Source organism: Amphibalanus amphitrite, unplaced genomic scaffold, assembly GCF_019059575.1.
Source record: "Amphibalanus amphitrite isolate SeventyFive unplaced genomic scaffold, NRLGWU_Aamphi_draft 001421F_arrow, whole genome shotgun sequence".
Classification (NCBI taxonomy): domain Eukaryota; kingdom Metazoa; phylum Arthropoda; class Thecostraca; order Balanomorpha; family Balanidae; genus Amphibalanus; species Amphibalanus amphitrite.
Genome location: NW_024882914.1, coordinates 103715 through 168468, shown reverse-complemented (window position 1 = coordinate 168468; position 64754 = coordinate 103715). Strand labels below are relative to the sequence as shown.

The 64754-nt window shown below is 47.4% G+C and overlaps 1 protein-coding gene across 1 annotated transcript; it reads right to left on the bottom strand.

Moving 5' to 3' along the window:
- Window positions 1-22903: 22903 nt before the first annotated feature.
- Window positions 22904-47529, bottom strand: LOC122372938 (dynactin subunit 1-like). The gene is made up of 20 exons (XM_043350621.1): window positions 47374-47529; window positions 45922-46128; window positions 45500-45615; window positions 44108-44269; window positions 39899-40094; window positions 39360-39507; window positions 38566-38992; window positions 37963-38122; window positions 37353-37559; window positions 36935-37108; window positions 36483-36615; window positions 35998-36188; window positions 35502-35639; window positions 33336-33509; window positions 32794-32934; window positions 29085-29187; window positions 28045-28238; window positions 27410-27637; window positions 26185-26365; window positions 22904-23142 (listed from the first exon to the last, which is right to left on the bottom strand). The coding sequence occupies exons 2-20, from the start codon at window positions 46090-46092 to the stop codon at window positions 22904-22906; spliced, it is 3483 nt and encodes a 1160-aa protein (XP_043206556.1). The 5' UTR covers window positions 46093-46128; window positions 47374-47529.
- Window positions 47530-64754: the final 17225 nt, after the last annotated feature.

Here is a 64754-nt window from a genome sequence, read left to right as displayed (position 1 = left end):
TTTGTAAATAAAATTCGAAAGTTCCGACCCGAACGATTTCGTGTGGAGTTAAGTCCTCATTCACTTATTAAATGCTTATTAGGTAAAAAATATTGTAAGTTGACCATGGCAAGACATTTCCATTCTATTGTATCCCGTTCGTTCTCCCCCATCCCGCTTGCCGCCCCCCCCCCCCCACACACCACCACCACTACCACCAAACCGGCTGAGTTGGTTGAGGCGAGGCTGGCTGAGGCGGGCGCCTCCCCTCCCTTCACGCCAAACAGCGCCTGGCTGTCGTGACCTCTGGCCTCACCGCCCGAGGCTCGCCAGCTGTCCAAGGACGCCCTTCGCGGGCCGCAGTGATAGCCTCTGCCGAGTCCCGCCTCTATCCACCGTTCACAACGCGCTGGATTCATTCATGCCTCTGTGTTTCAGCGCCCTACCCGTTGGGTGGCGCCACTGTAGTCATAGGCGACTGCAGGGAAGCCGCGGTCAGAATGCCCCAAACGGCGGATTTTGAGGTTTTCTTTTAATTTCTCCGAAACTAGCCGGCATACGATCAAACCTTTTTCCATGGTCATGGTAGGGAGCTATACCAATAAATCGGTCACATCTTCAAGCCTACAACGTTGAAGACGAATAAGATATAGCCGGAAAGGCAAAACCTACCCTTAAAACCCGCGAGGCCTGTACACGACCGCTGGGCGCCCGGGCCGGCCGGGCGCATTAGCGGCTGCGGTAACTTACGTTCCTCGCCGTTCAAAATTGCTCTACTGAGGCCTTTTGATGGTGGGTGGGGTATCAATGGGTAGTTAGCCCGATGCTACACTTGTGGAATGTGCTCGACTTCATAAAAATCGTGGTCGACCCTCAGAAACGTTAGCCCGCTTGACGCCGACCGAAGCACGAGACCCGCCCACAGTTTCTGCGCATTTTCGTCCTCTGCATCCTCACAACCCACCCAACCTCATCCTTGATCACCTGTCCTTGTTCCGGGCTGATAGCCAGCCACCCCACCCAGCCTCTAGGTGGCTGGTGAGTGCACTAGAGCAGTTCGATGACTACCATGTCTCTCCGTAGTCCGTTGTGACCGTTTACGAGTACCTGCATTACCGAGCCATGCCGGTCTCACCGGGATGGGCTGAGCTCCACCTGTCGAGGATCGAATCTGTCCAATGTAGCCATGCCCTTATCTTCGCATTCAGCGCCCAATATTCTGAACACAGCAGCTTTACCGGCACTCGCACACCCGCACATGTTAACCCGGCACCGCCTGGGCTATTTCCGTACCCACGACAGCCTGGGGGGGGGGGGTCGGATCCGACCCCCCCCCTGTTATCTCGAGAACCAATGGTCGTATCGAGCCCCGCGAGGCGGCGTTCGAAAGGTCTCTACGAGACCTTCCCAAAGCACTCTTAAGATTTTAAGATTGAGGTCAACTTTCGGGTCAAGGTCAGGTCAAAGGTCAAATTCAGGGGTTTTGCATGATTAGGCTTACGGACAGCAGAATCGATAGCTGCTGCTCGAAACTCACCAAAAATGACCTCAAAGGCCTAGTGAAGGTACCATGTGCGTATAGGGGTCATACTAAGTACGGGTCAAGGTCAGGTCAGGTCACGAAAGGTCACGGTTTTCACGTTCTGCTACATAGGCGTGCGACACATGTTTTATGGCTTATTTTTCACGCCGAATCCAATGGTAATGGTTATATGTGACCCCAAGTCACTGTGCTGGTGATAAGTGTGCATTGAAAGCATAAAAAATCGTTTATACCATACATAACTAAACGAGGGCTGAGAAAAAAGGTCAATTTTTCAACTTTTATTTTTGACATAAAAATGCACTTTTCTAGACGAGATTTGTCCCAGGAATCTAGTGGTGCCATTTGTTTTCACATGCGATGTTCAGAAGTGCCTCTAATTCACGAAAATGCTTATGACGTCACCATGCCCTATGCATGTTGGAGCTATTTTTTACAATTTGGGGGTCAAAAATCAAGATAGAAAGTTGAAATTTGGGGCATCTAATGTTCTAATAGAGCTCTACAGCATATATTCCGGTTTTTTGGAAATTCCCAAAATTTTGGATTTTATTAGCTGTTTTCCAAAAAATATAGTTTTTTGAATTTTTAGGGGTGAAAAACGCATTTTATGGAAAATCCGAGATAGCCATTTTAAAGAACTCGTTGAGCTGCGTCTTTTGATGTCCTTAATTAGCAATTTGCTTTAAACCCTGATTTTTGGCGATTTTTTAAACATTTACCACTTTTTCACTAAAACGCCATGTAGTAGCATCACTAAAATCGATATATCTCAAAAATTTTTGGAAATTTTTTCTTAAAAATTGCACAGGAGACGTCAAATTGATGGGGGAGAAGGTATGCCAAGTTTCAAGTAGATAGCAAAAGTGGTTCATGAGTTATTCAAGAAAAACGGAGGGGGGGGGTCGGATCCGACCCCCCCCCCAGGCGGTCGCGGGTTAAACAAACGAGATGAGTTAATAGAATGAATAATTCTATTTGCGACAAAAACTCAGTGGTCTACACTACTCGACATTAGCTTTCTTCGAAAAACCAGCCCATCAGATACAATTCACAGGGATGGGCAGGTTCACAGGCACCTCAAAAACACAGATCAGTGCCTAATCCTATCAAAAGCTATTGATGGATCAAAAGCTATTGATGGAGCATGGGGCAAGTAGGGAGACAGAAATGTAAACAGTACAAACACAATCAGTAAATCTACATGCCATTGCAATAACACTTCAGGTTACAGCTGTCCATTGCTCAATGTAAAGCATCAGTAAGTAAACAAACTATCAAACATTCCACCAATGCATCCTTTGATCCCCAATGCCGTCCCTGAGCATCGATCAAACAAAGGTAAAGCAAAAGCAGCAAGCAAACACTTTAACGCTCAAACACTTTGCATGCAACACCCAAGACACACAATATGCTCAAAACTGGAGGCACCACACAAGCGCTGTCATCATCCCTCCCCATCCTCCTATTCCAGTGCAGATGAAGAGGGTCGATCCAGCAGCACTGACTAGTAATAGTTGGACAAACTGGAAAGTGAAAAGGTACAAATGTAATAAAATGAAAAAGGTAAGTTGATGAAGTACTTAATCTAAATGAGTAAAATGAAATTGGCATAGGTATCTATTGAATTAGGTACATTATAAGGAAACGTAAGAACCAAAGGCCACTGAGTACCTACACGAGTCAGACACAATTGTGAAGGTAACTCTATGTATATTTGCTAATAGATGCAATCATTTCATTTTTAATTGTAAGGTCAAGCTAATAACTGAACATGAAAATTGTATCATTTTTCTTACACAATGTTATGAACCATTTATGATAAATTACTACAATTAAGTGTGAAGTTTCAAGCTCCTCAAACAAGCGTAGGTACCTAACCTCTCATAACAAAAATGACTGATAAGTGGTAGAATATAATTATGTGAGCATATTGTTATCCTGGAGAAATAATAAATTAAATACAAAAATGTCAAAAGTTGCTTTAAAATGTTTAAGATCATGACAGAATACTTTTCGCTGTGCCGCAGTATATGTGCATACGTATAGGTTTAGTATTGTAATTTGTAGTTAAGGTTCAGAATATATATGTGGGGCTTACTAGGAGTGCTTAAAGTATTTTTTTAATTCATCAGTTTTGTACTTGACTTGTAGTCAGCCAAACTCTATGAAACCAGTAATAAAGAAGTGCAAGTGTAATCGGTGATAAACGATATGCGCCATATTTGTAGTCATCACTTCAAAGGCGATTATCTCCTAGTACCGCTATATTATTCATTTATTTCTACGATCAATCGATTCTCCGGACAATTCTCAGCAAAACACACTACCTCACATCCACTTAGCCTGCTGTATCAAAGAAATATACACCGATTTGTGCTTCTTGTCAAATAGGGGCTATTTTCAGAGCAAGTCATTCCTCACCAAACATAGCTATTGAGACCAAACTTTCACCTCCACTGCATTCCTCACCTTTCAAAATATTATATGCCGCCCCAACTTCTTCTTCAAACGCGCTAAATCACACGTAAAAGCAAAATAACAATCGCCGCAAGGCACTCCGCCATTGAGTTTACAACAGGCGCCAAGGCCGCGGTCGTGTACGTTCCTCGCGCATGCGCATAACGGCGGTGTGACGCTAATATCGCCGGAGTGCCCCATCCAGTTGTCTCTAATCCATGACACAGCCATCTGTGAATGGTGTGGGCTTAGCGCCACACCAGTGTCTGAGGCACCACAATGGCGTCCATGTGAGGGCCTCACACCAGCACCTTAGAGGGCTCACACCGGCTCCTTTGTGGTTCCTGCGACCTGCACCAGTGCCTCTGAGGGCCCCACACCACTGCCTCTGGGGAACCACACCGATACCTTTGATGGTCCCACGCCAGTACCTCTTAAGGTTCCACACCGGCGGCCCTGGGTCGGCTCTATACACGAGTCATTCTGAGGGCCCCACCGGCCCCACCAATTTTCGTCGATTTCTGGCGCTGCCGGGTATTTGTCCCAAAAGCCTCCTCCTCCTGGATCTGCCAATGGGGTCAGGTGTCCTATCATTTTTTTTTTAAATAGAAAAAACTCGTGTCAGGCTATGACGAAAAAATAAGTGCCTAAATCCGATGAAAACAGGATTTGGGGGTACCCTAGGTTTGGCTCCGTGACCTGTATGCCCCCCGCGCTGAAACCATGGATTCGCCAGTGAGTCCGACCCAGTCGTGTCGCCGTCTGCTGTTTCCACTGATCCCGCTGTCAGTCAGGTCAGCGGGGTCAGCTGCCGGCCAGCGAGTCTGCGCCGCGCCGGCTCGGGCGCTGCCGGCGCCGGGCGCACGCCGCGCGGCACCGCCAATCGATCAGACCCGACAGCGCCGAGTTGGCTGCGCGCTCATTCACAAAGTACAGCGAAAAAAGCACACAACAGACGACATTGTAATATAACGCTGTGGCACATTGCAATAAAATGGGACATTTTGTCAATGAGGTTCGGTAGGTAGATGGTGACTGCAGCATGGTCCATTGATTGTTTTTACTGATCGCTGTTGAGGGTTCTTTGAGCATTATTGTCAGCAACCTTTTCATCACAGCTATTGGACGCGATGCGAGTGCGACATTTTCTCTGGTCATTTAGCTCATCCAATTTTAACATTTCATTGCCGACTGACCAAGCACTGGACAATATCTATTGTCGTCGGACGTCTCCCTTCGCTTCTAGCTGACCATATTGGCGCTTATATAACTGTGTCTATCGCCTACACTCCAAGAAACTGGCGGTGATGTCCGTCGCCATCTCAAAGTCGGTGCTGATCGGGTGGGCGGCTGCGAGTCTATCTCATAAACGTTTTTATGAACGATAGGACACTCTTCACGTTATGAAATAAGTTGCAATGTAAAAAAAACATCCGGTGGCACTGGTGGATTCAAGGGGGCATTAGGGGCATATGCCCCCCGGACAGGAGCCTGGGGAGGGCATATACAAGCATGCCCCCCCCCATTCAGACTTAGACAAGTATGCCCCTTAACTTCTTACGCCTATAACGAGGAACTAAATAAAAATGGATTAGAAAGCCTTCCTAGTAACTATCTTTGTGATCAGAGTCGTTTTAGTAACCTCAATTTAGTTGACATTCTCTTTATTTTGTCTTGAAATATGTTGCTTCTTACCACAGGGGAGCAATGCCGCTTCACCCCTACTGACCGTATTGTCTAACCACGGCAGTTATATTTCGCAAACCAGGAATCGGCCGCCGCCTATGCTTGGGAATAGGGACGGTTAGAATACGATTTACCTGTATGGCCGCGGCCAGCGCAGCATAACCGGGGGGGGGGGGAAGGGGCACAAGGGGCGCGTGTCGCCTCATTAGATGCATGGTGCCCTATGGGCCCGAGAGGTGCCAGTCCTGCAGTGCCAATTGGCCGCTCAGGGTCCAAGCGCGCCTTATTTCGACTGCAAGATAAGACCTAGGCATCGGTAGGATTGTGATTGCAGGATTGTAAATCCCGATTGCATCCCTTTTTTGGATTGCACCTGGATTTGAAATCCATTCCAAAAAACAGGATTTGATTGCGGATTGGATTGCATCATACTTCCAATTTTTGCAATCCAATCCGGATTGTGTTTGATTAGTGCTTTGAAATGGTTTGTTGCGATGAAAATTATGAGATCGGCTTCATCGCTTAATGTAATTTGCTATCAAGGGCTTTACACCAAAACTGCTTTAATTTAAACGCTCAAAATAATATACGCTGATGAACTACATAGGAAGGGCAAAATTACGTATTTGAGGCTAGTTTTAAAAATATAAAACACTGGTTGGGTAGAAGTTTAAATGTGGGGGCGCTTGAGGCAAAAAATATTTCCCATAAAATGCCTGTGCCTTAGATAGGAATCACTCGCAAGACTAGGTACAAGAAATGGGTAATTTGGGGATGGAGGCACGGTCCTATGCCCCCCCCCTCCCCCAGATCCACTAGTGCACATAATAATACAACAGGATTGCAAAAAAGGATTGCGGATTTGATCACAATCCAAGTGAAAAAAGGGATAGCGGGTAGGAATGCAATCCACTTCGGCACTAGGATATGGATTGGGAATGCAATCCTTTAAAAAAGGATTTTACCGATGCCTGATAAGACCCACAGGACTCGTGAGAGCACCTCACGGTCACGGGCTCCTGAGTCGCCACACATCACATATCTCCATAAGGGCCCCACTCCGGCTTCTGAGGGCCCTGTGCTGGCCTCTGAGTGCCCTTGCTGACCTATTAAGCGTCAGCTTTAACCCTATTAGTGGCAGGCTCCTGGCTACCCACCCCATATTAGTGGCAGGGGGGGGGGCTGTTTACGACCCCCCCTTGATATCTCGAGATCTAACCGGCCGATTTTCAAAATTCAAACGGCATTCGATTTGGCTCAACGAGATCTCCATTTCTAAAAAAAAAATTAAAAAATGTCAATAGGGGGTAGAGGGGGGTAAAAACGGGCAAATTGCAGATACATTTTAGACTGTTTATCACGGCCAGGTTTCTGAACCAATCTTAACGCAACTTTTGCCGATCGATAGAGAATGAACCAGGAAATCACATGGATCCTAAAAATATGCATTTTCAAAATCATAGGCGGATACAGATCATTGAGATTGGGGGTACACAAAAAGTAGTAAATAAGGTTTTTGTTGGTACTGTTTCTAAAAAGGGTGGCAATGGTCTTGTTATGTTACAATTTTCTTATGAGAGAACGACTAAAATTGTATTGGTCATGCATAGGCGGTGTCAGGGCACCTATGTTGGGAGGTAAAAAATAACCCCCCCTTTTTGGACGCCTGGATCCGCCTATTATCAAAAACGTGTCAAAAGAGGATGCACAATAACTTTGTATATGTTATCACATGATACCTTTCATTCACTGTTCGTAAAACTGGTGCAGCATCGTGATCTTCGCCCAAATGACTCGCTTCACGAATAGGACCCCCAATTCCCAGTGCTCTGGAGCCGCCCCTGGTAAAGTTATGAACTTGAAATTTTCAGGGAATGTGCCCAATTTAGTTTTGGGAAAAGTCAGAAAATTTCAGCATCGTAGCTTCTCAGCGGTTTCGGAGATATTCCCGAAAAACCTGAGGGTGGATAAAAACAACCCCCCCCCCCCTGCCACTAATAGGGTTAATTAGGGTCCTGACCCACACCCGCATGGAACGGCTTCACACCAGTGTCTCTGAGGGCCCATAACGGCGCCTGTGAGGGCCTCACACCGGCGCCTCTCAAGCCCAACACCACCAATCTGAGGGACTAACAACAATGTTTCTTGGCCCTACATCGGCGGCGGCTCTGAGGGCCCCACAATGGCGCCTCTGAAGTCTTACACAAGCGCATCTGACGGCTACTACCTGCAACTCTGTGGGCCCCACACCGGTGACTCTGAGGGCTCCCAGCGACGCCTGAGAGTACCACGCCGGTCTCCAGGATCCCACAGGGCTCCTGAAGGCCTCTACCGATCCCTTGCTGGCCTCTCGAAGGCCCCTTGCCCCCATGTCTGTGTCTCTGAGGAGTGAGGACCCACACAACGGTGCCTTTGAAAAATGAAAGTCCACCGGCGACTGTGAGGGCTCCACACAGACACCTCTGAGGGCCCTACACCTACTCTCTCTACTCTGAGACACCGGTGTCTATTTAGGCCCCACATCGACGACTCTGAGAGTCCCCACCGGCGCTTCTGGGGCCCCACACCGGTGTCTCTGGCAGACACCCACCGGTAACTGTAGGTCCTACACCGGTGACTCTCGAGGGCCCAACCGGCGTCTGAGAGGCCCATGCCGATCTCTACGGGCTCCACACTCACAGGGCTCCTGAAGATAGTGCCGGCCCTCACTTGTCGGCCTGTGAAGACTCGTTGGCATCATATTTCCATTTCCCGTTAACCCGCGCATGACTGGGGGGGGGGGCTCTACAGAGCCCCCTCATGTTTTTCAGCAATATCTTCTAAACCGCTTAATGGATCAACACGAAACTTGCGGTACCTTCAGAAGCATCAATTTGACACCTTGTGTTAAAATTTCAACTTTCTAGATACCATAGTGTAGCCGGAAATGACGTTAGAGTGACATCACGTCGGCCGATTTTCATGCAAAACTGAAATACGGCAAACGCTCTCAAGAGCTCAGTTTTAAAGCTAGATCCATTTTCTTTGCATGAGTGGACTACAAATACACATAGCTATCGAACTGTTTATCTCGAATTTTCGAAATTTTGAAAAGTTTGAAAAATATTTATTGACAATTACAAAAATATATTTTTTGATTTTTTCAGATAGTTTTTGACTTTTCGCAAAAACCGGAATATATGTGATAGAAACACATTGATGACTACATTTGCAAGTTTTAGCCCAATATCTTCAAAAATAGCCAAGTTATTCGCATTATTGTCAAATTTACAATTTTTCACTACGTTTTTTACAGCAATATAATGGCACCATCGTGTTCCGGAGCTCAAACTGCTTCTGATAGGTACCTTTTTTGTTGAAAATTTCATTTTCAAATTTGACCTTTTCTGACCTGAAAGTGACCTGACCTCCGGCAAATTCAGCTGACAATGACCTCAAATGACACAGCGACACTATTTTCGAAATCTACGAGTAAAATGGACCATAAAACATGCGTCACGTGACCGATACATGATATATAATTTTCGTGACCTAGGATGACCTGGCCTTGACCTTAAAAATTCGAAGTAAAAGTTCGGTACCCTCAGGGTATCTAAGGCATCCGACAAGGAGTGCGTAAAACAAAAATGAGCCTGATCGGACCGGCGGTCCGGCGGTCAGAGCCTAAATTGTGAACTAACAAAAATGTCGATAATTTTTACTTTGACCTGACCTGTGACGTCATCGGTGACCTCGAGGTCAATGAAAATAGGTTTCGTTCGACAGTTTTTCCAGGGCTATCAGACGCCGTTTGAATTTTGACGATCGGCACAGTAGTTTCGGAGATAGGAGGGGGGGCTCTCCAGGGGGGCTCTGGAGAGCCCCCCTGCAGTCACTCGCGTTATGGAAAATACCCCAGTCATGCGCGGGTTAACGGCCTCTGAGGGCCCTTTGCCGGTCTCTGAGAGGCCCTACTGGGTTATCAATATCAAGCAGTCGCAGCAACAACTCCAGGGGCCCCACACACAGTCATCTGTGACGGGTGTGGGCTCAGAGCCACACCAGTGTCTAGAAGATCACCACAACGGCGTCCATGTGAGGGCCTCTCACCAGCACCTCTGAGGGTCCACACCGGCTCCTTTGTGGTTCCTGCACAGTGCCTCTGAGGGACACACACCGATACCTTTGAGGGTGCCACACCAGTACCTCTTAACCCGGCCGGGCCCGGGGGGTAATCCCAACCACCGCAGCCGGGGAGGGGCGTTTTTCGCCCCCCCCCCCCTGTCTAACTCCGTAAATAAGGGAGTTACGGAAACAAAAAAGATACCAAACGAAAGATCCATACGAGACGATTCTACAGCACCTAAAATTTTGACCTCAGGTCAATTATCAAGGTCAGAGGTCAAGGTCAAAGGCAAAAACCGGCACATGTGTAGTGATCTCAAAGTAAGCGTTCTAGAGGACGGCAGGATGCATCAAACCGGCAAAATTGGGTGTGAAACGAAAGAAGAGAATCTGAAGATTCCGAAACTGGACTCAAAATAAAAGGTCACGGTCAAGGTCACGCTCAAAACTGACCTCAAACTTTGCACTTTTTCATACATCTTGCGTACTAACTTCCAAGATGTTTTGAAATGTTTTGAGGCTTATCAGGTCCCTATTTGTGGTTCATCTTACGATACAAGGCTGCTCAATGGTCAAGGTCACAGTATCCTTGCTAGAGGCTATTTCACTGATTCAAGTTAGTAATAATAAATAAGACAATTTTGCCATCTGGAAGCTCTAAATGAAGGCTCACGGGAAAATAGATGCCATATTCGTGATCAGCGGGTACAAATACTTCATAGGCGATCTGTCATGTGTCAAGGTCAACCAAAGGTCATTCGAGGTCACATTAGGTCACATAAAACCTGACCTTTTCCAAACAAAATATATATCATTCGACGCGGCTTGACAAGACGAATGCGATGGTACCACTGCCGTAGCTTTAGGACCATTTTTGTCGAAGTTATTTGCGAAAAACTAAAACCACATTTCGGGGTCGTTGACCTGACCTCTGACCTCAGGTCACCAAAAATATTTTTCTATTTTTTTCTATGTCAAACGCTACACAACCGTGCTCGTACTTTGTCTTTATCTCCAAAACTCTATTTTTAGCATCTATTTGAAGTTTGCGTCTGTGACGCTGAAGTTTGCCGTGCAGCGGTCTAGAAAAATCGACCCTGTGACGTCACCAAGGGGGCTAGGCATAGGCGTCGCCAGAGATTTTCGGTTGGGGGGGGGGCAAAATCAATTTTTGTGTTAACCCGCGGGCCGCGCCCCGTTGGGCTCTGCCGAGCAACGCGCCCGGTTGGGGGGGCCATTTTGGCCCCCCCCCCCTAAGATCTCGAGAACCACGCAACATAGCGACAAGCGGTAAACGGCGTTGGATAGCCCCAACGGGGAACTACCTTGTGACCCAATTTTATTGACCTAGGTCAAACCGATGACGTCACAGGTCAGGTCAAAGGTCCAATTTCACCGTTTACAGGCACTTCAAGAAATGCGTTGTAAAATCGAGTAAAATGCATTTCATTGAAAATCATCGATGGGGAAATGTTCTTCAAACACATATTTTGCTATTTGAGGTCACTGATACCAGGTCAGGTCACAGAGGTCAGGTCACGGGGGGGTCACAATATGAAAGTGTCGTGTGATACATGTTTTATGGTCCATTTTACATGACAAATGCGATCATATGGGTCAGGCAGCCTTTGGGGCCAGCTTAGATCACGTTTTGGTCAAGGTCAGGTCAAGGTCAGGTCAAGGTCAGGTCAAATTAGGTCAAATTTCAAGGTTAATATTTTTGCATAAAATGGGTATCGAATCGATGCAGCTCGTCACGGGGAGTTCAATGGTGGTCTTTGTTTTGCCGTACGTGGTGTAGAATTGCTAAAAATTGAGTTCAAAAATTTGACGTCATCATTTTTGAACAGTTTTTTTCGCTATAACTTGGCCAAAAAACGAGATATCGATCTGAAATTTGGTATGTATATAGAAGAGCGCTGGGACTATCACATATAGTCCGGTTTTTTTGAAATTCGGAAAAAATTTTGGATTTTTTCAAAGTTTTTCTAAAAAAAATCAATTTTTTGATTTTTTTTTTGGTCAAAAACCAAAAATTTTGAAAATCCGAGATAGCAGTTTTGTAGCGCCGCTTTTTTTCTACTAGACCATATAAAGAACTTTGAAATTGCTTGATAACTGTAGATTTGGTGAGCGTTTCAAGATTGCATGTTTTTTGCTCATTTTTGCTCGAACATGACCTCAGTTTGACCTCAATAACTCCTGACCTAAGGTGACCTAAGACTTGAAATTTGGTGTGAAGGTGTCAAATTGATGCCCGGGAAGGTACTGAGAATTTGGCGGCGCTGCGCGCCGCCGTTTTCTTGCTATTCAGGAAAAACCACAGGGGGGGGGGGGGCCAAAATGGCCCCCCAACGGGGCGAGGGTTAAAACTTGCCTTTCCCCAGTCTTTACTCACTCGTTTACAGATCATTCGACGCGCAATGGTGCGAGGAATCCGATGGTGACAAAGGTTTTCTTCTAGCTATGACATGTAATTTTTTTACAGAAACATTCGAAATTTTGAAATTTCATGACAAAAACGACTGGTAGAATTATAGTATATAGTGGCTGCGATTGCCGACGCACTGCAGAGGGCCCCTGTGTAGACGCTCGACGCTCGTGATCATTACCCAGAAAAAGGTAAAAAACGCACCATTTAATCGGATCACCCTGCTAAACCTCCATTCACGCATGCATGCAGAGGTTTTAGTGAAATGCATAGGACTTATCCCAGCCACCGATCGTAGCTAAGTTGGGCATTCGGTGGAGAGTGAATGTCGGAAGTGTGAATCGGAACTGAAGTAATTCATCTTTGCTCCAATGAGAGGAAGTGTTTTGTTCACTCGAGTGTGAACAAAAGTTTCGTTTTTCGTGTGAAGGGCAGCGCTGCAAACGCGAACAAAAACTGTTAGGTAAACGGAACCAAAAGTTACGCACGGCATAGCGGCAAGGGATCCCTTAGAGATAGGTTTGGGACTTCCAGGCCATTTCAGGCCACTCAGGGTCAGTGCTGACTCTCAGAAGCATGCTTAGGATCCCGGAGATCGGCGTGGGTCACCTCAAATATTTACGTGTACGTGGTGCCCTAGGGCTTTCCGAGCCCAAGGTGGGGCCCCCAGAAGCCAGTGTGGGCGGCGGACGCTAAGAGACTAGGCCCAGGGTGAGCCTAGAGCCCTCGGATAACAGTGTGAACCCTCGGGGTCTGTGTCGAATCCCTAAGGACCTTACGTACTCAATACGTAGGGACATAATAAACATGTGTTGCGGACCTCAGAGGGACACGTGAGCTGTGACCCCTCAGATGCCGGCTTGGGGTTAGCAAAGTCTGTCGCCTCAAAAGTTTGGCTGAACTATCAGAGGCCAGTTAAGGTTCTCAGAAATGTTCGAAGACTCAAAGATCCCTGTATGGGCCCTCAGAGAACATGGACACCAGTGGGACTTTCAGAGGCCCTTTTGGGCCCTCTGAAAGCTTCTTTACGGCTCAGTGGAGCTCCTTAGGAGCCTTTGTTTAAAGCAAGCTCATGAGCCCTGCGACACTTGTACGGTGCTTGAGCCTGTCGCAGACATTTGACGAGAGTTGAGAAAGGCCCCGAAGATTTCGTTTCACGCCTTGAAAGAAAATTGTGTCAGCACTCCAAAACTTATGAAATTCAGCTGTAAAATGTAATAAAGAACGAACTAGGAACATCGAATGAATCATAGCATTGACATTTCCGAGTCTGGACTCGGAGTCTTGAAGATTTTGGCGACTGCGAGTCAGACTCTGGTTTAAACTGCACGCTCCAACCGAGTCTGACCTCACAGACATTCTCAGAAAGGTACCCCCATTTTTTCCCGACTCCAAAATCTCATCGGATCTGTATCGATCTCAGGGGGTGCCCGGTCCGAGGTTGGGGGGGGGGGGCAAGCTGCCCCGCTTGCCCCCCCCCCGTGGCGATGCTAATGGGGCTAGGTCCAAATTTTTTACTTCAGAAGATGTCAAATTGATTGGAGAAAAGGTACTGAAGGTTTCGCTTTCCTATCCCTAAGCGTTCGGGAGCTATCGCAAATATTCGCCAGGTGGGGGGCGAAAAACGTCCCCCCGGGCCCGCGAGGGTTAAGGTCCCATACCGGCGTCCCTGGGGTGGGTCGGCTCTACAGATACACCAGTGATTCTGAGGGCCCGCACATCAGTAGACGGCCACCCATCGGCAACTCCGATTAGATCCCACACCGTGTACTCTTGAGGGCCCCGTCGGCGTCTGAGAGTATCTTGGGTTGAGTTCTTTCGGTCTACTGAGAATATTTCCGATTCGCCTAAGAAGAGGAGGTCAGACATCGAACTTATAATCGAACACCGACTGACACCCCAAAGGGACAAAGTTCATCCCTTTGAGAAGGAAGCGTTTCGGTGGGTCGTCCCCTCAATCAATCAAACGCTCAACACGGAGAGGTGTGATTATTCTTTCGGGTAAGCGTGTTCATTGTTTTAGAGGAAACTTTGTTTCGGTCAAATAAGAATATCGCAGAGCTATTGGATCGGAGCTATTGGAGAGAAGCTGTTTGTTTCCGGTGTTTGGGAGAGATTAACCGTCGCACTTATTAGGGGGTCGGATAGACCCACCCCTCGTTTTTTGGCAAATAATTCGGGTAATAAGTGGTCCAATAGGGGCGAAACTTTAAGTAATTTCGAGATAATAAATTCTACACATTTCCTAAAAATATCATGGCCCTGCCACTCATAACCCTTTCCCTGTACCTAACCTGTTTGTTGAGACCTTACCTGTACCTTAGGGCATTGACTTTAGATTACTTTGGGTCACTTTTTGGAGATGATCTCAAGTTGTCGAATCTAGAACCTATTTGAACATTTGATAAGTAATTTTGGTGCCAATGCAACGCAACATGTTACGAACTATGAAGCTGCCACTGGTGGTTAACACCTACTTTGGCTATAGCTGGCGTAACACTTACTGGTTGACCTGACCAGACCTGACTATGCCAAATGCCAAATGCTAGAAAAAGACTCAGGTTCAGCGCAAAATTTTGTGCTAGGTAGCACTGAGGCTGGAGGCTTGTATTTTCGATTTTTTTTAAATCGTCTAGTAGGCCATGTGAGGGGGCAACAAACTAATACAAAAACATGGGTCAGGCACTGCGGATCCAGAAAGGCGACGCTGCGGGAAGTGCATAGACTCAAAAAGTCTCCGAATTCGCAAAAAAACTGATCGAATTTGTATTCCCTAATGCGATGCCGTGCACTTTAAAGCAAACTTTTTGTAATAAAAAGTAAGTTTTCGTCTTATTCCTGAAACAAAAACGTAAATTTCCGTCGATTTCTGGCGCTGCCGGGGTATTTGTCCCAAAGCCCCTCCTCCTGGATCCGCCAATGGGGTCAGGTGGCCTACCATTTTTTTTTCTTTTTTAAGAAAAAAAACTATCGTATCAGGGCTATGACGAAAAATAAGTAGCCTAAATCCGATGAGAAAACAGGATTTTGGGTACCTTAGGTTTGGCTCCGTGACCTGGTATGCCCCCCCCCCCGCGCTGAAGCCCTGGATCCGCCAGTGACTGTCAGTGCGTATTGAGCGAAAAATGTGGACCGAGTGGGAAAATTCGTATTATCGCTCATCCCGTTATTGTTAACATAGGGAAAACTTTGGTCGCTTTGCGGGACGGGATAAATTTATCCGATCGGAATAAAATTTTGCACACAACCTTGTGTCATGGTATCGACAAGAATTCCGACCCGGCCCGAAAGATCCTAGAAACTTTTGCAAAATGGACCACCCTAGTAACCACCCGCCATGTGCGGGCGAGGGCTAAGTGGTTTCGTAGAAAACCGAGAGGAATTTCATCCAACTTCCAAATTATGCCGTGATTTAGCTACAATTCAATCCTGTTGTTGAATCTCCCACTTAATTTTTTATTCTGTAGGCATTTAAACACTTTGCGTTTGTAAATTTATAGGCTGTTCTCCATCTTTGACAAAATAATGAAAATATCATGAGCAACAGGTTTACTCGAAAGTTAAACAAGACTGCATTGTCATGGTTAACCCTCGCCCGCACATGGGGGGGGGGGGGGAGGTGGTTGCCGGGTTCCGGACAAAAAGTCAAATGATAAAAGGTAAAAGGATGATTAGTCAACAGACATTACGTCAAAAGCAAGAAGTCAAAAATCTTAAAAGTCAACAGGTAAAAGGTCAACAAAGAGGAAAGTCAAAAGTCAAAAAACCAAAAAGGATAACACGTCAAAAGATAAAAAGTGAAATTGTCAAAAAGTCAATGAACAAAAAGTCAACTAGCATAGAAGTCAAAAGACAAAAAGTCAAATGGACATAAGGTCAAAAGACAAAAAGTAAAAACGGCAAAAAGTCAAATTGCCAAAAAGTAAAAAGGACAAAAGTCGAAGGACAAAAAGTGAACAGGACATAAAGTCAAAATCCAAAAAAACCAAAAGGACAGAAAGTCAAAAGGACAAAAAGTAAAAAAAAAACAACAAGTCAACCGGGCATGAAGTCAAAATAAAAAGTCAAAAGGTCAAAAAGTAAAAAAGACATATAGTCAAAGTCCAAAAAGTCAAAAGGACAAAAAATCAAAGGGCCAAAAAGTCAAAAGGACAAAAAGTGAAGAGGACAAAGGTCAAAAGACGAAAAGTCAACAGGACATAAAGTCAAATTACGAAAACTCCAAAGGAAAAAAGCCAAAATCCAAAAACTCAAAAGGACAAGTCAAAGAGACAAAGTCAATGACACCTGGATCATCAGTCATTACATACATGAGATAACATTTACAAACAGCTGTACACAATTAAAGGTAGTGTGCCACCTTTGAAAGATTTCCCATTTTATTTTTCCTAGGATAAGAAGCTTCTGTTTTTACCTAATATCGCAAAAAAAATCAAAAATGGGCCTGGAATAGTGCCTTTTTCGCCTAAAAGTTTTTCGGTTTTTAGATATGTATAACAACTGTAGTGGGCTCACCTGCAAACAGGCGTCGGGCAACAATCGCGAATGCGGCGCACTTGTGACAATAAGCAAAGGTCATTATAGTGTTACGACCATACGACGTACGGGAATGAGTTATCAGCTGTCTAATCGTAGACAACACAATGTCGAGCCTTAAACTGTAAGCCCGTATTGTATTGTTTCTTTTATTTGGCTGTCGAACATTATTTATGGTTTGAAATATGATTTTATGTAAAATAATTGATATGAAAAAGCCGTCTTATAAGTTATGACCCCATTTCACCACACGCAAGTGGCAGAAATGACAATGATCAGCTGACGCATTTTTCTTGGCCGAAGTCAGAGCGCGCGGCCCGACGCACCACGCGTATTTGGAAATTCCGACCTCGACGAGCATCAGAAGCCACCTAACAGGCGTGTTCGAAACCGCAGGAGATGATGATGAACGGGTTTATCGAAACTTGATTGGATGAGCATATCGGTAATAGCGATTTCAGTGTGTGCATTTATTGTTCATAGTGGTGTGAAATGTGGTTGGGGTACGACCGACAACCCGTCGGGGCGAATTTCGCACTGGGGTACTCAAAATTTGAAGAATTTAAGACGTTTCCATGAGTTTTGAAGGTATGGATAAGTTCTAAAAATCCGGTTCTCCTTATCTGGGCCATTAACTCCATACGGTCCAAGAAAGCTGGCACACTACCTTTAAGCAGGATGCTGCACAATATAACCTGCATCATTGGACATTGAAGCGAGACTGCCTCCATTGCGCGACTGATGGGGATTCCGGGGATTCCCATGGCCCGCAACCGCGACTCAGCTGGTCACACGGGCATGCTTAGCTGAAATCTGACACACATCCGTTGACACTTACGTGCTAGGTGGGAGCTCGCTCGCATCGTAAGGTTGTCATGAGGCAGTGTTACATGATCCTTCGAGACAACTGGCTGTCCCAGGCGCAGTTTACTGGAATTATTTCAACAAATATAGTAACCCGGAATGTTATCGATACGAAAGGTTCGCTTGTTTAAATTTCCTATATTGTGTAGGGAGACGTTTCTCATCAATTGATTCCGTCACGGGTTCTATAAGCGATTTCACACTTTTATTATAGTTCAAGCGTATTGTATGGTACAATTGGTACAATAGTAAAGCGCGTCGCTTCTTTTAGATAGGTGGAAGTTGGAACGAGAGGCAATTGTGTGATTGTCGGATTGTTCTGCCTTGAAAGGAACGCTCATATCAGCATCAACAGACAACAACCTGTTAACCCTCGCCGGCCGAGGGGGGGGGCGGGTGCCGCCCCCCCCCATAGGGTCTTTTCGCGATAGCTCCGAACACGCTGGCGATAGAGAGCTGAAACTTGGCATACCTGACCTTTGATCCAAGCCGGATCTTTTGACACCAACCGCATTTTTGGGTCAGGTCAGGTCACTGACCTATGACGTCATAAGTGAACCTCTGCACGGTCTTCAGATGTCGCAACTTCGCAACGCCCTCACTGCCAGAGGAGATGTCACAGGGAAATGAAACTTGCAGGATCTAGTATCCATTATGAGTCCCACAACTTGTATATCTCAGATTTTTCCTAAAGGTCATATGAGGTCAGGTCATTTTCGTGACCTCACCATTATAAGTCAATGGGGAAAAATGAAAACTGCTATTCTGGCGCCGGGAACGATCTCCAATTATCTCAAGCACACAGAATCGTGATTTGATGCACTCCTTGCAAGGTTAGATGCGTCACTTTTGCAATGTTGACCTTGCGTGACGTCATTTATGACGTCATCAAGGTCATATTAGTTTTTCGTCAATAACTCTTGATCAAATTGAGCTAGCGAGTCGGGAAAGCCACCAATGGACTCAGGAAGACCTGCCGAATCGAATGATATGCGACATGACCTCTTTCGACCAGCTTCGTGACCTGGGGGTGCTGACCTGACCTTGACCTGAGGTCAACACCCCAAGTTGACCTGACCCGGACAAAAAGTATACCATTCGACGCGCCTGAGCGAGACGAACACGATGCTGCCAAAATCGGCGCTCTGCGGCCGTTTTTTGCGAAGTTATTCACCAAAAACTGAACCGTACCTTGGGGCACTTGACCTGACCTCAGAGGTCACCGGTTGACCTAGGACCTTAAAATCGGGTACCAATCTCTGCGTCTCGTAACGGCGCACACGCTCGTTTTTTCCGCGACGCGCTAGCTCCACCAGGGGCGAAACGGCGAGGGGAGGGGGTCGTACCCGCCCCCCCCCCTCGGCCGGCGCGTATGTAGAAAACCAATAGGTCCGGCGAGGGTTAATATTCACGGACTGCATAGTGCATACAATTAAGGTGACCAATTTTCAACGAAAGGTACGGACTGCATACAATTAAGGTGACCAATTTTCATCGAAATGTATAGGTCAATTAAGTTATCGAGATGCGATTGCTAAAAACACAATTTTTTTTTTTTTTTAGGACATCGGAGCTGTGACGTCCAAAGAGAGGTGACAAGTATAGCGCATTGTGGCCACCAGTTACTGTCCCTCTCCTTCATCTTCGCCTCCGCCCTACGTCTCCTTATCGGAACTGCCCCCCCCCCCCCCCGCCACCAGCAGGCACATTACGCCAACTTTATATAGATAACTTAACATTCCCAATATACTTTTTAAAGCAAAGTAAAAATAGGTAGGAGCGTTCTTATCGGTAGTGTCGGGGCACGCACGGGGACGCGCCGAGACGCGCTATGCGGTGCAGCCGGCGCCCAGCGGGCGGCGGCCGGGGATCAGGTGGCCCGGCGCGGGTCAGTCGCCGACCGGAGACGCGGGCTGCGGCGTACCTACTTGTACCGACTTAGTTAAAGACTGCTGTTAAAGACTACTTTTTGCTGTTGACTACATTTTGCGCATCAACTTTTCGCGCACCTATTAACTATTTGCTTGTTGACTTTTTGTGTGTTGACTTTTAGTGTGTTGACTTTTAAGCATGTTGACTTTTAGCGTGTTGACTTTTAGCATGTTGACCTTTCGCGTGTTGACTTTTAGCGTGTTGACTTTTAGGCGTGTTGACTTTTAGCGTCTTGACTTTTTTCGTGTTGACTTTTTGCGCGTTGACATTTTGCGTGTTGACTTTATGCGTGTTGACTTTTAGCGTGTTGACTTTTAGCGCGTTGACTTTTTGACATGTCGGCTTTTTGTCTCTTTGACATTATGTCTTTTGACTTCTTGCGTGTTGACTTTTAGCTTGTTGACTTCTGGCGTGTTGACTTTTTGGCAGGTTGACTTTTTGTTCATTTGACATTTTGTCCTTTGACTTCTTGCGATGTTGACTTTCTGTCTGTTGACTTAATGTCCTTTGACTTTTTATCCGTTTACTTTTAACGTTTTGACTTTTCATCCGGGAATCGTGGTTGCCACCCTCCCCCCAGGTAGTTTTTCTGCTCTGCACTCAACATTTTTAGAGCTAAAAGCCTGATTTCGTATAGCTGCTCCTCTATCCTTTCTTGATGTCCACTGAAAATTTTAAGTTCCTGTGGTTTTTGGTTTAGGAGATACTGACCTTGTTCTTCAGGTCATGTCATAACCCAAATGACAAATACTTAATATGTTGCGTTGGCTATGGGTCTTGTGAGCTTTTGACACCTTGATTTTGACCTGTTTCGCCAGTCTTACCTTCCACCTATCATGGAACATGTTGTTCGACGATGTACAGATGTCAAGGTCAGGGTCAAGGTCAACCAAATCATTGCGATATAGGCAAGCTGAATTTACTTTTCGTGAAGTTTCTTTGACTGTATTTTTGGTAAAACCTTCTCATTTCATGATCTCATTTAATATGGACACATAAACAATCGGTGCACACATCATTATACACACATACACTCACAGACATGCAAACACATATCATTGACCTTGACCTAACTTGACCTGAAAGGACCTCAGCAGCAAAACCCTGGTCGGATAGTGTGACAAAGAGGTTCTAACTGGCTTGGCACCACAAAACGGCATCGTCATCGGTACCTATATGATGAGCAGCGCACTTGATATCCAACGGTGACCCAAAACAGCAACATTTTTTAGTTTGACCTGACCTGGAAGGTCAATGACTGACCTGAGAAGGTAAAACTGGGTATCATGGATTTGTCTCTTCCCAAAGAATCTTTTTGGTCCCTACCACGAAGCTCTATCTCCAACAGGAACGAAATGGCGCGGGAGGATGGCAACCCCCCCCCCCCCTCCATGTGCGTTCTAGGATAGGAAAATGATATGTGCGGGCGAGGGTTAAGCATATCCTGTGATTTGCATAACGCAAAAGGAGAAACATGTAGTTTCCTAACGGATGGTAATCGTTGGATTATTAGGTTGAATGAATTGCTCGATTAGATTGAACGATAACAGTTGTTAGATTTGCAAGAGCGGTGTTGTATTCGTTTGAAAAAAAAAACTTCTGAACAACCGATTGTGACCATGATACGTGGCAAACAAATACTGACTAAAATACTAAAATTGACTGAACAAATTATAGTAAGTTCCAATGTGGCATGATGAACTACCTGTGTGGCAAGGCATCAGCTGTTTTTAAGGAATTTCCTACAAAAGAAAGTAACTTTTAACCTGTGCTGATTTTAATCAATGATCGAGGAGAAGGTCATTTAATTATATATTACTGACCGGGCCGACGAAATTATTTGGAAACGAGGTTTGCAAAATTGACGGAGGCCCGAGTGCGGAGCACGAGGGCCGGAGTCAAATTTTGCAAGCCGAGTTTCCAAATAATTTCGTACGGCTGAGGTCAGTAAGATTTTTCCTACATGCCGCATACCTAAGTAGTTTCGACAGGTTTTGGTGACACTTTTATACAATTGTTTTGTCCATAATTTCCTAACAGTGATTGCGCTACTGCTGTGGATAAAGGAAATCTATAGAAGAAAATGCATCAAAATACCTTACTTCAAAAAGAATCGCGTCTGAAAATATCAACTCAGAATGGCACAACAACTGGATATCCAAGGAACATAATACATGAATAATTTGCCAAGAGATAAGAACAAGAAGAAGGTATAATATTCCCAATGATTAAACGTGAATTTTCCAGTGCTCTTGCAAGAATCTTTTCTTTATTTATGTAATCGTAATTCGTACTTTGTTGATGCCCTATGGCTAAACTTTCGTGAAATACATTATATTTTCCATATTTTACGTGTTTGTTTCGAGGAAAGGACTACAACTGTCAAATATTAACGCAATAACTTAGGCCCAAGGTATCAGTGGACATATCAAACAAAGATAAGACAACAAGCGATAATGGATTTCTAGGCGCATATCTTACCATAATTTCGGCTTTGTAACCAATACAAAATATTTCAAAACCCTTGATAAGCAGAGCAGATATTTTTTTTTTACCAAAAATGATAGTTTTCTAATTTTACGCGGCAAATATTATGCAAAAATGATGTCAATTATACATTCCCTGTCAAGTATACCTCTGAGCTATTGCGATAAACTGTAGTTTAGAGGTCATTGCCCTGGGCAGTAAACCCAGGCAGTAAACTTTTGTTTCTTGCCCGGCCTATCAAATAACATGGCATTTTGACACCGACAGTTTCTTGGTCACAGTTTTACTGCCCGGCTCGTGCTGTGCTTAAGACATACCCCGGCATGTAGGAAAATACCAAAGCTAAAAAGTTTCCATCGAAAGAACGCCGCATAAAATTTTGTCATGAAACAGACGCATTGATATGCTAAGATGTCACGTGCAAAGGTCAAGTGCAATCAATAATCAACGCGTTTCAGCCGCGATTTGGGAGCGCAAAGCGTTTTCCAAGCGGGACGCGTTTTCGACGCGGGTTGTGAGCTGAACTGCAAGTGAAAACACAGCGGACGAAGCGATTTCCGCGCTTGACGCGAGTTCGACGCGATTTGCAAGCGTGTGCTGTGTTCCGGCCTTAAGGGCTGCGTGGTCGATCCCTTAAAACCAAAATGCTTAAGTTTCATCAAGTATTGACGAAGTGTCATTTCTAGTCTTGGAACTGTGGCTAAACCACACACAAAATATAATGAATAATAACTACCGACTAGTGCATCGTTATTTTGTCATCAAATCCCAATCACTTCAGATGTCTTTTTAATCGGATGTTACCTAACTGTTCAAAGCTACTCTAACCCCTTCAGTTATCTTTTTATACGGGTGATTGCTGACTGTTCAAAGCAACTTTATCAGCACGTTCCGTCCGCTATTTCACCGATCCTCATTCTCCCCTCACCACTCCGTACCTTGAGCGGCAGCATGGCATCCAGTTTTCGGCGCGTCTCGGCGCTGGCCAGGCTGCAGATCTCCGCCCGCTGGCGTCGGACTACCTGCTGCAGAGCGGCAATCTCTTGTAGTAGCATGGGCGAGTCGCGCACGGCCGGCGCCGGTAGAGAGGCCGGACCGCTGCCGGGCGACGAAGGCGATGCTGTGGGGGAGAGAAAGAGGGGTTAGAGAGAGAGAGAGCAACAGCGCTGGCAGAGGTCGGACCGAAGGCGACGCTGTCTGTGACAGAGAGAGGTAAGAGAGGGTGACGGAGACGACAAAGAATCCGCTCCGCTGATGGAAGACAAGGGCGATGCTGTGGAGACGAGAGACGAAGGGGGTTAGAGACACCAACAAGAAACGCCGAGTGGAGGCCAGCGAGAGGGGCACGCTTCCGAGTGAGAGGAGCGGGGAAGGTTAGAGATGTAGTCAGATGGAGGCAGTGGGTGGGGGACGGCAGAGACTAGAGATGATGGTGTAAAGGTGAGAAGAGGTCGAAACAACAGGTGGGGAAGACTGGTGACAACAAGCAGCAAAATGGTCGACATGAGAAGGACCTGGACAAGAGCACGGAACATAAACATGTTGGCGAGGAAGCACGAAGATAAGACTTGAGAAATGAACATGTAATAAAATAATGTAATTGTCACAACAAAATACCCTCAACAGCTGCTACATTCATCGCTGAATTAATGCCCACAACAGCTGTCCATAGCGCGCTATCGTATGGTAAACCCTCTCGAGCGGAAGTCCCTCTCTGTCCATTTACATGAGCACCATTCATAACCAGTGTGAGCGTGCCCCCAGCTGGGGTGCGCTGACATGAGCCGATGAAGTGCTCTGTCTCATATTCATACCCGGCCGCTGCGGCGGCACCTGGATGTCAACACCCTGAGCACGCGCCGGACGTCATCCAGCCGTCATCAGGCGTCATCAGGCGTCATCAGACGACATCGGCTCTCCACTGAAGGCACTGGTGTGAAGCGGTGCTCACGCTCACACAGACACTCTTGACAGATAGTCAAGAGACCATGGTTGACAGCCTGACAGTCACCAGTGCTATCTCCAATCGGAATACGAGCCAGCTTAGTGTGTCGTCAGTCTTTAATATCGCTGGCTCGCCCGCACCTAGCTAAAAAGAGGAGCGGCCGGGAGCGTTCGGAAACGGCGCAGAATAGGACAGTGCTGAGGGCGTCATGGTCAGGCCAGGAGAGCCTGATCTGATGGAGGGAAGAAAGAGTGAACGGAGCTCCCTCGGTAGCGTTGACGACAGATGCAACGGTGGCGGGGAACTTGGATAGAAGTATGGGTATGGGTATGGGTAGAAGTATGGGCAGGGAGTTTGGGTATATATTATATATTAAGGGTATATATTAAGATCAGTAGCCTCTGACGAGTGACCTCAGAGACCTCAGGATGCCACTGTCAACCGCAGCAACGTCAGCGGCCGAAAACAGCTGGGCGCCTGACTGAGGTGTTACGTTGGGCTAACACACAGACGGGTGTGAAGGGTGATATTTCACGGCGTACAAGCGACCGACCGTGGGCCGCACGTGGGCGGAATAGCGAAACAGCGCCGAGCGCCGCGCGATACACAGTGATGTCAATGTTTCCGATATCCGTACAACAGGCGTGACATCGCTCTGTCACAGCCGGGTAGTTCTCGGCAGCTCTGTTTGGACTGACGCCTCAGGGAGACGCGGCGTGCCTCTGATCTGACTCGGCCGGACGATTTGTCCGGTCTGGGCTGTATGACGGCGGTGGTTACCATTCGTTCGCCCCTCCGCGCCGCATCCCCGGTCGCTGGTAACTAAATGACGTAACCTGATGCAGAAGTCTGTTGTCTTGGCGCGCGCCGTATAGGCAGGATTTTGAGCGTCCTTTAGTCGGGTTCAATTGTTGCGTACACCACAGGGACTAAGCAGCCTAACAGTCTGACATCAGTCAGTCTGCCTGAAGTTCTTGATTGTTCTTCCGACTTCCACTCAGTTGTGTGTCTGCTTAAAGCAGCTGTTCAAAGTAGCAATATCTGGTCCCAGCAAATGACCTCAAATGATATTCGGTGGTAGAGTGAATCGGAATAGAAGTATTTTGATGACACACTATCACTCATACTCAGTCAGTGCTTTGGTTTTGCACCGAATTTTTCGCCCCATTGAACCTCGAAGTCGCTTGGGACTAACTTTCTCGCATTCTCGATGAGCTGGCCAAATACGCTGGAAATGACGTAACCCGCACGCGCAATGACTGATGACCTCAAGGGACGGGGAAACACCGCTGACGTCAATGAACAAAACCCCGTTCTGGGTGGCCTGCATTTGCTGAGAGCATTTGCCGGCAACGCCTGGACACGAAAAGTACCCGGAGGTGTCGTTTTAAAGTGACTTCAGAACATGTTTTTCAGTGAGGCTCTGGATAGGACGAGCAGCTTCTCTCTTGTCACCGAGATAAGACAGCGCCTGTTCCAACTTGTATAGCTAAGAAGATTTAGACCCATGATAAAAGATGAAATGGGGCCTCTTTTTGCGCGATGCCCTGATTGCGCTTAACCTTGTTATAGTAAGATCAATAGTCATGATATAGTACTAACCAACTAAGCTAGCCACAAAGCTCCGGTGTTCTCTGCTTTGATACCAAACCACAACAACAGCTTTAGTGACTACCTCATCAAACCATCTAGGGTATTTTCATACATGCATGCCTTAACAAAGCGTGAAAGTAGACTGGAAGAATAATACCTACTTCAGTCTGCTCAATAAGCACGATAAACATGAATGTCGAGACACGCCCTATGTTCGAACCATTTTTAAGCCACAATTTAATTAAGAACTTAAATAATGCCGTATCTATCATTCTAAAAAATAAGCATCGTACACGTTTATCTTAAGCCCACATAACAAACGTGAATATGGAATTGCTCTGGGAGAGCAATACAAGGGAGCAGGGTCAATGGTCAGAAAGCGATTAGCACAACGTCCAGACAAAAACGCCACGATGCCAGCATGACGCGCCAGTAAAATCCCACTGACCCTCCGAAACCCTACTACCCTACTAAATCCCACAGACAGGCGGGGCTTACCAACCAGACCCTCTCTCCAACCCAATGTCAACCTGCTCCCAGTCGCCTCCACTCGCCATTCCCAGCCCCCCCCCCCCCCCCGACTCATATCCGAGCTAGCTCAGCCTCCCCTACCCCCCGACTCACATCCCAGCGTGCTCTGGGTCAGCCCCTGCAGCAGCTCCTTCTTCTTGATGAGTTTGAGTTTCTCTTTGAGCTCGGACCGCTCAGACTCCAGTGACTCGAGGTCCGTCTGCAGGTGGTTCAGCGTTTCCTCCGACTCGCGCTCCTTTCTGCGCAACAGCTGGTTGGCGTCGTCCAGCTTCCTCTGCGGGTCAAAGAGGGGTAAAAAAGGAGTTAAAAGGGGTTACAAGGGTTTAAAAGGGGCTAATAGGGGGGCCAATGGGTCAACAATTAGGGGTGAAAAAGAGACAGACTTATGGTCAGTGCGGAATGAGCTAGAGCGGATTCAACACGGGGTCAATCATGGGAAGAAAGAAATTTGCGTGGATGGGAGAGAATGCGATATGGTCAGTCGTCAGTGCAAGTTCAATATAAGGCAATGTCCAGTGGACAACTGGTCGAGTCGACATCATTCAATGTCATAGGAAGCCACACACAACTCGTGACCAAGATTTGCCCGAGCAATGCTGGGGAGGGCCAATACACCACGAGCGACCTAGACAAGACAGATGGCGTCCTGTGTACTACAGCGAGAAAATGAAACAGTACAAATACCAGCGCGGTCTGAGGAGGCATTCAGAACAAACAACCAGTCAGGAATCACAAACAATATCAGGGTAGAAACAGATCAAAACACAGTAAAGCAGGATTGCAACACTATCCCCTCTTTCGCCGCCGTGTAGCACTAGCATTACCCAGGTGTTAGCTTATCTGCCGACCCGCATTGTCCAGTGTGTCAAACGGCAGAGAAACATTGTTCTCGGCCGGTCACCGACCGAACCGAGACCCACTTACACCACCTCACACGGAAACGTCGTGCAGTGGGGGCATCTCCAGTCCTCAGGACTGCCTTCGCGTGGCAACAGCCGACTTTCTATCATCGTTTTCTAGCGTTGGGCAGGCTATAAATTGTTGAACTACCGGCACTGTGCCTAATGAGACCACCTGGTCCTAATCAAACCTTCTTTCTTCCACCCTGTGAGACTTCATCCTTACTATTCGTGACCACGCACTCTCCCTTCAACATCAGCACATGGTGCGTAATTCCTCTTCCCCATCACTGTTTAGTCTCCCTTCTTTCCATCCCCATCACCATAAATACCGCCTCGCCTTCCTTACCTACTGCAGTCTGTTCCATCCTCCTCCTCACCATTAAACCACCCTCCTCCCCCACCCCTGAGCTACCGACCTGCAGTTTCTCGATGGTAAGATCCGCGTCCTTCGCCGATCCGGACAGCTTCTTCTCGGCCATTTCGCGCCTGACGTTGGCTTCGCTCAGCTCCTCCGCCTTCATCTTCAGCGCCAGCTTGAGCTCCTTGATCTCCTCCTCTCTGTTCTTGAGGCGCGCCTTCATGCCGCTACCCTCGAGCATCTCGGCCTTGACGGCGCGCTGGCGCAGCTCCACTGGCGGTGTCGGCTGTGGAGGGAGAGGGGGTGGTCGGCTTTTACTATAACGTTATCCAATCCATTCATTCCATATCATTGCCTGCACAACATTCTTTTTTAACAATCAGTGGGCTACGAAAACAGCCCAACCCCACACCGCAACACAAATCAGGCTTAGAAAGGCTTAGCTTATCCGCATTCCTCATATAGGTGCTGAGCACACGAGGATTATGGTAGATAAATGGCCCATGTGAATTCTTAATTAGTCCTCGCTGCCAATTGCACCAATTATCTATAGGTACGTCCTTGTCTGATTTTCTTTTTTCAGTCACCATCTGCCTGCTAGTTTCTCGTGCCATCATCAATCTCTTCAACCACCTTTTGCATTTTCAGACACCTTCTCCATACCATCTACCCTCTCATCCCCGTTCCACCCACCTTCTCCGGCACGGAGCCGTCGAAGTCGTACTCTCCCTTCTCCAGAGCGTCGGCCAGTCGGGTCAGCTGTTCGGAGACAGCCGTCAGCGAGGAGCGCAAGGAGTCGGCGCCGTGGTCGTCTGCGCCGTACACCAGGTCCACGCTGCGCGCCACCGCCTCCATACACTTGGACGAGGGCAGGCCCGACTCCACGTCTGCCGGGGGAGGGGGGAGGGTTAGAGGAGGGGTGAGAGGGGGAGGGGATGAGGCGCATCGCTATATATGTGTTAGTACGTGCCACGTATTGAGAGAAAATACTGGAGATAGTCATAAAAAAATGCAAAGATGATCGTTTGAGTCACAAGATAAATGAAAATGAAGACACGCAAGATCTTATTCGAGGCTGAACTAAGTCCATGCGTGTTCACGACGCTGATATAAACAGATACACTGTGACGGTAAGTCGTTATTTCACGTCAGAACATTCCCGAGCCACATATCAGCCCGGAGGATAACGCGACCGCAGTTGTTTTCGTGTTGTTATCGCCGCGTGCGGTTAGGAGGCGCCAACACAATACTGTCACATCGTTCCTCATCGTGTGACACATTGTCTTCACGCAGCTATCTCGGCCACGGAGTGAGTTTGTGGTCTCCGGCCTGCGCGGTATGCTCAGATGTCGTGACGATAGGGGAGTTACGTGGTCGGTGACCCATGACCCCGAGTTGTGACGTGAGAATGATAGTGGAAAGAGAGGAGGGAAGGGGTAGAGAGGAAGGAAGGAGAGTGAAAGGAGAGGGGATAAAAAGGATAACAGGAAATGAGATGGAGGATAAGGGGAAGGCAACCAAATGGAAAGAGAGAGATATTTGTTTCTTAGGGCCTTAGGGCGCCCCGACAAAGGGCATTTTGCGCTAAATAAAAAGAGGGAGAGGGGAGTAAAGATAGATAAAAAAGGAGAAAAGAATCAGGACAGGAAGACGGAGAGGAGCGAGAAGAGCGGATAGAAGGAAAGGAAGAGAGGGAGAGTGAAAACACAGATAGGTGGTAGAAGACACGTTACCGGTGAGCGCTGCCAGCAGCGGCGTGGAGGCACGTCCGACGTCCCTCAGCACGGAGCCCACCCGGTACAGGTGGCGCAGCACGTCTCCGATCGAGTCGCCCACCTGGCGACGGAGCAGAAGAGGTCAGAGGAGGTCACGGGGGGGTCACAGTTGTGACAGACGGGACACCGGGTCATAGAGAGGTCACGGTGTCAGAAAAGGTCACGGGGAGTTAGTTCACGGGGAACACTCACTGGTACACTCGGGGACAGATTGATGTTCCACCACTCCCTACCCATCGGGCTCCCATGGCTCAGCACTGGCTGCTGCCAGTGTTGCCTGCCCTCAGCACTGCTCAGCACTGTCTGCCAGTGCCAGTGCTGCCAGTGCTGCCACTGGCAGCAGCCAGTGCTGAGCCATGGGAGCCCGATGGGTAGGGAGTGATGGAACATCAATCTGCCCCCGAGTGTACTCCATCACTCTGTCAGCATTGACTTAGCATTGACTGACACGACCGTCAAAGACGGGTGCACGTCAGAATAGCTAGTGACATTTGAGCTAGTGACTTTTGAACTAGTACAAAACAGCTAGTGCCTCAAAACAGCTAGTGACAAAACAGCTAGCGTCAAAATAGCTAGTGAAGCAAAATAGCTAGTGCTTAGAAACAGCTAGTGACAAAACAGCTAGCGTCAAAGTAGCTAGTGAAGCATAAATAGCAATTTCGTCGTCAAAATAGCAATTTCGTTGGACCTCTGTTCCCTTCCCATTCACTTCGCTTCAAAAATGCAAGATATCTATGACTGTAAATATGTATTTCCCGCGATATGCCATCTCTTTAATTCCCCGGTGCCCCGTTTTTAATTTGTTGTTTGTCCTAGGGATCCCGTCCTCTGTCCTCCTAGCATTCCAAATAATTTTGTCAAACTACGGTGCTCTTCTGCTCCTTCTACCCGTGGGGACTCTTCGTCGGGAAAGAATCTATAATAGCTGCTCTACGAATAAGCTATTTTGCTCATTAGCTATTAGTCGACGCTAGCGATTTCTATAGCTACATGGGCGTAGGAACGGCTGGAACATTGTGGGTGCATGGGTGCAGAAATCCAGCCATGGCCGGTGAAGCCGGGGGGGGGGGAGGGGGTAGGGAGCGGCACCCGAGCGGAGGCTCCTTGTGAGCTTTGAGGGTGTACCATGTCGAAAAGGTACCTACCGATGATAAGTGTATTTAGAAGCGTTGATAATGTCAATATTGACTACCGCAAAAAGTACCTAAATGCGGCTAACTTAGCCATTTTCGAAGATAGGTATCGGGCTCAAACTTTTGACAGTGGGTCATCGGTATGTGTTCAATCACATGTGTTCCGTTGCTTCCTTTTTTACTTGAGCGCAAATGTAGGTTTTGAAGACCATCACAGTAGCAAACGCTTCTAAAGGTGGAAAGTGGGCAAAATATCCTGAATTTGTTGTGCTGCATGGGAAGTAGTGTTGATGAGAAAAGGGGTTTTTGTTCCAGATTATTGTGGGTGCAGAAAACATTGTCTGCACCCACTGGAGAATTATTGTGGGTGCAACTGCACCCACTGCACCCATGGTTCCTACGCTTTGAAGCACTAGCTATTTTGCTCTACTAGCTATATTGACGCTAGCTGTTTAGTCACTAGCTGATTTAATGCACTAGCTATTTTGCATTACTAGCTATTTTGGCGCTAGCTGTGTTGTCACTAGCTGTTTTGAAGCTCTAGCTCTTTTGTACTAGCTCAAAAGTCACTAGCTCAATAGTCACTAGCTGTTTTGACGTGGACCCTCAAAGACTTCCCAGTTCTGCAACGTTCTGGGCTTAAATAAACATCTAGAGAAGCAGCAATGGCCTCATTGTCGGACGATCACGGTCGATAACTCAGAACCGATCGAAAGCAGTATCAGTAGCGAGAAGCAGCTAAAGCAACTGGAAAGTCTGCAGTAGACGGCAATTTGGCGTATTTTGGCAGCGGCCTTGCAGTTTCACCTGTCGCCAGATTCTCTTTACTCGTGTTGTTAGCAAGGGAAAATAGGCGCGGCCAACGTCAAAAAGGGTATACTCCGAGTAAAACCGATGCGATTAGACATATCCGCAAAATAGCTCCATAAAAATATGCGCTCCTAACAAGACCAATGAGACTCAAATACGACTTCCGTATACTGATTCCGGAAGAAACTGCCGATGCCGTGCGGCGGCCGCTAATATGCCCGTTCCAAACATTCATCGTCTGAGTAATTGTACGACTTTCCAAGAGGCCGGCTGGATATCTATGTTGTAACAGTGACGCAATTGTACCATTGCAGCCACAGCCTGTGTCCGACTTTCTATCCTCTTCACCGGTCCGTGATACAATTTAGCTGACTCATCCGTCTACCCAGCATGGACGGCACCTGTTCCCCGCACGGAGAATATTCTATACACTGACAGACGCGCTACAGTTACACGTCAACCACAAGCCTTTGCGCCCGACTTTTATCGGTTACTGAAAACTGGACATGAAGCAGGCTCAGCCTCGACTCATCGTTACAGCACGCGCACGGGCATCGCCATTTACGTAACAGTATGGAAATACAGTTGTTCAGTTAGTCACGGCTTCGCGGTATGTCCCAGTAGAGCGTCATTCCCTGACCAAAGTCCGTCAGCTCACGGTCGCCCGTCGAGCTCTGGGGCACGCACAGTACCAGTCAGCTCACGGGGATCGCTTCTCTGTGGTGGAGGGAATTCTGCGCCCATCCCAGCGGCTAATCGTATCAGAGTGGGAGTGAGACTCTCCAGCCGGCCCGACAGGGGAGAGTTAAACGAAGTGCGCGGCACGGCGACCGGTACATGCCGCTTACCGCTCGGTTTGCTGAAGGCTGAGTAAGTGGAATGGATTAAAGGTTCGCGGTGCGGCAGTGGTACACGTTTACATGACCGATGTAGAAATGTAATACGGACTTAGCTGCCTGTCTGAACAATACGCGCTTTTCTGAACGGAAAATGAAATGTTTGACAAAGCCACAACACGGCTGTGGGCTAACTCTAAGAAAACTAATCAATGGACACATCACGCAGAAGCGCTTCAATGGGATTTGCAGACAGGTCCTATTTTACTAGAATGACTTGCAGCTAGCATGCAACATGTCACGACTTCCCAGAGGCTCTCAGCCGTTGGCTGATACAATTCCCCATACGAGCTGGATTTAGCCCGAGCTCGAAGCCGGGAATTAGGTTAAGGGCTAACTTAAGGCCAGCTGCATCACGTTTGGAAGGCAGAGCACACAAAAAATGTGGGTTTTTGTCATTATCGAGTTCTTCCGGGCCACGACCATATGGAGTTGACATGCGATTTAGTTCTGACCTACCATCTTCGCATGCTGGGCGAAGTTAGTTTAAGTTCGACTCGGTCTCGAGACCATTATAGGTACTTATGAAGAAATAAATAAATAAGGATTACTTCCGCTGATACCAAGACATATCGGCACGTCTTATTCGAGGAAGTTGTCCCTGTCTAGCATTGGTTTCGTCAACTCATCAACCAAAAGCATTTAAAACAAGCATTTTCAAAGTAAACCAGACGAAAAACAGATCACCTAGTAAAAATAGGAGATTATATCAACTGATTAGCATAAGAGACCCCTATCCACCTGGTTAGGATACGAAATCCTCTGAGTCTTCCCTGATAAGGGTAAGGGACCCCTTTCAACTAGCTTGGATAGGAGATCCCCTCTCACCTGGTCGGGATAGGAGATCCTCTCGGCCGATCCGTCCTGGGGTAGGCGGCGTCGGACCCTCTTTGCCAGCTGACCACAGGCCTCGGCAGTGGCGGCCAGCCACCCAAACAGCGTGTGGGACTCGCCCTCCTGCGAGATCACCTGTAGCAGCGCGTGGGGACGTGCAGTCAGAGAACTACATAGGGGCGAAGGGTCAGAGTGGAGATGGCCACTGGTCCGAAGATGTGGTAAAGAGGAGACTAGGGCGCCTTTCCCAGTAGCTGAGGGAGGGACGCAGTTTTTGTGAACAAAACTGACTGGATGATTACCGCAATGACATATTCAGGCTAAGTATATCGACATGGAGCATCAAGTTTAATGAGCTCAGGCATAATGCTTTGGCTACACCAGACCTAGCGGGGTCCTGATAGTTCCTTACTGTTGTAAGAGTTTTCATGTCTAAAATCCGCAACAATTGGCCCCAGATAACACTAACGATCCTTTTGAAACTCTTCCAGCGCTCTCTCATTACAAGCGGTGCTGCCACCGCCGTCGTTACCCACCTTGAGCCGCTGAGCCTCGGCCTCTATCGACGAGCAGGCGGAACTCATGGTTTTGGCGGAGGCCAGCAGATGGCTGTAGTGGTCGGTGCCAGCTGATGCCAGGTGGTTCGGGTAAAGGCTGGTGAAATAGTTCAGCACGCGTTCCATGTTCTCCAGGCCAACGTTTTCACCCAGCTGAGGACACACGCGGACAGGTTAGTGAATTATAGACGAAACACTGGTCTACAGCGCTGTTCCAGACCAGTGGCGGCGCCACGAATTTTCGCCTGTGGGGGCAAGATTGAGGTGACTCGACTGTTGTCTGATACGCCGATCTGCAACATCCATGACCATCGCGGGCCCGGAAGGGGGGGGGGGGCGTTTTCGCCTCCCCCTGGCGAATATTTCCGATACCTCACGAACGCTTAGAAATAGAAAGACGGAACTTGCTGTACCTTATCCCCATTAATTTCACATCTTTTGAAGCAAAAAAATTGGACCTAGCCTTCTTGATAACGTCTAAGGGCCGATTTTTCTAGACTCCTGCACGGCAAACTTCGGCGTCACATATGTGAACTTCAACCAGATGCCCAAAATAGAGTATTAGAGATAAAGACAGATTACGAGCACGGTTGTGTAGCATTTGACCTAGAAAAAGTACTTAAGTAGCTTTGGTGACCTCAGGTCAGAGGTCAGGTCAACGACCCTGAGCTGGGACTTTAGTTTTTTGCAAATAACTTCAGTAAAATGTTCCTAGAGCTACGGCAGTGGTACCTTCGCATTCGTCTTGTCGAGACGCGTCAAATGACATACATGTAAATTGTTTGGAAAAGGTCAAGTTATATGTTGACCTCATGTGACCTCGAATGACCTTTGGTTGACCTTTACACATGAAAGGTCGTTTGTGATGATTTCGTAGCCGCTGATCACGATTCTGGCATCCATTTTGCTCTGTTTCCATTGACGAAGGCACTTTGTTGTCGAAACGTCTGATCTTATTACATTGTTTTTTTTTTATTGTCATTGTCGTTGAGATTGACTTGAGTTGAAGGTACTTTGAGACCACTACAAAAGTGCCGGTTTTTGTCATTGACCTTGACTCCTGACCTTGAAAATTGACGTGAGGTAAAACAAAGTTTAGGTGCTTTAGAATCTTCTCGTAGATACCTTTCGTTTGGTACCATTTTTGTTTCCGTAGCTGCCTTATCAACGTTGTTAGACAGGTGGGGGAGGGCTACCCCCGGGCTGCGGTGGTTGGGATTACCCCCGGGCCCGGCCGGGTTAGGGTCGCGAACAAATAAAACTATAAAACTAGATTGCGAGACACAAACCTGTGAAAACGTTATGTTGTTCCTTGATATGTAAAATGATGTATTCCTCACAACAATAGTCAGTACCTAGTTCTCTCTTTCCCGTAGTACGTATATGTGCGATTCTCTCACACACGATTGATGCCTACCAGAATAAGCTCCATTTGGGCGACCCACATACATTTCCAGACAACCCGAACATACATACCTATTACCTATCACATTTTGTCATACCTCCCTGAGCTCAGTCTCAAGGGTTCCCAAAAGAGGGTGATCTCTTCTCTGGCCGACTTTTGACAAACTGCCTCTCAACCTCCTCGAGGTCAAGTTCGAGGGGCGAGGGCAGCCTTCTGGTGAATGAAAATGAGTAGGAGAATGAGTGGGGGTAGGATATATGCGACAGACGATCCGAGAACGAACGTTCTGCTGATGCACTTGATACGGGGACCGTCAAAAACAGCGTACCTACTATTATAACCGCCTATCATGAATGTTGCACCGGTCTTCTGTTCCCAAATTGTCAGCCAAATTTTGTGGGGGCAAAAACATAGTCTTGCCCCCACGGCCTCCTACCAGTGGGGGCAGTCTGCCCCCACTGCCCCCACGGTGGCGCCGCCCTTGAAGACAGGCAATTCACCTCAGCTCAGCTTCCAGTCTCCTCAGCAGCCTCGACCAGCTCCCTGAAGCGTCTTTGCATGACACAGAGTCACATACTGCTTCGTTACCTGATCCTTCGTGCCCTAAGTCCTAACTGCCTGGCCTCTGTATCGTCATCTGTTCCTCAATGACATTCCCCAGCCCTACGAGCCTTCCCCTGTTCCTCTAATCCATTTCCAGGCCCCTCCCTTCCCCATTCAGAGTCCCTCAGCGTCATTACCTGATCCTGTCGGAGGAGCTCGATGTAGAAGTCGACTCCCCTCTCCTGCGCGGCCATCTCCGGGTAGAGAGTGCCGACCTTCAGCAGTGTTTCTACATCGACCGTGTCCAAAGCGTGACGGTACTGGTCCAGACTCATCTGCCAGGGATGGGGGGGGGGGGCGTTAGGTCAGAGAGGATAGGACAGGGGCGGACGTGACCTCCGAGGGTCAGGGCAGAGCGGAAACAGCGGGGAGGGTCAGAGGCTGGAGACTGCACGGCGCTCACAGCCGGAGTTAACAAATGGAGATGGAGATTCACTTTTTCCACAAAGTTCATGTCCCCACTATCGGGCTCAAGATAAGCAAATGGGTAGCCAAGACTAAGAAAACAATGTTCCAGAACATATGATTATACACTGCAAACATATTTACGAGTAAGGAAAAGACCTGTAAAAAAGTCATAAATATACGAAAGACAATGTGTCCGTTGAACAAACTACTCTGACCGTGACCCACCTGTAGAGCCAGCAGCAGGTGGATGAGCCGCGCGCCGAAGCAGTACTGCTCCACCGTGTGCGTCTTGAGCACGGCCGTCTTGTCGATGGTGGCAGGGGCCGGGAAGCGGTCCCGCAGCTGGGCCAGCAGGATCTCCGCCTTGACCGTCAGCCGGCGCACTAGCAGAAGTACCAGCACGGCGTCGTGGTCGCCTGGTGGATGGACAGGCGGGGAAGGGGACGGGAGTGAGGGGCGCGATAGTTTGGGGGTGGTCGAAAGGGCGGTAACGCTGGGCTGGTGGCGATGATTGTGTTTGGGTAGTGAGGAAAACTCCATACTCCATTAGGAAAACTCCATTATACTCCATACTCCACAGTCTGCAAAGCTTATGGCTCGCAATTTCATTCGAGTACCAACTACCAACGCTATATACAGATGATTAGCCCCCAGCCTCTACCACAAGCGAAATCTCTTTTAACACACTTCTGCCCTTCTGCCATTCTCACCTCCCCTGGCCAGGAACGAATCGGGCAGGAACTTGGCCAGCAGCTCCACGTGCCGGTTCGACTGCTGCACCTCGATCTTACGCAGGTCCATTTCGATCGCCTTGGCGTGCGCCTTCGTCTCAGCAAACATTTTCTGAGAGGGGAGAACACCAAATGTCATAAATTCTCTTACAATGAGCGAAACTGAATATCTTTTATCGCACACCCATCTTTTCACTTCAGTTAGGTATGAAAATATAATAAAACTACTTAAAGTAACACTACGTGAGCCTTCTAATCAAACATCAGAAGCTTTTATACGACATCAATGAAACTCGACTCTCATCCTCTTGCAGTAGACTTTTATAATCGCTCTAACAATTTCATATTTGCATATAATCCCTCTTTGTCTGTACCTTTCCTGTTATTCACCGACCCCTCCATTCCCCGAACCCCCCCCCCCACCAACCCACCTTGAAGTCGATCTTCTCTGCCGGCACGCCGACTGGCTTGTTGGTCTCCTTCTCCAGCTGATCCCGCAGCTCGGTGTTCTGATCCTGCAGTCGCTGTACCAGCTCCCGGAACTTGCCGATGGTGGCCAGGTGATCGGCGATTACCTCGTTGGCGGCGTCCAGATTCCGCTCAGTCTGTGGGGGTGAGCGGGGAGGGGGATGTTAACTTCAGTGTGTCGGGACAAGAGTTTGACGAAACAATGGCTTGGTGGTTTATCTTAGTAATGGGGGGTCTCCTTGCAATAGCCTCCACTCCCTCCTAACGGAACATCATAAAGCACTGTCTACCCTTTACACGTTACATCCTACCAGCGCCCGCATGCCCTGTCTTCCCATCTCTATACTCCACCTCACGCCTGCTCAGCGTCACTTCACCGACCTGTCTCATCTGTCCCGTCTGCATGTCCAGCTCCTGCTTCAGTTCCAGCTCAGTCTCTCTAAAGTTCTCGGCGATCTCCTCGTTCATGTCATGCAGCGCCTCCAGGGTTTCGACCGACTCCTGCAGCTCCTGAATCTTGTCCTCCTGAGCGAGGTTCCGCTGAGAGAGGTGTTCGACCATCTCCTCGGCACCGAGCGCCGCGTCCACCTGAATGGGGAGGGGGGGGGGGACATTAGGTCAGTCAGTGGGGGGTGCCGGACGCAGGAGTCTGTCTCGGTGAACTGGACACGAACAAATTCAAAGACAACTTGAGAGCGTAGGTACTGGCAATTAGCCGCTACCGCGTGTTAAATAGACTATGGAAATTATGACCACAAGACCCATTATCTTCCAGCATCAACATAGTTGCTGGAACTTCATGCAATCCATAGATTTGTTAGTTTCGCATAGCCACTCTTCCCTTTTCCAAGAAGTCATCATTCACCATACAACCATTCAGCCCACCCAGCTACAACTCACAATCATTTACCTTTCTAACATCTCCCTTCCTCTATCTCCCCCTTCCCACCCAGCAACTCCCTCCTACCACCCTCACCCTCAGCTCACGCACCTGTTCCTGCAGATCGGCGATGCTGGCCTCCATCTCCTCCGAGCGGGCCCGGAACTTGTCCCTCTCGCGTCCCAGCTCGGTCAGACTCGTCTTCAGCGTCTCCATCTCCTTCTGGGTGCGCTGCAGCTCGTGTTTGTCGTGCGCGGCTACGTCCCGCATCCTGGCGGCGACAGGCGGCAAGGCGTGAGGGGTGTAGGGGTGTAAGAGTGGAATGCATGTGTTCCTGTTCGGTGTGGTCCGGGGAGCGAAGGGCGTGGGAAAAGGGGAAAAAGGGAACGATCGTAGAGGCAAGGACAAAATGAGAATAATGACGTTTGACTTTCAAGTGTGCTGAATATATAATAAAAAGGCCATTGGCCTGCATAAGGACAAAATGAAAACGAGAACGGTAAGTGTTTGAATCATCAGACCGGCCATAATAAGAAATGCGGCTTTATAACTAAGTTTTTCTGATATTTTTTTTTGGCCTGATTAAACTGAGACCATCTACCCTCCCTAACTATTCCCATCCACAGCCCAATGTCTCTGAGTATCCCGTAACTCCATCCCTCTACTCACTCCTTTCTAACCACCCCACAGCCCGACTGGCTCCTCAGCACCCACCTGATGAGTGTCTCCTTGAGCCGCTCGTTCTGCTGCGTGAGCTGCTTCACCTGGAAGCTGGTGGCGGCCGCCTCGCCGCTGTCGCCCTTCTGTTGCACCTCCTCCTGCAGAATCTGCAGGTCCAGTCGCAGCTCCTCGATCCGCTCGTTGGCCTGGTCGAGCTCCAGCTGCAGCGTCTCAGCCTTCTCGTCCGCCATCTCCTTGTCGAGCGCGGCCATCTCCAGCGTCTCCTGGACGTCCGAGGTCTCCTCCTGGATCCGCTGGCGCTCCTCGATCGCCTCCTGACGCTCCTCCTTGGCCTTTTTAAGCTCCTTCTGCAGCTGCGCCTGCTGCTCCAGCATGCGCGCCTTGAACTCCTGCAGCTGCTCCAGCTGAATGCGCATCTTGTCCAGCTCCTTGAGCTTGTCGCGGTCCTGGGCGCGCTTGGCTGCGGCGAGGGGAGACACAGAGGATGCAGTTAAAGCAAGGGCTACGAGCCGACGTCAGCGAGTGTTTGGTGTTTGACCTACCCCCAGAGCTACATATATAATCAAAACTGCAATCCGGACCATATAGGTAATGAAACTGAAAGCCGTTTTACTAAAGAGCTGCAGCCTCCAATCGACAACAATTTCCAGCTGGGAAACAATATGGTCGAGATATTATTATTACAGCAAAGAAGCCGTCGACGATAACACAGCTGAAGCTACAAAATCTACAAAATGTTTTAAGAATCTTATCACCATCAGCACGATCTTTCTCCTAACTCCACGCCGCAGTCTCCTCCTAGTCCTCAATATCCTTTCCCCTCTTACTTTTAAGTGTTTCGAGTTTCTCGTTGAGGTCTTTGACCTCGTCCCGGAGGTTGTCGATCTCTCGCTGCTGGTCGGCGGCTGACGGTCCGGCCGGAGCCGCTGCCGCCGGGCTGGGTGTCACGGGCGCGGCGCTCTCCACGAAACCAGTCTGTGGGAGGGGCGAGGTAGCAGGTGAGCGAGACAGTCCGTCAAATGACATTGAAACTCTGACGGAAACATTTCACCTGGAGCCTGATGTTCGCAGTTTTTGAAGCACGTAGATCACCATCATGGAATATCATACGCAATGAAGCATGGTCTAACTGAGGCAATTATGGTTTACTTGAGAATGGGAGCTGCGAATGGGTTCACCTAGCAGCTGCTACAATACTGCTTTCTAGTGAACCGAAACGTACCCATTAACAGCACCAACATTCCATGTTAAACCAGTCGAGTCTCCTTGCTAACCCAACACATTCCAAATTGTGCAAATTCAAACATGTCATCCGATTAACCAAACTATATCCGCACATACACACACATACAAGCAGCTCACGCACCTCGACAAATGAGGCCCTCTTGTTAGCGGTAAGGTCCTGCGTCGAGCCGGTGGCACTTCGCTCCTTCTTTGGCGAGATCTCCAGCGTGGAGGATGCCTTCTTGGTGGGCATGTTGCGCCCCTTGGGGCTGATTTTGGTCGGCTCGCGCGGGGAGGCATGGCCCGAGAGGCGGCCCGTTGAGCCCGGCGTCGGTAGCCTGCAGCCCAGCCCAGAGGGTTCAGGGTGAATGACAGAAAGGTATGGTTTTAGGGGGATGGGAGCTCTCAGAGGCGGATCCAGCTCAGAGGTTTGGGGGGGGGGGGCAAACCATAAACATTTATCGATTCTTTCCATGCATCGTCCATAGGCGTAATGTTGAAATCATGCCGTTTGGGGGGGGGGGGCAAATGCCCATTTTGCCCCCCCCCCCCCTGGATCCGCCACTGGGAGCTCTCACTCAAACTAGCTGGCGACAATGGCCCTGAGTGAAAAAAATGCACAGGTATGAATTACATAGTGAATCGGCTATTTGATGAAATTATAATAAACAGTCATCGGCGCGAGAGGGGGACGACGTAAGGGTAGCTTGTGAACTTTAAGTAAAAAAGGCGTGAAATATCGCACATGATGTACCACATAAACAATGATAAGAACCTTCTGAGACATGAGGGATGAAGTGCGCAAAATGCTCAGACAGTATAAGCATTAAGCAAGGCAATGTAGGGAATATGATGAAGAAGCAGGGTAAGGATAATAATGGGTGAACTTCACAATCACTGCCACAGGGAATGAGGATTGAAGGGGCACGGCATAATATTTACTAACACACTTAAACACTGTAAACTATAAACAAGCATCACAAAATGCATAATGACAGGTGAACAAACCCTTGAACATTTCGCTCATCATCTATGTAGAGATATAGATAATGTATGTCACAAAATATCACTATGGGCTGGGCTCCCAGGAACCGCATACGGATGACGGAACCGCCGCTCTGCGATGATGCTGAAAAGGGCATGCAACTTGCAATGCAGACATGCCAGCCAGTGCAATGACGCGACGTGCAGACAGGCAGACAGCCAGGCGGGCTCTGCACAAATGCACAGGTATTCGGAGACGACACAATTAATAGGTATACGGCGAAACGGCAATACGGCAAGGGTACAACGGTCATTGGCACGCCTAGCCGGAAGGACGGACAGAACACTGAAAACGGACCGCTGAGGCTGGAAGCTGAAAAATGTCGGATAGGACTGAAATGGGGATATATTCGTTGGGCTGCGTTGATATCTTTGGAGCATAAGTTTCCTAAAGGCACGCCAGGGAAGCGGGAATTTCATGATGAAGTTTTCTGGTAGAATGTTGGAGCCATTGAAAGGTGTATCTAGAAGTCACAAATATTTTGTAGGTATTCAAGCTATCAGTATTCAGTAGATAAGATAGGTGCTCAGAGATTGAATCCAGCACAGATCATGCTCGGGAACAGACACGGAGACACGGAGATATACAAGGAGACACAGAGAGACAGAGACACGACATGCCAGACTGCGGAGACACGCCAGAGGAGAGATCGCCAGCTAAAACACCACATTTTGCCGATCACACCGAGACAGAGCGTAGAACTAGACCGATATGGAATCAAATGATAGAATGGTGTGGCCTAAGAACTCTCGTCAGATTATAAAAATTCATCGAAACGGAAACAGTTTGAACAAATAGGCGAATTAATATCATGATAGGCACTAGGCAGACCTAAGAATTTCAAAACAATGGCAGCTGCAAACCAGACTGATGAGACGGTCTATGAAATGAAGGATTTTTTCAACGTTACTTTCCAACTAAAAACCATCATGAAAGCTCATGCATCCCTCCGAAAACAAAGTCAGCTGCATAAAAGAAACCAGCCAGCAGTCAAGACTTCCACAACATAAATACCCCTTGCTTCTTCAAAAATCAAAGAGGTGTGAATGTTAAAAAGTGCACAGATCTAACCACTCCAAAATGTGTTGTAATGTGGAATTCAAACCGATTTCCTCAATCCCCTCACAAATAACGAAGTATACATGAAAAAAATCATATTTTTGTAACTAAGCAACTTATGTAGAACAGCAGGAAAGAACAGCAAGCCGTTCGAGTCCAAAGCTACCAAACAACTGTCCGGGAAAAAAATCACAGTTCCAACAATACACCATAGAAGCACTGCTGCTCCAGGAACCATAACTGCTACTGAGGAATAGAAGGCACAGCTAGCGGCACTGCACAGAGCGATAGAGTCTAACCACAGACTTACTGGAGCCGCTGACGCCTCGGCCCCACCGCTGGCTTTCTAGGGGGCAGAGGGGGACACCGTTGGAGCATACAGCCCCAGCGTCCCCAGCGCGACAGGCTAAACGAGGAAATATGAACCACGGAACCTCAGCAAAATTAGAGAACGAAAGCCACCCGAATTCGTAGTGCTCTGTAACCAAGTTGAAAAGCTAGCCCTGATTCAGGAACATCGCCGTAAATAATTCCAGAAAGGAGCATGCCCAACACCATAGCCCGTGGTGCGTCGATGACCTTCCAAACACCGAACTAAGTGCCACCCTTTGCCGTGCCTGACGCCACACTATCCGTGCCCGCACAAGCGACCCGTGCCCTGTGTCACGGTCAAGGTGTTCAGACCGTGCCAGACCCGTGAATTAAATCTGCCTGCGTGCGAAAACCCCGTGAAACAGGCCGGGTCGCCTGTGGGGCGACTATTTCTTCATCCCCTGCCTACCTTCCGGCATGAGGGTCGCGCCGAGCAAAACTGAAAACACAGCGCCCACCGTTAGAACACGTCTGCCTGAGCAGCACAAATTGTCTCAGCACACTGTAACAGCACATAGAGACAGCACAGGTCTGTTGTAGCAGCACACAAGGTAAGGCATGGGCCAATGGTAATACCATAGTACGGTTCAGGTCTCTTACAACACAGGGAGGCAGCAAAGGACTGAAACGACAAAAGGAAGATGAGGTAAGCGTGCTTGTGAGGAGGCAAGCATAAGAGAAAGCGGAGGCCGGGTTTCACCGTCATACAAGGGAGAACAGAAACTCAGAGGATAGGGTAAAGACTTGATCACTGCGGGCAGAGTTCAGGATTGGCACATCATCTGCGAAATGGGAATGAATGAGGGCCCAGCTTGGACTTCCATGAATATCTGGCGAAAGAATCATTGAGAGTACAATAAGCACTTGATATTCTTAGCTTTAAAGTTCATCCTTGTGGCTTGAAGAGCAACGTTGACAAAAACATATGTTCCTATCTCACTAATAAGCTCATAACACGTTGGCCTATATCCAAGTCATTGTTTTCAGAGCTAAGGTGTCCCTATTAATCGTTAAGATTCGTTGTTGATTAGTCCTTGCGTCCTTGCATTCTAGTTTCGCACCGTTCTAGCATACGGTGTCTCGCTCTTAGCCAATTATACGCTGTTTCAATGGTTTCCGCGCGGCGTTGATTAGTTCTAATCAATGCACCGCTTAGCTCGCGGTGTCTAACTCTCCAAATACTGGACGAATCCCCCATACAAGCACGCATTCTGTAAAATGTCTAGTTCTCTCCTGCGCGGGTCTAGGTAGTTCTCGCGGCGACGGGGGCAGCCGGCTGGCCCCCGTCGCACGTTTGGGTTAGTGGGCGGTGGGTGCTGTAGCGGCGTGGGTGCTCCCCAGCCGATGTAGGTTAGTTCGAGGCACCGAAGACCCCGCGGCGCATGGACCACGGACGTGTACCACACACTGACAGAAAAGACATCGTCAATAAATGACAGCGACGAAGGACAATGTGAGCTACGCCCAGGTGAAGACACTGGGATCTACAGATCAGACATAGAAACTACAAATGAGACTAGCATCCGACAAAGTTGACCCGGACAGAGACTGAAGCCCAAACAATCTATGCCATGAGACTGTCTCCCAGTGACCCAGCCACTGGTCAGAAAGCGACTCGAAATCGAGTCAATCGCTATGACAGACCAAGACCAAGACCAAGAGACTATCACAACCAGATAGACAGATAGACGCCGCCGCGGGGTCTACGCATCACAGGCGGACGGACGATCCAGCTAAGACTAGAGACTAGTAGAGTCGGCGGCGGCGGCGGGCCGGCATTCCGTTAGCCCCGCCGGGTCTACAAAGGACAGAGATCAGCCACGGTGCGCGGCGGGCGGCGCGTGCTCCCCAGCCCGTGCGAGCGGCGTTTGTTACTTGTTGACGCTGTCGCCGGACCGCGAGCGGGGCATGGCTGCGGCCGCGGCCGGCCGGCCCGGGGTGGCCGCCGAGCTGGGCGCCGCCATGGAGAGGCGCGGCAGCCGCGACAGGCCGCCGCCCACCGACGCCGAGCCGCCCGACGACAGACGAGACGCCGGGCTGGACGCAGCGGTGCACAGATGCGTGCGGGACGTTGTGGTGACATGTGGGGACAATGCTGACACTCGGTGACAATCGTTGACATTCAGTGACACTCGGACTACACTCGGGCATACTTGGTGACACAGGCATACTCTATGTGGTCAAACAGTGAGCTTCTAGAGGTTGTGAATAATGAATATGCGGCGGTGAGAGCTGAGGCAGTGTTAATAGTGCTGAGCAGTAAGTTTAACTCAATACTGCAAGTGAAGGCACGGCGTGAGGGTGCACTGGAAACACGATAGCCGGGTGCGAAACACGTCAATATAACTCGGACTCTTCCGGCCACCACTCACACACTGTGATATACGGCTAGACGCTGTAAAAGAAATAATCATCCACGTGTAACCGCGCAGCCGGCCGCCTGAAACAGCAATGTTAAAACTGCACATGAAAACAAGTGCGCCAGCTACACGGCGCACTTGTTCTACAGGGGAGACCTCTCGACAGCTACAACTGGCCACCATCAGCAGACCAGTAGCCATGGCGTCACAGCAGGCATCGGCCCACACCCTGATCGGCAACGAATGCAACGTGTCGGCGGCGTCACAGACAGGCGTCACGCGTGACCAAAAGGCGTTACCCATCACAGAGGGGCGTCAAGCGCAACAGGGAGGCGTCACGCGCAACGGGCAGATGTCACGTCACTGGACAGCGTCAGGGAGACAGGCGTCCCCTGACAGCCACGTGGGAGCTACCGGGGCCGGAACTGGACTGAAATAGCACTGTGCGCCAAATGAGTTCAGATACGCGGCTGGAAGCGGCGGAAACGGTCAACTGAAACAAATGCCTGCAGCGTTACACGGTGCAGTGCGGCTGTCAGTTATCTGTAAACAGAACGAGAAGGGCTGCGTAGAGCGGGAAACCGTACTCATTTGTGGCTGTGGAGCAAAAGAAATAAAGCGTGAAATTATGGTTCACAGTTGACCTGGCGTAACGAAATAAGCTCAAACAAAATTATCAAGAATATTTCGCATGTGCAATTTGCAAAGCGGCACCAAACCACTCAGTTGGTAGTAATCCTGAGTTAAACCCGGCTCCTGACGAGATTATTTACACCTTTATATTTCTACCCCTCAATTGTATACACTCCTAAAGTGGCCGTACAGACGCACACGCACACGCGCACACACGAGCATACAAACGAACGCACACACTAGAACCTATATCTCAAATTAATGTACCACCTACCGACTTTTCGGTTTTTCCGGTACCGGGGTGGCGGATTTAGAGCCGGGTGCAGAGCCGCCTCCGTCCAGAATGGTGAGCTGCGTTTGGCGCACGAACACACCATGGTTGTCTTCACACTGTGGGAGGGGATGGGAGAGTGGGATGAAGTCAGCCACGCAGCAACGGTTGATCTTAACAGACCAGAAAAAGGTACAACAACCCAGGAAATGTATGCTGTCGGCTAATGATAAACAGTAAATCGGGCATGATGAACGGCGGATGGGAGACGGCACGAGAGCATTGCTATTTTTAATGTTCTAAAATGAGATTCGAGCATTTGAAGAAAAAAACTTTACCTCGAATTCAAATTGAATCTGTCAAGGAGTGAGTTGACTGCATCAACAACTGACCGAACCAGGACTCCTGCACCTCCATTCACTGACCTGAAAGTACGTCTTTCCCTGGACGGTGCCGTTGTTCTTGCCCTTGGGCTCGTCGAGCACGACTCCGACCCATTTTCCGGCGGCGAACTGAGCGGTGCCCACGTAGGCCACGGTGCCGACGCAGTCTTTGGTCTGTACGCGCTGGCCCACCTTCACTGACGGTTCGGCCATTGTGAATGGACTCGGCTACTGTGCCAGTTACAGTGGCTGTGGAAACTGAAGGCAGGGAGAAATGTCACTCAGGGATTTGCTTAAGACAAAACTGGAACTGACAGCCATTCAGCAGTCAGCTGCCAGCCAGCCAGTCCAGTCCAGCCAGTGGTTTGACAGCGATTTGACTCACTGCCACTAATGACTTACCTACCCTGTAACCACATGGGCCCTTTACACTTAACAGACTACTTAGCTTTAGGAGCCATAACTAATGTTTCCAGAGATATTCTAGAAAAGGGAAACAAGTGATACAGCCAAAAGGTTTACCTGCACTTTACAGGGCGAGTCTCAGTGAGTAGCCAGACTGCAAAGCATGATAACTTTGACAAGATTTAGTCAATGCAGCGGTACTAAGCTGGTGTGCACTTGAGATTTACTGTGGTGTGGTATGGAATCTGCATGGAGCTGTGCAGTCCTGACATGTTAGGTAGGTACTTAGGTACCATGCCAAGCTGCTATTCAAGTGTTGCAGTGTCCACGAAAAGAAAATGATGTAGAGCAGACACAATGGGGAATAATTTATTTTCATTGTAGTTTTGATAGGACAAGTGCAATGCTATCAGTTTTGTAATAGAATCTCTACATCTTCTTTGGTGTCACTCCGAGCTGGTGTGCCATGTGGATTTCCAGTCTTGTTGGTATCGGCTGGTGCAGAATTTTCATGGTCACCCTGGCTCTCATTCTTGGCCTAACTGGTGCAGCTCATCAACTCTGCTGCAAGTGTGAGTATGGATTAGTGGCTTTACTCAGGGCCAGAGGTGTAAAATAAAGGATTTGGGGGTGCTTGAGCACTCCTCAAATGTCAAAACTTCCCCTGAAATTGAAAAATTCACTAGTGATTCAAGTTTCAGTGTACACTGGTCACTGACACCTTCCATTAAAAATGAAAAACAGTTATGTAGATAGCAGAGCTGCTAGGAAATGCATGTAAGTACCTACCAAGTACCTTACTTCACACTACAGAGACATTTTACGCCACCATTCCGTTCCGACAATGCCGAAAAAGCACCCCTGGCATTTTCATCATGCTCCAGGCCTATAGGCCACCTTTGGCCTGACTTCACCAATCATTTGCCTCAGGCAGGATGGTTATCAACATATCAATATACAAGGGAAATATGTTCACAAATATGGAAAATATTTTCGTATATTGATCTCAAAATCAAGTGCACCAGCACTGTCAAACTGTGCAAACAAAAGGTCATTCCTGCTTCAGCTTAGCAGTCACGTAGTGCCTACCTTAGTTAACGCAGATTGTTGAAGTGCGTATGTCCAGAAGATCTGAAGTTAAGTTTTCAACTCTCGTACAATGTATATCACGGCAGTCGGCACACTACAACTGGATAAAATTTGAAAATTATTTTCACGAAACCGCCCACCGCGCCCTGCAGCACCACTGTAAACAAGTCACTTTATTCAAAAATGACGCACTTGTTTCATCTAATTTATAGTAAGTGGCTACCAAAATACTTAGCCTATGTGCAATGTAGGTATTAATGTTATACAAAATCAATCTAGTTAAAACAACATCATATGCCATACCTGTTTGAATTCCATCAATTGTAAGCGAAATGCAGCAAAAGTTTTTGGGAATTTTGAGCTCATCAACTTCAACTCTGTAGGGTACCTTCCGTCCAATCATAAGCCTGAAGGCCAGCCCAGCTAACAATTTGCCGTTGTTACAAGTTACAACGTCGTTGTCAAATGGTTACCACAACGTTCCGATTTATCGTTGTGACAACGTAATTTTGTCAGTGGCGGCGGAAGGTATTCTAGGATAGGGGTGCAAACGATATTGAAGCGCCCCTTCCCACTGGGCGCCCCTTACTATATACACGGTTGTAGTAACACAAACAGTGAAGAGACGTTTGACAATGTGTTGTACCTGTTAACACGTTCAGAATTACAGTTTTTATGTAACGAGAAATAGTTAGGTACATTCCATAGCGTAAATGTAACCTTCATAATGTTCGTTTAGAAACAACCTCATCACCATATCATAAGATTCTCCGAATAAGGCATATCGAAAAGAGTTACACGGTTCTTATACCTTCGTGTGGACTAGTGAATAAGGCGCCGAATCCATAACACTAACTCGGTGACAGAGAATTCTGGCAAGTCCCAAGTCATTCGTCTCTGGGCAAGTCCCAGCTATCTGGAAACGCGCGGTTATAGTACCGATTCATAAGTCAGGAGACAGGACGCTGCCATCTAACTTCAGGCCCATCAGTGTTCTCAGTGTGATAGCAAAGCTCGCAGAGAAGGTCGTAAGTTTGCAGCTTGTCGAGTTCATGGCTGAAACTCAGTTTCTAACACCAACGCAATATGCCTACCGCCCAAAGCACTCGACTGAGGACGCTGTGGTAGACGTAGTGAGCGCCATAGCTGCCAACAGAGACAAGGGCCAAGTGACATGTCTGACATCTTGTGACCTCTCCAAGGCTTTTGACACTGTTGATCGTGAAAGACTGCTGCAAAAACTCAACTGGTACGGAATATCAGACCACTGGCTCCGAGATTATTTTAAGGACAGAACACAGGGTGTGCGGGGTAGCACCGAGCTGGCAACGGTCGATTTTGGCGTGATACAGGGTAGCACTCTGGGGCCCTGGCTCTTCAACACCCTCACGAATGACATGCCATGTCATCTGTCCGCCAACTGCAAGGTAGTATCGTATGCTGATGACACCGTCCTTATGCACAGCACGCTCCCCACCGCGGACGGTCTTGCTGAGCTTCAGCGGAACGTAGAGGCTGATCTGGGAGCGGTGGCTGCATGGTTCCGGTGCAACGGACTGAAAGTCAACCCTGACAAAACAGAGATGACACTGGTAGGAACTACCTCGTCTGTCAAAAAAGTAACCAACTTCAACATCACCTTCGACGGCATCAGGTTGGAACGCACTGAACACATGAAGTTTCTCGGCGTCTTACTTGATCAGACTCTGTCGATGGAACGACAGACAGCCCGTGTCGTGCAGCGCGGGTATGGCACCCTCGTCACGCTCAGGAAGCTGAGAGGCACGCTGCCTCCCTCCACCATGACAACGCTCATCCAAACCCTGGTCATGCCTCACGTCACCTACTACCTGCCTGCATGGGCTCCGCCCACGCATCAGCTACAACATCGCATCGAGAAGATGCTGAACTTCGCCATCCGCATAATCACCGGTAAAAAGAAAACCGATCACGTTTCAGCCGCTCGCAGACAACTGGGCTGGTTGAAATTTGCCGAAATAATCGAGCTCAGAGACTGTGCTTTAGTGCACAGACTTGTGCACTGCACCGACACTCCACAAGCCCTGAGATCGCTTGTGTGTGCCCGAGCGGATGTGTCCGAGCGGACCACTCGTTCGGCCACCGACGGTGTCCTACACGCACCGCGATGCAGGATGGAGGTCACACACAAGACCGTGCCAGTTCGTGCTTTACGGACATGGAACCGTCTGCCCAACGAGCAGCGACAAAACATCAACCCGACCACTTTCCGAGCCAGCGTAAGAGCAGCATACGCGAGCCAGTCATAGATGCGCCACCTATCATCCGTTTTTTTTTTTGTCTGTGATTTTTAGCCAAGCTGTGCCATGTGCGTACTTTTATATAATTTTATACGTTTTATCACACTCGCGTGGGCATACCTATTTTTATCTCATGTTCTCTGAAATCTGCTTCAACGACTGTGTGATATACGTGTCCTTTATGTACTTTGACACTGTGGCGGTAAAAGCCAACATTGTTGGATCCCACTAAGACATGCAATAAATAAATAAATAAATAAATAAATAAAATAATTGCAGGCCGGTAAGCAGCATGCCGCCTGGGCTGCACTGCACTATTGCATTCAGTGGTGTCATCAGTATCACGTTAGCCCTTCGGAACGGACATCCTGGCTCAATGTCATCAAGGGCGGATCTAGGGGAACGTTTTGGGGGGGGTCACCAGTCGGCCGACATGCCAGGTCTGATGAATGAATTCTGACGACCGGGGGGGGGGGGGGGGGGTAGGGAGCGAGTATGTCGAGATCAAATGACATTTGATCTTCGTCGTTTCTGAGTTGAAGTTTTATCGTAAGTCACTCGGCTCAGTAGTTTTAGTTAGTGAAACCCACCTATAGAGGAGCGTCGCCACGGATTTTTTTACTGGGGGGGGGGGGCGGATCGACCGACTTAAAAACCCAGAAGTAGTAGATATAGTTACCTCACTTATGCATTAGTCTAATGCCCAATGCATTAGTAGCATACAGTCACGATCTCTCTTATTGACCTGTGTATGAATCGGCGGCGCGAAGCGCCGCAAAAATTTGAAAAAAGTTGTCAAAACACAGCTCTAAAACACAAATATTACAACCCTTTTAGCATGCTAGTACAAGCCGGAGTTCCTTCACAGTGCACATATGAATTCCGATTCAATTTGACACGGTTGGTGTTATTACAGTCACGATCTCTCTTATTGATTGGTGTATAAATCGGCGGCGCGAAGCGCCGAGAACATTTGCAAAAGAATGTGTCAAAACACAGCTCCGCTCCAAAACACAAATTTTACCACCCTTTTAGCATGGCAGTACAAGCCGGAGTTTCTTCACAGTACACATATGAATTCTGATTCAATTTGACACGGTTGGTTTATGTAATTACAGTCACGATTTCATATTGACCTGTACGTATGTACATGAATCGGCGGCGCGAAGCGCCGCGAAAAATTTGCAAAAACATTTGTCAAAACACAGAGGGGGTCTCCTCTCTACAGAGGACCACCGATCTCTACTGCGGGCCTCCTCTTTTCACAGGGCCTCTTAACTACAGAAGGCTTCCTCTCTACAGAGGGCTTCCTCTCTACTGAGGGTCTCTCCCTTTCAGAGGGCCTCCTTTACAGAGGACCTCCTCTCTTCAAAGAGCCAGAGGACCTCATCTCTGCAAAGGGCTTCCTCTCTTCAGAGGGCCTCTTCTCTACAGAGAGCCTCCTTTCTTCAGAGGGCCTTCTCTCTACAGCGGGTCTCCTCTCTTCAGAGGGCCTTCTGCATTCAGGCGGTCTCCTTTCCACAGAGGGTCTCCTCTACAGAGGGCCTCCTACCTACTGAGGAGTCAGAGGGGCCGACACAGACACTAGCGGTTATTCACTGGAGGCCCCAGGAAGTAAGAAGGGCCCTAGCTGTCAGGCTGGTCAGAGTGCCCTGAATGTCCTGACGTGATTTTTGGGATTCCCGTGAATTTCTTTCGCCTCCGACGTGATTTTGACCTGCCAGGGCCCAGGGGCACTAAAAATAAAACAAACAAAATAAAAAAATGGAAATAGGACATCACCAAAATTAAGTGGCCGAAATCCGTTGAGTTTTTAATTTTGCGTATAGGTAGGGGCACCACGAATTAAATTCATGACCATCCCCTTGGAGTTTTCCTGGATCATCCCCTGGTGCTCGCACGGTTGAGACAAAAATGAGTAAGATTCTGGCCTTCAATACGCCTTTTCACGCAACACGATCCAGAAAAACAAAGGTATTAGCTCAGAAGTGTTTGACATGTGATTTTGAGCATGCAAGACGGCGTCTATAGCGCATTTAGGTCTTCGGCTTTTGGGGGGGGTCAAATGACCCTCTCAGACCTTTTGGGGGGGGTCATGACCCCGTGGACCCCCCCCAGGATCCGCCACTGAATGTCATCAGGTTTATGGTGGGAGTAGCAGGTTTGTGACGCCCCAGTGAAATAAATGCCGCCTTTCAACACCGATAGGAGCCCGAAATGAATGAATACAGGCAATCAACGCTGGTAGGTGTCCCAGCGAAATGAATGCATCTATTACCACCCAGAGGTGCCCCCATTTCAAACATAATACGACGGCGACGCCTCCACACCGATAGGGGCCCATCCCAGGGGAACGGAATAAATGCCGCCCCCTCATTGCCGGGCGCCCCACACTCAGAAAACACTTTGAGAACATTTTTGAATAAGGGCTCATATGAGTGCCAAAACAGGGCTCAAATCTGTATGATTTTAAAATCGGGATCAGTTAGGCGCCCTTTTCGGGCTCAAAGTACATTAGCCCCGAAAGCGGCATCAGTTCGTCTTCCTTTTCGGGCTCAATTCGAGCTGCGTTTTAGGGCTCCATACGACATTCCGCCATTCCGTCTTTTGCTGTTTTCAGTGCCATGTGTTGGTGTACCTACCGCCGTGATTTCAAAATGAATGGTAAGTTATTAGTTATCAGTTATCGCTATCTTTTAGAAAAAATCAAGATGTTGATGCTCATGCCATTTTAATCCCTTATCAATTAAAATTGTGGTGGCATTTGTTCAGAAAAGGTCTGATCTACAATTGTGGCGCCGTTGATACGAATACGCACGGGTTTGATTATTCGTTTTTCTTGTATTTGCGCCACATGAACGTGCATATAGTTGCATCATATTCACATTCAGATTCGCGTGCACATTCGCGGACCCCTTCGATTTGGCTGAAAATTGCACAGCAGATAGACCATGAGCTCCTAAGTGCAAAAATCATCTTTTTATTTACCGACATTAAGTATTTTCCAAGTTATTCACGTTTGATTTACTAGTACAATATTCTGGTTAGTAAACTTCCCGGAAAAATCGGACCTCATCAAATTTCAAGAAAATTTCAGAAATGATCAAGACTCAGTAGTTCTTTACAAAAAAACTAATTTGCATCAAACGCGGTCGCATAGTTTTCTCATGAGAAGTCTCTAAAGTTCAAGGTCGTTCAAGGTCATGCAATTTTTCTCACTTTTTGGAGTCGTTTTACACGTGACAGCTTCGTATTTATGAAGGACATTAGCTATACATACTGCAATAACAATATATTTAAGCACCAGACCCATTGTTAGACCAAAGGGCGAAAAACAGTCGATAAACCTATTGAGCAAAGCCAAGAGGCAAATACAAGTGATATTCAGATTTCCCGTCCTAAAGTGAACTTGCCGGACCCCTCCGATTTCGTTCAAAGTCACAGGAATGATGCTCCTTGACCTCCTGAACACGAAAATAGTGCTCCTTCTGACCGACATCAAAGACTTTTCCAGATATACGCATGCGTGCACATTCAAATTGCATATGTTGCATATGGCACGTTGGGCGGACCCCTTCGATTTCGCTCAAAATCACAGGAATGATGCTCCTTGACCTCCTGAACACGAAAACAGTGCTACTTTTGACCGACATCAAAGACTTTTCCAGATATACGCATGCGTGCACATTCAAATTGCATATGTTGCATATGGCACGTTGGGCGGACCCCTTCGATTTCGTTCAAAATCACAGGAATGATGCTCCTTGACCTCCTGAACACGAAAACAGTGCTACTTTTGACCGACATCAAAGACTTTTCCAGATATACGCATGCGTGCACATTCAAATTGCATATGTTGCATATGGCACGTTGGGCGGACCCCTTCGATTTCGTTCAAAATCACAGGAATGATGCTCCTTGACCTCCTGAAAACGAAAACAGTGCTACTTTTGACCGACATCAAAGACTTTTCCAGATATACGCATCCGTGCACATTCAAATTGCATATGTTGCATATGGCACGTTGGGCGGACCCCTTCGATTTCGTTCAAAATCACAGGAATGATGCTCCTTGACCTCCTGAACACGAAAATAGTGCTCCTTTTGACCGACATCAAAGACTTTTCCAGATATACGCATGCGTGCACATTCAAATTGCATATGTTGCATGACACGTTGGGCGGACCCCTTCGATTTCGCTCAAAATCACAGGAATGATGCTCCTTGACCTCCTGAACACGAAAACAGTGCTACTTTTGACCAACATCAAAGACTTTTCCAGATATACGCATGCGTGCACATTCAAATTGCATATGTTGCATATGGCACGTTGGGCGGACCCCTTCGATTTCGTTCAAAATCACAGGAATGATGCTCCTTGACCTCCTGAAAACGAAAACAGTGCTACTTTTGACCGACATCAAAGACTTTTCCAGATATACGCATCCGTGCACATTCAAATTGCATATGTTGCATATGGCACGTTGGGCGGACCCCTTCGATTTCGTTCAAAATCACAGGAATGATGCTCCTTGACCTCCTGAACACGAAAATAGTGCTCCTTTTGACCGACATCAAAGACTTTTCCAGATATACGCATGCGTGCACATTCAAATTGCATATGTTGCATATGACACGTTGGGCGGACCCCTTCGATTTCGCTCAAAATCACAGGAATGATGCTCCTTGACCTCCTGAACACGAAAACAGTGCTACTTTTGACCGACATCAAAGACTTTTCCAGATATACGCATGCGTGCACATTCAAATTGCATATGTTGCATATGGCACGTTGGGCGGACCCCTTCGATTTCGTTCAAAATCACAGGAATGATGCTCCTTGACCTCCTGAACACGAAAACAGTGCTACTTTTGACCTACATTAAAGACTTTTCCAGATATACGCATCCGTGCACATTCAAATTGCATATGTTGCATATGGCACGTTTGGCGGACCCCTTCGATTTCGTTCAAAATCACAGGAATGATGCTCCTTGACCTGCTGAACACGAAAATAGTGCTCCTTTTGACCGACATGAAAGACTTTTCCAGATATACGCATGCGTGCACATTCAAATTGCATATGTTGCATATGGCACGTTGGGCGGACCCCTTCGATTTCGCTCAAAATCACAGGAATGATGCTCCTTAACCTCCTGAACACGAAAACAGTGCTACTTTTGACCGAAATCAAAGACTTCCAGATATACGCATCCGTGCACATTCAAATTGCATATGTTGCATATGGCACGTTGGGCGGACCCCTTCGATTTCGTTCAAAATAACAGGAATGATGCTCCTTGACCTCTTGAACACGAAAATAGTGCTCCTTTTGACCGACATCAAAGACTTTTCCAGATATACGCATGCGTGCACATTCAAATTGCATATGTTGCATATGGCACGTTGGGCGGACCCCTTCGATTTCGCTCAAAATCACAGGAATGATGCTCCTTGACCTCCTGAACACGAAAACAGTGCTACTTTTGACCGACATCAAAGACTTTTCCAGATATACGCATGCGTGCACATTCAAATTGCATATGTTGCATATGGCACGTTGGGCGGACCCCTTCGATTTCGTTCAAAATCACAGGAATGATGCTCCTTGACCTCCTGAACACGAAAACAGTGCTACTTTTGACCGACATCAAAGACTTTTCCAGATATACGCATCCGTGCACATTCAAATTGCATATGTTGCATATGGCACGTTGGGCGGACCCCTTCGATTTCGTTCAAAATCACAGGAATGATGCTCCTTGACCTCCTGAACACGAAAATAGTGCTCCTTTTGACCGACATCAAAGACTTTTCCAGATACACGCATGCGTGCACATTCAAATTGCATATGTTGCATATGGCACGTTGGGCGGACCCCTTCGATTTCGCTCAAAATCACAGGAATGATGCTCCTTGACCTCCTGAACACGAAAACAGTGCTACTTTTGACCGACATCAAAGACTTTTCCAGATATACGCATCCGTGCACATTCAAATTGCATATGTTGCATATGGCACGTTGGGCGGACCCCTTCGATTTCGTTCAAAATCACAGGAATGATGCTCCTTGACCTCCTGAACACGAAAATAGTGCTCCTTTTGACCGACATCAAAGACTTTTCCAGATATACGCATGCGTGCACATTCAAATTGCATATGTTGCATATGGCACGTTGGGCGGACCCCTTCGATTTCGTTCAAAATCACAGGAATGATGCTCCTTGACCTCCTGAACACGAAAGTAGTGCTCCTTTTGACCGACATCAAAGACTTTTCCAGATATACGCATGCGTGCACATTCAAATTGCATATGTTGCATATGGCACGTTGGGCGGACCCCTTCGATTTCGTTCAAAATCACAGGAATGATGCTCCTTGACCTCCTGAACACGAAAGTAGTGCTCCTTTTGACCGACATCAAAGACTTTTCCAGATATACGCATGCGTGCACATTCAAATTGCATATGTTGCATATGGCACGTTGGGCGGACCCCTTCGATTTCGCTAAAAATCACAGGAATGATGCTCCTTGACCTCCTGAACACGAAAGTAGTGCTCCTTTTGACCGACATCAAAGACTTTTCCAGATATACGCATGCGTGCACATTCAAATTGCATATGTTGCATATGGCACGTTGGGCGGACCCCTTCGATTTCGCTAAAAATCACAGGAATGATGCTCCTTGACCTCCTGAATACGAAAACAGTGCTACTTTTGACCGACATCAAAGACTTTTCCAGATATGCGCATGCGTGCACATTCAAATTGCATATGTTGCATATGGCACGTTGGGCGGACCCTTTCGATTTCGCTCAAAATCACAGGAATGATGCTCCATGACCTCCTGAACACGAAAACAGTGCTACTTTTGACCGACATCAAAGACTTTTCCAGATATACGCATCCGTGCACATTCAAATTGCATATGTTGCATATGGCACGTTGGGCGAACCCCTTCGATTTCATTCAAAATCACAGGAATGATGCTCCTTGACCTGCTGAACACGAAAATAGTGCTCCTTTTGACCGACATGAAAGACTTTTCCAGATATACGCATGCATGCACATTCAAATTGCAAATGTTGCATATGGCACGTTGGGTGGACCCCTTCGATTTCGCTCAAAATCACAGGAATGATGCTCCTTGACCTCCTGAACACGAAAACAGTGCTACTTTTGACCGACATCAAAGACTTTTCCAGATATACGCATGCGTGCACATTCAAATTGCATATGTTGCATATGGCACGTTGGGCGGACCCCTTCGATTTCGCTCAAAATCACAGGAATGATGCTCCTTGACCTCCTGAACACGAAAACAGTGCTACTTTTGACCGACATCAAAGACTTTTCCAGATATACGCATCCGTGCACATTCAAATTGCATATGTTGCATATGGCACGTTGGGCGGACCCCTTCGATTTCGTTCAAAATCACAGGAATGATGCTCCTTGACCTCCTGAACACGAAAACAGTGCTACTTTTGACCGACATCAAAGACTTTTCCAGATATACGCATCCGTGCACATTCAAATTTCATATGTTGCATATGGCACGTTGGGCGGACCCCTTCGATTTCGTTCAAAATCACAGGAATAATGCTCCTTGACTTCCTGAACAAGAAAACAGTGCTCCTTTTCACCGACATCAAAGACTTTTCCAGATATACGCATGCGTGCACATTCAAATTGCATATGTTGCATATGGCACGTTGGGCGGACCCCTTCGATTTCGCTCAAAATCACAGGAATGATGCTCCTTGACCTCCTGAACACGAAAACAGTTCTACTTTTGACCGACATCAAAGACTTTTCCAGATATACGCATGCGTGCACATTCAAATTGCATATGTTGCATATGGCACGTTGGGCGGACCCCTTCGATTTCGTTCAAAATCACAGGAATGATGCTCCTTGACCTCCTGAACACGAAAATAGTGCTCCTTTTGACTGACATCAAAGACTTTTCCAGATATACGCATGCGTGCACATTCAAATTGCATATGTTGCATATGGCACGTTGGGCGGACCCCTTCGATTTCGCTAAAAATCACAGGAATGATGCTCCTTGACCTCCTGAACACGAAAATAGTGCTCCTTTTGACCGACATCAAAGACTTTTCCAGATATACGCATCCGTGCACATTCAAATTGCATATGTTGCATATGGCACGTTGGGCGGACCCCTTCGATTTCGTTCAAAATCACAGGAATGATGCTCCTTAACCTCCTGAACACGAAACAGTGCTACTTTTGACCGACATCAAAGACTTTTCCAGATATACGCATGCGTGCACATTCAAATTGCATATGTTGCATATGGCACGTTGGGCGGACCCCTTCGATTTCGCTAAAAATCACAGGAATGATGCTCCTTGACCTCCTGAACACGAAAATAGTGCTCCTTTTGACCGACATCAAAGACTTTTCCAGATATACGCATCCGTGCACATTCAAATTGCATATGTTGCATATGGCACGTTGGGCGGACCCCTTCGATTTCGTTCAAAATCACAGGAATGATGCTCCTTAACCTCCTGAACACGAAAACAGTGCTACTTTTGACCGACATCAAAGACTTTTCCAGATATACGCATGCGTGCACATTCAAATTGCATATGTTGCATATGGCACGTTGGGCGGACCCCTTCGATTTCGTTCAAAATCACAGGAATGATGCTCCTTGACCTCCTGAACACGAAAGTAGTGCTCCTTTTGACCGACATCAAAGACTTTTCCAGATATACGCATGCGTGCACATTCAAATTGCATATGTTGCATATGGCACGTTGGGCGGACCCCTTCGATTTCGTTCAAAATCACAGGAATGATGCTCCTTGACCTCCTGAACACGAAAATAGTGCTCCTTTTGACCGACATCAAAGACTTTTCCAGATATACGCATGCGTGCACATAGTCGTTTTGAGTCTAGAAGCTTCTAAAGAGGCCAATGTTTGGCTATACACCCCGTAAGTGGTCTTTAGGCATACGAGTCAATGCAGAGGTCAACTTAACGGTCTCTCCTGCCTAAACTAAGAAAGATACAGAAACCCTGTTACCGCTATTCGATAGTCCTTGAATGTATCTACAACTTAGAGGAAATTCAAGGTCTTGACGTTTTGGTCTGGCCGCCAGATGGCACCAAGCTTGATATATATTTGCGCCACCTGGTGGGCAGTTCTAGAAGCTCGACGAAAATGCGGTTCTAACATGTCGTAGCCACGTCAATTCTGCATCGACTGACACTAGAAACTTGAAGATCAATTCAGTCGTTTTGAGTGTAGAAGCTTCTAAAGAGGCCAATGTTTGGCTATACACCCCGTAAGTGGTCTTTAGGCATACGAGTCAATGCAGAGTTCAACTTAACGGTCTTTCCTGCCTAAACTAAGAAAGATACAGAAACCCGGTTACCACCATTCGATAGTCCTTGAATGTATCTACAAACATAGGAAATTCAAGGTCTTGACGTTTTTGGTCTGGCCGCCAGATGACGCCAAAGTTGACATATATTTGCGCCACCTGGTGGGCAGTTGTAGAAGCTCGACGAAATGCGGTTCTAATATGTTGTAGCCACATCCATTCTGCATCGACTGACACTAGAAACTTGAAGATCGGTGTAGTCGTATTGAATGTAGAAGCTTCTAAAGAGACCTATGTTTGTCTATGCACCCCTTAAGTGGTCTTTAGGCATGCGAGTCAATTCAGAGGTCAACTTAACGGTCTCTCCTGCCTAAACTAAGAAAGATACAGAAATCCGGTTACCACCATTCGATAGTCCTTGAATGTATCTATAACATATAGGAAATTCAAGGTCTTGACGTTTTTGACGTTACCAAGCGAATAACAAAGCTAAGGTCTCCAACGATTCCCCGATTCACGGACTACCTTCGCCAAGGTTCGTGACCTACAAGGTCATGACCTTCCAGGTCAATATCAAGGTCAAACGACGGGAACCGCCCTGCACGCCGAAGTTAGCGACCGATTTCCAAAGTTAAGGTGTTAAACGATTCCCCGATTCACGGACTACATTCACCGAGGTTTATGACCCTCAAATTCATGACCTTCCAGGTCAGCACCAAGGTCAAATCACAGAAAGCGCCCTACACGCCAAACTTAACGACCGATTACCAAAGTTAAGGTCTCAAACGGTCTCAAACGATTCCCCGATTCACGGACTACCTCCACCGAGGTTCTTGACCTCCAAGGTCGTGACCTTCCAGGTCAACATCAAGGTCAAACGACGGAAACCGCTCTGCACGACAAAATTAGCGACCGATTACTAAAGTTAAGGTCTCAAACGATTCCACAGTTCACGAACTACCTTCTCCAACGTTCATGACCTCAAAGGTCATGACCTTCCAGGTCAACACCAAGGTAAAATGACAGAAAACGCCCTACACGCCAAAGTTACCGGCCGATTACCAAAGTTAAGGTCTCAAACGAATCCCCGATTCACAGAATACCTTCACCAAGATTCGTGACCTCCAGAGTCATGACCTTCCAGATCAACATCAGGTCAAACGACGGAAAACGCTCTGCAAGCCAAAGGTAGCGAACGATTCCCAAAGGTAAGGTCTCCTGACTAGTCTCGTACGCCTAAAGACCACTTAAGGGGTGCATAGCCAAACATTGGTCTCTTTAGAAGCTTCTAGACTCAAAACGACTGAACCGATCTTCAAGTTTCTAGTGTCAGTCGATGCAGAATTGATATGGCTACAAACATGTTAGATCCGCATTTTCGTCTAGCTTCTACAACTGCCCACCAGTAGGCGCAAATATATGTCATTTTTGGCGCCATCTGGTGGCCAGACCAAAAACGTCAAGACCTTGAATTTCCTATATATTGTAGATAAATTCAAGGACTATCGAATGGCGGTAACTGGGTTTCTGTATCTTTCTTAGTTTAGGCAGGAGAGACCGTTAAGTTGACCTCTGTATTGACTCGTATGCCTAAAAACCACTTAAGAGATGTATAGACAAACATTGGTCTCTTAACCCTATTAGTGGCAGGCTCCTGGCTACCCCATATTAGTGGCAGGGGGGGGGGGCTGTTTACGACCCCCCCTTGATATCTCGAGATCTAACGGGCCGATTTTCAAAATTCAAACGGCATTCGATTTGGCTCAACGAGATCTACATTTCTAAAAAAAAAAAAATTAAAAAATGTCAATAGGGGGGTAGAGGGGGGTAAAAAAAGGGCAAATTGCAGATACATTTTAGACTGTTTATCACGGCCAGGTTTCTGAACCAATCTTAACGCAACTTTTGCCGATCGATAGAGAATGAACCAGGAATTCACATGGATCCTAAAAATATGCATTTTCAAAAATCATAGGCGGATACAGATCATTGAGATTGGGGGTACACAAAAAGTATAGTAAATAAGGTTTTTGTTGGTACTGTTTCTAAAAAGGGTGGCAATGGTCTTGTTATGTTACAATTTTCTTATGAGAGAACGACTAAAATTGTATTGGTCATGCATAGGCGGTGTCAGGGCACCTATGTTGGGAGGTAAAAAATAACCCCCCTTTTTGGACGCCTGGATCCGCCTATTATAGCAAAAACGTGTCAAAAGAGGATGCACAATAACTTTGTATATGTTATCACATGATACCTTTCATTCACTGTTCGTAAAACTGGTGCAGCATCGTGATCTTCGCCCAAATGACTCGCTTCACGAATAGGACCCCCCAATTCCCAGTGCTCTGGAGCCGCCCCTGGTAAAGTTATGAACTTGAAATTTTCAGGGAATGTGCCCAATTTAGTTTTAGGAAAAGTCAGAAAATTTCAGCATCGTAGCTTCAGCGGTTTCGGAGATATTCCCGAAAAACCTGAGGGGTGGATAAAAACAACCCCCCCCCTGCCACTAATAGGGTTAAGAAGCTTCTAGACTGAAAACGACTGAACTGATATTCAAGTTTCTAGTGTCAGTCGATGCAGAATTGACGTGGCTACAACATGTTAGAACCGCATTTTCGTCAAACTTCTACAACTGCCCACCAGGTGGCGCAAATATATGTCAAATTTAGCGCCATCTGGCGGCCAGACCAAAAACGTCAAGACCTTGAATTTCCTATATGTTATAGATACATTCAAGGACTATCGAATGGTGGTAACTGGATTTCTGTATCTTTCTTAGTTTAGGCAGGAGAGACCATTAAGTTGACTTCTGAATTGACTCGCATGCCTAAAGACCACCTAAGGGGTGCATAGACAAACATAGGTCTCTTTAGAAGCTTCTACATTCAATACGACTACACCGATCTTCAAGTTTCTAGAATCAGTCGATGCAGAATGGATGTGGCTACAACATGTTAGAACCGCATTTTCGTCGAACTTCTACAACTGCCCACCAGGTGGCGCAAATATATGTCAACTTTGGCTGAACAAACATAGGTCTCTTTAGAAGCTTCTACATTCAATACGACTACACCGATCTTCAAGTTTCTAGTGTCAGTCGATGCAGAATGGATGTGGCTACAACATATTAGAACCGCATTTTCGTCGAGCTTCTACAACTGCCCACCAGGTGGCGCAAATATATGTCAACTTTGGCGTCATCTGGCGGCCAGACCAAAAACGTCAAGACCTTGAATTTCCTATGTGTTGTGGATACATTCAAGTACTATCGAACGGTGGTAATCGAGTTTCTGTATCTTTCTTAGTTTAGGCAGGAGAGACCGTTAAGTTGACCTCTGCATTGACTCGTATGCCTAAAGACCACTTACGGGGTGTATAGCCAAACATTGGTCTCTTTAGAAGCTTCTTGACTCAAAACGACTGAATTGATCTTCAAGTTTCTAGTGTCAGTCGATGCAGAATTGACGTGGCTACAACATTTTAGAACCGCATTTTCGTCAAACTTCTACAACTGCCCACCAGGTGGCGCAAATATATGTCAAATTTAGCGCCATCTGGCGGCCAGACCAAAAACGTCAAGACCTTTAATTTCCTATATGCTATAGATACATTCAAGGACTATCGAATGGTGGTAACCGGATTTCTGTATCTTTCTTAGTTTAGGCAGGAGAGACCGTTAAGTTGACCTCTGAATTGACTCGCATGCCTAAAGACCACCTAAGGGGTGCATAGACAAACATAGGTCTCTTTAGAAGCTTCTACATTCAATACGACTACACTGATCTTCAAGTTTCTAGTTTCAGTCGATGCAGAATGGATGTGGCTACAACATGTTGGAACCGCATTTTCGTCGAACTTCTACAACTGCCCACCAGGTGGCGCAAATATATGTCAACTTTGGCTGAACAAACATAGGTCTCTTTAGAAGCTTCTACATTAAATACGACTACACCGATCTTCAAGTTTCTAGTGTCAGTCGATGCAGAATGGATGTGGCTACAATATATTAGAACAGCATTTTCGTCGAGCTTCTACAACTGCCCACCAGGTGGCGCAAATATATGTCAACTTTGGCTGAACAAACATAGGTCTCTTTAGAAGCTTCTACATTCAATACGACTACACCGATCTTCAAGTTTCTAGTGTCAGTCGATGCAGAATGGATGTGGCTACAGTATATTAGAACCGCATTTTCGTCGAGCTTCTACAACTGCCCACCAGGTGGCGCAAATATATGTCAATTTTGGCGTCATCTGGCGGCCAGACCAAAAACGTCAAGACCTTGAATTTCCTATGTGTTGTAGATACATTCAAGGACTATCGAATGGTGGTAACTGGGTTTCTGTATCTTTCTTAGTTTAGGCAGGAGAGACCGTTAAGTTGACCTCTGCATTGACTCGTATGCCTAAAGACCACTTACGGGGTGTATAGCCAAACATTGGCCTCTTTAGAAGCTTCTAGACTCAAAACGACTGAATTGATCTTCAAGTTTCTAGTGTCAGTCGATGCAGAATTGACGTGGCTACAACATGTTAGAACCGCATTTTCGTCGAGCTTCTAGAACTGCCCACCAGGTGGCGCAAATATATGTCAAGCTTGGTGCCATCTGGCGGCCAGACTAAAAACGTCAAGACCTTGAATTTCCTCTAAGTTGTAGATACATTCAAGGACTATCGAATGGCGGTAACAGAGTTTCTGTATCTTTCTTAGTTTAGGCAGGAGAGACCGTTAAGTTGACCTCTGTATTGACTCGTATGCCTAAAGACCACTAAAGGTGTGTATAGACAAACATTGGTCTCTTAAGAAGCTTCTAGACTCAAAACGACTGAACCGATCTTCAAGTTTCTAGTGTCAGTCGATGCAGAATTGATGTGGCTACAACATGTTAGAACCGCATTTTCGTCGAACTTCTACAACTGCCCACGAGGTGGCGCAAATATATGTCAACTTTGGCGCCATCTGGCGGCCAGACCAAAAACGTCAAGACCTTGAATTTCCTATGTGTTGTAGATACATTCAAGGACTATCGAATGGTGGTAACCGGGTTTCTGTATCTTTCTTAGTTTAGGCAGGAGAGACCGTTAAGTTGACCTCTGCATTGACTCGTATGCCTAAAGACCACTTACGGGGTGTATAGCCAAACATTGGCTTTTTTAGAAGCTTCTAGACTCAAAACGACTGAATTGATCTTCAAGTGTCTAGTGACATTCGATGCAGAATTGATGTGGCTACAACATGTTAGAACTGCATTTTCGTCGAACTTCTACAACTGCCCACCAGGTGGCGCAAATATATGCCAAATTTGGCGCCATCTGGCGACCAGACCAAAAACGTCAAGACCTTGAATTTCCCATATGTTATAGATACATTCAAGGACTATCGAATGGTGGTAACCAGGTTTCTGTATCTTTCTTAGTTTAGACAAAAGAGACCGTTAAGTTGACCTCTGCATTGACTCGTATGCCTAAAGACCACTTACGGGGTGTATAGCCAAACATTGGCTTCTTTAGAAGCTTCTAGACTCAAAACAACTGAATTGATCTTCAAGTGTCTAGTGTCATTCGATGCAGAATTGATGTGGCTACAACATGTTAGAACCGCATTTTCGTCGAACTTCTACAACTGCCCACCAGGTGGCGCAAATATATGCCAAATTTGGCGCCATCTGGCGGCCAGACCAAAAACGTCAAGACCTTGAATTTCCCATATGTTATAGATACATTCAAAGACTATCGAAT

What these genes read in the sequence shown, in the direction of transcription:
- LOC122372938 (XM_043350621.1), bottom strand. Translation starts at nt 46,092, where the DNA reads ATGGCCGAACCGTCAGTGAAGGTGGGCCAGCGCGTACAGACCAAAGAC. An exon ending in CCGGAAAAACCGAAAAGTCG is followed by an intron (nt 44,270 to 45,499) that starts GTAGGTGGTACA and finishes CGCTGCGTCCAG; the next exon opens with CCCGGCGTCTCGTCTGTCGT. An exon ending in ACCTGCTGCTGGCTCTACAG is followed by an intron (nt 35,640 to 35,997) that starts GTGGGTCACGGT and finishes CATCCCTGGCAG; the next exon opens with ATGAGTCTGGACCAGTACCG.